The sequence below is a fragment of the Hibiscus syriacus genome, unplaced genomic scaffold (assembly GCF_006381635.1).
Source record: "Hibiscus syriacus cultivar Baekdansim isolate YM2019G1 unplaced genomic scaffold, ASM638163v2 tig00003194_pilon, whole genome shotgun sequence".
In the NCBI taxonomy this organism is placed as follows: Eukaryota; Viridiplantae; Streptophyta; class Magnoliopsida; order Malvales; family Malvaceae; genus Hibiscus; species Hibiscus syriacus.
This window is the reverse complement of record NW_024061966.1, coordinates 11,595-83,683: the sequence shown is the minus strand read 5'-3', so window position 1 is coordinate 83,683 and position 72,089 is coordinate 11,595. Positions and strand designations below refer to the sequence as shown.

The following is a 72,089-nucleotide window of genomic DNA, read 5'->3' as shown; positions in this document are numbered from 1 at the left end:
AATCTGCAGTTAGAATTGGAGTGACCAAATAAGCAATTTTACCCTTGCTGAAATCCTTAATTGGTTGGTGATATCACGTCTGATACACCTTTTTCTTAACTCTCATTTGTCTCTTCATCCTCTTCAAATCTTCATCTTCATAGCTCTTTCTTTCTCTCCAAGAACCAAGTAAACGTAGAAACTTGGTAGTCTTGCAACCCTAGTTCAACAACCTGAAGGTAAAAATCATGATCCTTGTATCCCAAGCTTTGTATCAAGCTCTCAAGACACCCATTTCATCATAGTTGCAAGAAGCGAGTTTAAAAGGGTTTTAGGAACTAGGTGGTTCCAACCCATTTTTTAGATATTTATATCCTTAAGAAGTGTTTTAAAACCCTCCTTGATCCCTAACAACTGTTAGTAACCCTTGCATTTGGTTTTGTTTAGTGCAAGAGGTCGGAGAAGGCTCCAAAGCTATGGGGCATGAAAAACTTAATTTGGGTTGAGCCTTTAACGTTTCCAGCAGAATATCATCAAAAGTAACTCACTCTTGACTCAACTATACCATATATAAGTCATTTAAATGAAATGTACTAGATTACATAAGCTTGAAGCATTCTCATGGTAGATTTCATGTTTTAGAGTTATAAACATGTTTAAAGCCCTATTTATGCTCCTTTGTATCTTCATAAAACATTAATAATGTTTGGGAACCTCACCAAGGTCTTTGGGATAGTAGAATAGAAGTTTTTGCACCTATTTTATGCTCTCCGCAAGTTGAGTTTTGATACTAGAGGGATAATATCAAAACTTGTTATTCTTCTTCTCGGGCAAACTCGTGAGTTTCTGAACAAGAGTATCGATACTTTCAAGAGTATCGATACTTTGGGTCATAGTTTCGAAACTCCCAGAAAGTATCGAATCTAGGAGGTTTAGAATGTTTAAAAGTATCGATACTTTTGCAGGAGTATCGATACTCTTGGGCTAGTATCGACACTTTCAGTCTGTTTTAGACAAAAAAAAAGGTAGTTTTTAAAGGAATTAGACTCGAGGTACTCCAACACTTCAGTATATCCTCAAATAAGACTTCAAATGAGAATAATAATTAATATTAGAACAATAGAAACATAAATAGCTAGGTTTATATAAAACTAGCATTGTTTGACGCTCGGGAAACAATTAGGACACTCGAGTTCTTTTTAGCAGAAATACGACAATCAGTGGATCCAAGTTAGTGCCACGACACTACAACAGTCGATTGGGCGCCAGATGCCCCAAGACTCAATGGAGTAAATCGATGGGTGTACGTTCCGATGCAGAATTTTGGATCTCACCCAGGAATATCCAATGGTTCTTTAGTAGTGTTAGAGGGGTGTATGAGCTCCAAGATGCATAATTCCTCAACCGTACCATGATGCCAGCCACATATTAGCAGTACAATGGTTGTACACTCATTTAGTGAGGCACTGAGCTTGTAAGCTCAATGTTCATAATGTGTTTTCGTGCGCAAGTTCTTAGGGATAGAGTGTGAGGAGCTATCGTCATAAGATATTTCAGTGTAGCATAGCATATTTTCCTAGATCTTTTAGAGTACTTCTTGAGTCATCTTTAGAGGGCATGTACTGTTATGGACCTTGTCATGTATTCAGTCATAACTCTTTTGAAACTTAGTATTTTATATTATTTTGCGGATGTATTTTGGGAGTTCCCCATTAACTGTAAACCCAGTTTATCACTACGTTTTTATATTACGTTATGAATGTCTAAATTTCATAGATTTACAAACAATTTTAAAAGAAAATTTTTTGGTCATTATTTTGGTAGTCCCGTGTAACATTGTAATTCATGGATCTTCGAGTCTAACTGGACTAGGGTGTTACAATTCTGTAACTTTTAATAGTCGAGAGACACAACAAAACAACACTCTATAGTCGGTGGGCCATTTTATAACTTTTAATAGTTGAGGGACTCAACAAAACAACATCATATAATCAATAAACCATTTTATAATTTTTAATAATCGATGGATTCAACAAAGCAACGCCTTATAATCGAGAGATCATTTGTGTAGTCTACCCAAACAATTATTATGTCATTTTTTATTAGAACACTCTAAGAATAATTCAACTAACAATAAATTTATTGTTAATTAAACATTTTTTTTTCAAAATAGCATCTAATATTGTTATCAATTCTAAGTAACTAAACACATTATAGAGAAGCTTCCTTTATTTTTAATATAGGGGATTAAAATAAAATTATTTTTTGTTGGTAAAAGTTTTGCAGTAATCTAAATATACTGCAGTAGCAGTAATAGTATCTACCTTGAACCTAGATAATTCTCGATATATATTAAATAATCTTAGAAGATTATAATATAATATATCTTCAATTTTTTTCTTAACGATAATAACTTAATTACATTCTATAGATGCAATTGTTTGAATATGACTTCCGCGGGTAATTCACTGAATGCAACAGGCGAAAGATTTTGAAGAATTGAATGAAGGGTACGTGAGAACATGGTTATCTGGATTACGTAATACAATTCTACGTAGAAAATGTTTTATCTTGGTGAATAGAAGCCGATGAAATGTCCTTTTAGGGTTAGATGAAAAATATTTGGGGGGCCCTTTTGAATGGTGGACCCCATCCGGTTTCAATGTCGGCATTTTGTCCTTCTTCCGGCATTTAAATGGAGCACCTGTTGCAAATACCAAGAACTATACTTGTTCCCCCCCCCCCTTTTAATTTAGATCAAATTTAAGCGAAAGAGAGAGAAATCAGCCGAAACTAGAAAGGATAAAGGAAAGGGTTTTTATGATGGGTCACCATTCATGCTGCAATCAACAAAAGGTTAAGAGAGGCCTTTGGTCCCCTGAGGAAGACGAAAAGCTCATTCGTTTCATCACCACTCATGGTTATGGCTGTTGGAGTGAAGTCCCTGAGAAAGCTGGTGATTATAATCTGTCACTGCTCCATATACTGCTATATATATATATATATATATATATATATATATTCATATTCTTTTGCTAAGTGTTTTTCATTTTGATTTTAGGTCTTCAGAGATGTGGGAAAAGTTGCAGGCTGAGATGGATTAATTATCTGAGGCCTGATATTAGAAGAGGGAGGTTTACTCCTGACGAAGAGAAGTTGATTATTAGCCTCCATGGGGTTGTAGGAAACAGGTTAATTCCCTTTATCTACACATTTTTCAAGTTTTTTTTACTTAAAGTTGCATAAATTCTTAAAGATCGTGAAAATCTACTACTAACTGAAGATTGGAGTTAAGCACTTGAATAAGAAAACTTCAATACTAAGCCTTGTTTTAAAATGTTATTTTTTTTTAATTAAGTAAAAGGCAAGCTCCATGATTATTGTTTAAGTAGATGCTAAAGCAACTTTCACCATCATTTAAAAGAGAATAGTTGTTATTATTAGAGATATTTAGTTTGAACACATCATCGGTAAGGATGTTTAAAAGTTCATTATCAAATAGTTTGAGTTTTTCGAACAAATAGTACATTATAATACTTGAGATTATCTTTTCCTAATAAAACTACTTTGCGAGCAAAAAAAAAAAAACTCGAGACTAATAAAAAGGTGTTAAAAAGGCATTATTATGATGTTTAAACACAAAATCTCAGCTGGAAAATCACATGTTTAACATATCTAGAATACGTTTATTTATTTTCCTTCTCTACAGCCACAAATACTTTCTCCCATTTTCACTCCAATTTTAATTGATTGATGTTTCATATTACTGATCTTTTCTGCATTTGTTTCTTCTAGATGGGCTCACATTGCAACTCACTTGCCTGGAAGAACAGATAATGAGATTAAAAATTATTGGAATTCATGGATCAAGAAGAAGATACGAAAGCCTTCATCTTCACCGACGAACACTGTTCCAAGCATTGAAAATTCCAAGATAAATTATGGTTCAAATCAATTAGAATTAGTAAACCAGAACATGGCAATCCCTACTCAAGAAACCCTATTTTCATCTCAAGCACCATTATTTATGTTTGACACAACAATTACTCCACTTGATGAGGTGCTTCAAGATGCCAATGTAAGAGGAGAGGTTTTCCATGAATCAGCTCATTTAAACACTGAGACCACTTGGAATAATCTCAATCAGCTCCAAGTTATACCATTTCCTCCTTCAAATTCTTTCACAGATAATTATTTGCCGTCATTGATAGATAACATGGTTCCTATTGAAGTTCAATCTTGTACTAACTTGGATGAGGAAGGTGGAGAAATAACACTGGAGAGCTTACGGAGGCAGCAGCAGGAGTTGAATGAATGGGTTGAATCCCAGCAATGTTCAAACTTGGTGTTGTGGGATAATATTATTGAAGGACAAATTGGTGGTGGTGGAGTGGAAGCGACAGTATTACCATCATCTTCATCATCAAATACGGGATCCAGACTTTCTTCTTTTTCTTCGGCTCTATAAATTATTAATGGCTTGGTGAATGAAAAAAAAATTGTGGTTTTCTTTTCTGTTTTTTTTTTTTTTTATAACTTTATCGATTAGTCATGAGCTTGTGAAAATGTGAGGGAATGCTGCATATTATGCATGAGTTTTTTTTTTTCTTTTTCTTCTTCGTGTTTGGAAGGACAGGAAAGGGAATAATGAAAAGTAATGAACAGCCGAAAAAAATGGTTCTAATGAGATAACTTTTATTCATTTTTTTCAAAAATGACTCAGATCTATGACTAAATGTAAATGACTCAGATTTTAAAATTATATTTTTTAATATTTTATTTTAAATTAGACATAATGTTATTAAAATGATTATATGATTCTTATTCTCCTCTTAAAAGATTTTATCCCATTTTAAGGCATAAAAAAACTATAAATTTTTTTAATAATTCCTATCTAGGAGAAGGAAATGCGAAATTTACTTCTAATGGTTATTGAACTCGGAAAAATGTCAACTAAGAACTTTTAATCACCCACTTTAAATATTCTTGATGAAAGAAATTACAATTAGGGTTTATTTGTAAAAACTCAGGAAAATGCGAATTAATGACATTAACTTTTAATTTGATGTACTTATAAAAATAAAATATTATAACATATACAAAAATTTGTAAAAACTAACTAAATTAAAAATAAAAGATAAATAATTACAATAAAACAAATTTCATTAAATAAATACATTACATCAATCAAATACTATAAAATAATTTTTAAAATTTATTTTCTAGAAAATCAATTATAATGAAAAAATAAACTCTTAATTGAATATTTTGAAGGTTTTGATGTCTCTGTACTGTAAATTACATTTACAGTTTGAAATAGAGGCATAAAAAATGTGAACTGATCTTGACCGCCCACATTTTGTGTATAGAAAACAACAACAAGCATATAATATTGGATTTTTTCAGTTTAATGATACAATAGCTTTCAGCAAAATAAAAATAAAATATGATAAGACACCCAAATATAATATAATTTTCACAAAAGGCATATGTTTCTTTGTAGGGATGAAAATAAATCGAGTTTGAATAAATAAGGTTCTGTTTATATTTGATTTGTATTTGTTAAAACTTTTAATATAATATTTTTGTTTGTTTATTTATTTTTGAAGGTGTTCATGTTTATTTGTTTAGCGTTAGTGAACATGTTCAATTAATTTTCGCAAACATGACAGTTTAGCGTTCACTAACATGTTCGTTTATATATTTGTGAACATATAAATTTACTTGTTCATTTAATGTTTGTTAATATATTCACGAACATTTTGCAAGCTAAAATGATAAAATTATGTTACTAGTGCTTAAACTCCTTAACCTTCTCAATTTAAACTCTAAATTTCACTATGTGTTCAACTTAGTCCCTACAATCACCAATATTTAAAATATAAAAAGGCTTAAATGCACCACTGCCTTCAAAACATATCATTTGTACCGATATTCCCCTAAAATACTTTTTGGAACATTTTCCCCCTGAAGTTTAAATCGTTACCCCGTTTACCCCAAACCGTTAATTTTGTTAAAATGAAAAATCAGTAACCAATCAAAACACATCTTGTAATCCTTTAATTTGTATTTTATTTATATGAATAAATAAAAATTAATTAAAAATTAAAATGAGTAACATGCCAGAAATACCCCTCTTCCCTCTCTACTTTCTTCTCCCCATCTCAATCTCAGAACTAGACTCCACCCCCCGTTCTATCTAGGGATGTAAAATCAGGTAATCGTTTAACTTTCAGTCGAGTCCTGTCAGGTCAGGTCAAATCAAATACAGGTCGTGTTAGGTCAATTTGTTGGTTTGACTTAGACCAGGTCGGGTCCATGTCAAATCAGTTCGGGTTATTTTCAAGTTGATTTTATATCATATTCAAGTTGGGTTCGAATCAAGTTAATTTTAGTTCGAATTGATGCCAATTCAGGTCCAAATTAGTTAAATTCCATGTTAATTTAGTTTCGTATGGAATTCAGGTCGGATCTCGTTCAGATTGAGTCACAACATTAACAGACAAAATTCAGGTCGGATCTTACTGGGTACGAATTGACTTCAAGTCGGGTCATTTTCGGGTTATTTATTTTTCATCTTTCATGAACGAAGAATTGTAATTTTTAATTGTATATGATTTGGAGTAAATTACAAAAAAAATATAAATAATTGTGAGTCATTTTTAGTAAAAATATAATTTTAAGGACTAAATTGAACAAATAAGAAATTACATACAAACATTTAAATAAATTAAACAACACGAATGTATGAGGCATCAAATCGAAATATAAATAAGTATAGGCCAATTTCATATACAAATATAATTTTAATGACTGGATTGAAGTAAATTACAAAAATATAAATAAGTATGGGTCGATTTCATATACAAATATAATTTTAAGGACTAAATTGAACAAATATGAAATTACAAAATAAAAATTAAATAAATTACATATGTAGGGACCAAATCCAAAATAATTGTAAAATATGAAACTGAAATTAATATAGAAATGGACTAAATTGCATTTATTTTAAAAGTTGAGGAAAACATTAAATCAATTTTAATATATATATATATATATAATACGTATGATGAACGTTATGATAATATGATAATGCATATATATAATGTACACTATATATATAATGCTATGCATACATTATAAGTATATACTTATATAAATATATAATATATATAACTATACATTATACTTATAAGTATATATATACTTATACATATGTATACTTATACCTATATATATAATTACACACACATACACCTATATATATAAAACTATCTATACATAGGTATAATATATAAGTATATCATAAGTATATATGTATGATTTATACAAGTATATATACATAAGTATATATATATACCGTTAAACATAAGTGACTAAAATAAAAGATTCTAAAATTAATATTCACATTTAATAATTGTGCACATTAAAGAAAGAAGAGAAAATTAAATAATTAGAATGTATACAGTATTAAATTGCATTAAATTAAAAAATTTAAGAAAATATTTATAATTAGACCCTGACTAAAATGAAAGAAATTAAAAACTAAATTACAAAATAAAAAACCACTGATTGTTAGAGGATTGCATTTCTAATTAACCCAAAAATCTATTGAGAAATAAAAAAGGCACCATTATTTGTCAAAAATTAAAATTTTCCTCTTCCCTTTTCTAAATTCTTAAAAAAAATAAATCAATTTTCCCTCTTCCCCACCACTCATGTGAATATATATATATATATATATATAAGTTTATTGTTTATTGTTTATTTTAAATTGATGATTAAAATTTAAAATTTCAATCTCAAGTAAATTAATATTTTATATATATTTTAAAATTTTAAGTTAAATTATATTTAAATTATTAATTAATACATATACATAAATTCAACTTATAAATATTTAAATTAATTTTATATAATCTAATAAAATAATATTTAAATAAATTATTTAATGAAATTAATTTACTGATTATATTTAAAATTTATAATATAAATATTATAATTAACATATAAATTAAATTTATTAATTTAATTATCATAAGTAACAATTTATATTAACTTTTAAAGAGTAATCATATTAATTATCATAGTTTATTTAATTGTAAAAAAACATATTCAGCCCAACAACCTAGTCCTTTCTCCTTTCTGTCCTAACACCCCTTTGCCTCACTCAGTGCCCCTACCTCCCAACCCACCTGGCCACCCTCTAGCCCAGCGCCAATAATCATGATATTTTTATTATCTAGAAATGATGTTGAAAGTATTCTACAAGCCTTAGAAAAATTTGGGATCATTTTTGTAATTTTTGAATGTTGGGGGACCAATTTGTCAATTTCAGAAAAGTTGTGAAGGGTTGTATAATTGTTTAATAGTTGATGTACTGTGCTGGAAAATGTTGTTTTGGAATTGAAATGAGTGTTAGATGTGAAATATGACTATTTTGGAAGTTTGAAAAGATTGGTGATTTAAGTACAACTTCACATAGTTGGGGCACTTAAATGTAATTATGTCTTTGTAAAATCATTTGAATGGTAATAATTTCAATGCTGGAATTTTTGGTATTAAGAATTTAAGTGATAAAATGGTGAAGGACCATTTTGTGTAAATTGGAAAAGTTGGTTCCAATGTTAAAATGAATTATTAAGTGTTAAGTATTTTGATAGAAAATGAGTTTCAAGTATATTATGGAGTTATTTTGGGATATGTTTATGTTAGTAAAATACTAATATATGTATCATTATGAATTTGTGATTTATATAGATTGTGATTGATTTGTGATTGAAGCAAGTCAAGTATAAAAAGGATTTATTGTAGAACATAGTGAGGCACATATTTTGGATATATAAAGTGTCAAGGTGAGTGCAATACATGCATGACATTGTACATAGATGTTTTATACATTATGTACATAGATGTTTTATACATAATCAGGAATACTTGTGATAAGTCGACCTTGTTTATATCAGCATTATATTATGTCATTTTTATAAATTGACATGACATTGATATGTCACAGTATGGAATTATAATGCATTGATCATGGATAATGTGATATTTTACCATGAATGTTATTTTGGGTATAAACTGCCCCATTGCTAAATTATGGTAATATACTTTGCCATGGATTGATCAAATAAAATTGACTATATGCCCAAATATGTTATTGAGGATCAGTGGTATTAATGGCATGTCATAGAGTCTAGCAGCTGCATATTAGGTAGCACTAGTATGTCTAGAGAAGGCACATAGTGCAGGCCTCAAAGTGTCTAGCAAAGACACAATACAAAACACTACGGTGTACAAGTGGGTAAAGCCCGACCTCAGCACTACGGTGCATTATTAGGTGAGCAAAGTTCAACATCAGCACTTCGGTGCAATATTTGACTCCTATATCGGGTTCCTCATACAGTTATACTTTGGGTTATGGTTTATTGCTTAATAAATGGTAAGCATGCAAATAAACTTACGTGCTTATGGGTAAATGGTAAGTATATCAGTAAAATAAGCTTACGAGCTTATGGGATAAATGGTAAGTATATTGGTAAAATAAGCTTACGAGCTTATGGGATAAATGGTAAGTATACTGGTAAAATAAGCTTACGAGCTTATGAGCTAAATAATAAGTATATTGCAAAATAAGCTTATGAGCTTATGGGATAAATAGTAAGTAAATTGGTAAAATAAGCTTACGAGCTTATGGGATAAATAGTAAATATGTTGATAAGAAACTTTATGTTATTTTTATCATGGTAAAATTTTGGATATGCTAGTAACATGATCTTATGCATTTGTTTATGACATTGAAATTCATGCATGAGTTGTATTGCACTGTTTATTATTTTAAATTGCCTCCCTAAGTATATATTTAACATGTGATGATTTTTACGCGTAGGTAAAAAGCCAAGAATAGAGTAAAGAGTACAAGGCACTTCGAGCATCTAGGAATACACTACAATATCAGTAGGACATCCTATGATGGAATTTTGACTTAGATAGTGGCATGCAATTAATAATGTTCAATTTGTTTTGTTGAATAAATTTGGAAACAAAATGATAACTTTATAGTGATGAAAGGTTAAGTTTTTATGAGTTTTATATATTTTGCTGAAATGACTATAACAGTGCATCGGTACACGTTTTAAATTCGATGTTTTTGTGCATCGGTACACTGTTCATGTTCGCGATAATGTTCATTACTGTTCACAATACTATTCATAAAAACATCTTTTGCCGTAAATTTGTTATAACGAAACATGATTCATATGATATGATATTTTCATAATATCATTTACCATTTTAAGAAAATAAATTTTAAATCACTTTTGAATTGTAAATGGTTTTAGAAATTCAGGTGACATATATAATTTGTATATGTATAATTATACGGGTTATGGGTGTTACACGCTCCCTGCCATAGCCCCAAAAAAAGATTAAGGACCGTTCCGAGAGTAAATTAAGAACATAATTAGGAAAATTTCCTATAATCATTGAAATAAAACTAGCAACTTAATATCACACCTTACCTACAAAGAAAGATTAAATCTAACCAAGAAACTCAAATAAAGATAGATACAAAAAGATCTGATTGTATCGACAAGCAAACCACAAAAGATTATCAATCTATTGAAAGACCACCAGCAATCCGCAAATCAGACTTGAGTGACGTGAAAAGCTATTAACGAATGCAAATAGAGTATCCAAATCCAATCCAAGTGTCCAAAGCAGGGAAGATCAACAAGATATCAGATAAGTGTCATCTTGATCAGTCGTGAATATGCCAAATCAACTTTTAGAAAAAAGATAAATGAAAAAATGGCCAAAGAACTGAAAAACATACCAAGAAGCATAAGAAAACATGCTATAAAGGCAGATAAAAACGTGTAACACAAGAAGACTTACTGAAAATCAAAAAATAAAAGAAAATAAATATATGACATAGAGAAAAAAAGACATAATATCGACGGTCGACAACCAACATTAAAATTAGTGCCACCGTCGATCAACAAAGACGAAAAAGAAAAAAGATAAACGATACACTGATGAGAGAAAACTAAGTTTCTCTAAATTTCTTCCAAAATGACTTGGATTCATTCCGATAGGTCTCATCAAATTGAATAACCAAGTGCATTGCGTGACATAAACCATGCTATGTACATATTTGGTGTACACTCACTTACTGTAAATAATCTTTTAGATATATATAAATAGAGGTGAACAAATACAACTCAACTCAAAAAAATTGATCATTTTTATTTAATTTAAAAATTTGACTCAAATTGACTCGACTTGAAAAAAATTTCAAATTCAAGTGGAGTTATAAAATAGAACTTGAATAAATCGAATAACTTAAAGAAAATTTGTAATTAGAGTATTGATTTTCAAATTAGAGTCGAATATCTCAATTTTATGTGATATATATATATATATATATATATATATATATCACATATGAAAAAATATGAAGAAATATATATGTATTATATGGTTATAGAAAATCATTTAAATTGGAATCAAATTGTTTCATAATATTATAAATGTTTACAATTAAAATTTAAGCAGAAATTTGATCAACTCGTATCGACTCAAAAAAATTCAAATAAAATTTAAGTTATAAAATAAAATATGTAAATTCAAATAACTCAAACTTTTTTTTAACTTGATTGGACAGAACGTTCACCTCTACCTACAAAAGCGGACGAGCAACCGACTTTTAGACAGTTACAGCCATAGGTTAATACGTGAAACATCTCAATTATTGTTACGTTTTTTTGTCTATTCCTCCATTTAATGAAGAAAACTAAACTAAGTTTGGTCTGAAATATATGCAGGTGACAAGGAGTTTCACGAATTATGTGATGCAACCGTCATCAAGATTTGTGAAACAATTAATAAAGGAAAAAATTGTAATGATAATAAACAAGAATTAGAAATGAGGTCATGTCTTTTGAATAGTGGGCGATATACAAGTATAATCCCATGATTTAGTGAGTATGAAGAAAAATCAAAATTAAGTGACATCATTTTCATAGCCTCTCAAATTGTCTCCCAACTATCTGAGTGTCTTGTATTACAATCATTCCCTTTTTATTTACCAACTTTGTATTTCAACATCTCTGTGTATGTCTCCATTCTTCATAAACGGTCTTGTAATTTGGACTTTTGATAAACAATTTATCGGCTTATAAAATTACTCTCCATTTATTTATGGTATACTTTGCAGTAATTAATTAATAAATTTCCTTATCAAATTTAGAAGAAAAGTAAGAACTGCACCTGCACACTGGCTTTCTCTTAACACTAATGGTGCAGTGGATATGGCGACTGGTTCAAATTCGATCCGTGGAGTCATCGCTCTAGTGCTGGTTCGTGGTTAACAAGTTTCAACAAACATATCGGTGTCTCTACTCCTTTACAAACCGAGCTCTGGGGGATCTTTATAGGGCTTCCAATTGCATGGTGTCTTGGAACTGAATTTTTGCAGGTTTAAGCGGATAATTCTGAAGCAGTAAAACTTATCAATGATCAGAATGCTGAAAGGAGCCGTTTCCCACTGGTTCGCTCAATTGCTGAATTGCGAAGTCGTTGTTGGGCTACTGAGGTTTTATAAATACATCGCGAAGGGAATATGGTGGCAGACAAAAAGGCCGAATTGTCAACTTCTGATTATTTCTCTTTACACGTCCACGACCAGCCCCCGCAGGAGGTTCGAGATTTGCTCGAAAGAGATGCGGCTGGTTACCGATATTGTACAAAACCTTCTGTTTAGTCTTATTTTCTAGCTTTTTGGCTAGCTCTTTTCAATTAAAAAAAAAAGTATTAAAATGGGAAAAATTAGTCCGATGAAAAAAAAAATCATCATAAATATTTGATTATATCATTACGAAAAACAATTAGGGTAAATACACAAATGTCCTAGATTATAATGTGTTATTTTGTCGAGTACCTCAATTATTAAAAGATATAAAATGGTCCCTCAATTATAAGGTGTGACTTTGTTGAGTCTACGACTATTAAAAGTTATAAAATAATCACATGACTATTCATATGTTACAATTTTTTCATTAAAAATGACAGTCTTCTGAGTTGGACGTTAACTTATTAAGTAAGATATGATAAAATATGATACTAGAACTATTTGAGTCATGTTTCGTAGGGCAACTCTCTGTTTTCTATGTGTCGTCGAACCAATGCTTGAAACATTATGATGTTTGAGTCACTGCTTGAAACATTATGACATTGAGTCAGTACTTGAAAGTAATGATGGTGTCAATAAAAATCATTAAAATATGATTTGATCATATCTTTATCAGTAAGTTAACATCCAACTCATATGGTTGCCATTTTTTACCAGAAAATAACTAGTTTAAAACATATGAATAGTTGGGTGACCATTGTAAATCCCCGAATCCCGGATTAGAAGTATTGAGCTAACCCAAGATGGGCCTTGGTTTAATTCCTTAGCTTGTAGGAAGCGTTGACCCAAATTAAAGATGATTTGGGCTTGAGGTAAGCCCAATACTAAATAAAAAGGGTGCTTTTAATCTGCAGTTAGAATTGGAGTGACCAAATAAGCAATTTTACCCTTGCTGAAATCCTTAATTGGTTGGTGATATCACGTCTGATACACCTTTTTCTTAACTCTCATTTGTCTCTTCATCCTCTTCAAATCTTCATCTTCATAGCTCTTTCTTTCTCTCCAAGAACCAAGTAAACGTAGAAACTTGGTAGTCTTGCAACCCTAGTTCAACAACCTGAAGGTAAAAATCATGATCCTTGTATCCCAAGCTTTGTATCAAGCTCTCAAGACACCCATTTCATCATAGTTGCAAGAAGCGAGTTTAAAAGGGTTTTAGGAACTAGATGGTTCCAACCCATTTTTTAGATATTTCTATCCTTAAGAAGTGTTTTAAAACCCTCCTTGATCCCTAACAACTGTTAGTAACCCTTGCATTTGGTTTTGTTTAGTGCAAGAGGTCGGAGAAGGCTCCAAAGCTATGGGGCATGAAAAACTTAATTTGGGTTGAGCCTTTAACGTTTCCAGCAGAATATCATCAAAAGTAACTCACTCTTGACTCAACTATACCATATATAAGTCATTTAAATGAAATGTACTAGATTACATAAGCTTGAAGCATTCTCATGGTAGATTTCATGTTTTAGAGTTATAAACATGTTTAAAGCCCTATTTATGCTCCTTTGTATCTTCATAAAACATTAATAATGTTTGGGAACCTCACCAAGGTCTTTGGGATAGTAGAATAGAAGTTTTTGCACCTATTTTATGCTCTCCGCAAGTTGAGTTTTGATACTAGAGGGATAATATCAAAACTTGTTATTCTTTTTCTCGGGCAAACTCGTGAGTTTCTGAACAAGAGTATCGATACTTTCAAGAGTATCGATACTTTGGGTTATAGTTTCGAAACTCCCAGAAAGTATCGAAGCTAGGAGGTTTAGAATGTTTAAAAGTATCGATACTTTTGCAGGAGTATCGATACTCTTGGGCTAGTATCGACACTTTCAGTCTGTTTTAGACAAAAAAAGGTAGTTTTTAAAGGAATTAGACTCGAGGTACTCCAACACTTCAGTATATCCTCAAATAAGACTTCAAATGAGAATAATAATTAATATTAGAACAATAGAAACATAAATAGCTCCAAGTTATACCATTTCCTCCTTCAAATTCTTTCACAGATAATTATTTGCCGTCATTGATAGATAACATGGTTCCTATTGAAGTTCAATCTTGTACTAACTTGGATGAGGAAGGTGGAGAAATAACACTGGAGAGCTTACGGAGGCAGCAGCAGGAGTTGAATGAATGGGTTGAATCCCAGCAATGTTCAAACTTGGTGTTGTGGGATAATATTATTGAAGGACAAATTGGTGGTGGTGGAGTGGAAGCGACAGTATTACCATCATCTTCATCATCAAATACGGGATCCAGACTTTCTTCTTTTTCTTCGGCTCTATAAATTATTAATGGCTTGGTGAATGAAAAAAAAATTGTGGTTTTCTTTTCTGTTTTTTTTTTTATAACTTTATCGATTAGTCATGAGCTTGTGAAAATGTGAGGGAATGCTGCATATTATGCATGAGTTTTTTTTTTCTTTCTTTCTTCTTCTTCGTGTTTGGAAGGACAGGAAAGGGAATAATGAAAAGTAATGAACAGCCGAAAAAAATGGTTCTAATGAGATAACTTTTATTCATTTTTTTCAAAAATGACTCAGATCTATGACTAAATGTAAATGACTCAGATTTTAAAATTATATTTTTTAATATTTTATTTTAAATTAGACATAATGTTATTAAAATGATTATATGATTCTTATTCTCCTCTTAAAAGATTTTATCCCATTTTAAGGCATAAAAAAACTATAAATTTTTTTAATAATTCCTATCTAGGAGAAAGAAATGCGAAATTTACTTCTAATGGTTATTGAACTCGGAAAAATGTCAACTAAGAACTTTTAATCACCCACTTTAAATATTCTTGATGAAAGAAATTACAATTAGGGTTTATTTGTAAAAACTCAGGAAAATGCGAATTAATGACATTAACTTTTAATTTGATGTACTTATAAAAATAAAATATTATAACATATACAAAAATTTGTAAAAACTAAATTAAAAATAAAAGATAAATAATTACAATAAAACAAATTTCATTAAATAAATACATTACATCAATCAAATACTATAAAATAATTTTTAAAATTTATTTTCTAGAAAATCAATTATAATGAAAAAATAAACTCTTAATTGAATATTTTGAAGGTTTTGATGTCTCTGTACTGTAAATTACATTTACAGTTTGAAATAGAGGCATAAAAAATGTGAACTGATCTTGACCGCCCACATTTTGTGTATAGAAAATAACAACAAGCATATAATATTGGATTTTTTCAGTTTAATGATACAATAGCTTTCAGCAAAATAAAAATAAAATATGATAAGACACCCAAATATAATATAATTTTCACAAAAGGCATATGTTTCTTTGTAGGGATGAAAATAAATCGAGTTTGAATAAATAAGGTTCTGTTTATATTTGATTTGTATTTGTTAAAACTTTTAATATAATATTTTTGTTCGTTTATTTATTTTTGAAGGTGTTTATGTTTATTTGTTTAGCGTTAGTGAACATGTTCAATTAATTTTCGCAAACATGACACTTTAGCGTTTACTAACATGTTCGTTTATATATTTGTGAACATATAAATTTACATGTTCATTTAATGTTTGTTAATATGTTCACGAACATTTTACAAGCTAAAATGATAAAATTATATTACTAGTGCTTAAACTCCTTAACCTTCTCAATTTAAACTCTAAATTTCACTATGTGTTCAACTTAGTCCCTACAATCACCAATATTTAAAATATAAAAAGGCTTAAATGCACCACTGCCTTCAAAACATATCATTTGTACCGATATTCCCCTAAAATACTTTTTGGAACATTTTCCCCCTGAAGTTTAAATCGTTACCCCGTTTACCCCAAACCGTTAATTTTGTTAAAATGAAAAATCAGTAACCAATCAAAACACACCTTGTAATCCTTTAATTTGTATTTTATTTATATGAATAAATAAAAATTAATTAAAAATTAAAATGATTAACATGCCAGAAATACCCCTCTTCCCTCTCTACTTTCTTCTCCCCATCTCAATCTCAGAACTAGACTCCACCCCCCGTTCTATCTAGGGATGTAAAATCAGGTAATTGTTTAACTTTCAGTCGAGTCCTGTCAGGTCAGGTCAAATCAAATACAGGTCGTGTCAGGTCAATTTGTTGGTTTGACTTAGACCAGGTCGGGTCCATGTCAAATCAGTTCGGGTTATTTTCAAGTTGATTTTACATCATATTCAAGTTGGGTTCGAATCAAGTTAATTTTAGTTCGAATTGATGCCAATTCAGGTCCAAATTAGTTAAATTCCATGTTAATTTAGTTTCGTATGGAATTCAGGTCGGATCTCGTTCAGATTGAGTCACAACATTAACAGACAAAATTCAGGTCGGATCTTACTGGGTACGAATTGACTTCAAGTCGGGTCATTTTCGGGTTATTTATTTTTCATCTTTCATGAACGAAGAATTGTAATTTTTAATTGTATATGATTTGGAGTAAATTACAAAAAAAATATAAATAATTGTGAGTCATTTTTAGTCATTTTTAGTAAAAATATAATTTTAAGGACTAAATTGAACAAATAAGAAATTACATACAAACATTTAAATAAATTAAACAACACGAATGTATGAAGCATCAAATTGAAATATAAACAAGTATAGGCCAATTTCATATACAAATATAATTTTAATGACTGAATTGAAGTAAATTACAAAAATATAAATAAGTATGGGTCGATTTCATATACAAATATAATTTTAAGGACTAAATTGAACAAATATGAAATTACAAAATAAAAATTAAATAAATTACATATGTAGGGACCAAATCCAAAATAATTGTAAAATATGAAACTGAAATTAATATAGAAATGGACTAAATTGCATTTATTTTAAAAGTTGAGGAAAACATTAAATCAATTTTAATATATATATATATATATAATACGTATGATGAACGTTATGATAATATGATAATGCATATATATAATGTACACTATATATATAATGTTATGCATACATTATAAGTATATACTTATATAAATATATAATATATATAACTATACATTATACTTATAAGTATATATATACTTATACATATGTATACTTATACCTATATATATAATTACACACACATACACCTATATATATAAAACTATCTATACATAGGTATAATATATAAGTATATCATAAGTATATATGTATGATTTATACAAGTATATATACATAAGTATATATATATACCGTTAAACATAAGTGACTAAAATAAAAGATTCTAAAATTAATATTCACATTTAATAATTGTGCACATTAAAGAAAGAAGAGAAAATTAAATAATTAGAATGTATACAGTATTAAATTGCATTGAATTAAAAAATTTAAGAAAATATTTATAATTAGACCCTAACTAAAATGAAAGAAATTAAAAACTAAATTACAAAATAAAAAACCACTGATTGTTAGAGGATTGCGTTTCTAATTAACCCAAAAATCTATTGAGAATTAAAAAAGGCACCATTATTTGTCAAAAATTAAAATTTTCCTCTTCCCTTTTCTAAATTCTCAAAAAAAAAAATCAATTTTCCCTCTTCCCCACCACTCATGTGAATATATATATATAAGTTTATTGTTTATTTTAAATTGATGATTAAAATTTAAAATTTCAATCTCAAGTAAATTAATATTTTATATATTTTTTAAAATTTTAAGTTAAATTATATTTAAATTATTAATTAATACATATACATAAATTCAACTTATAAATATTTAAATTAATTTTATATAATCTAATAAAATAATATTTAAATAAATTATTTAATAAAATTAATTTACTGATTATATTTAAATTTTATAATATAAATATTATAATTAACATATAAATTAAATTTATTAATTTAATTATCATAAGTAACAATTTATATTAACTTTTAAAGAGTAATTATATTAATTATCATAGTTTATTTAATTGTAAAAAAAAATATTCAGCCCAACAGCCTAGTCCTTTCTCCTTTCTGTACCAACACCCCTTTGCCTCACTCAGTGCCCCTACCTCCCAACCCACCTGGCCACCCTCTAGCCCAGCGCCAATAATCATGATATTTTTATTATTTTTTTCAACTTTTAAATTATTTATTTTTAAGGTTATAAGTGAGATATTAAAAATTTATTTTAAAATTATTTAAATATATTTTGATAAATATAAAGTGGATGTATAAAATATATTGTATAAAGTTATAAAATATTAAATTTAAATTTATTTTTATTAAATTAAAGTTTATATTCGGATCGGATATCCAATCCAAAATTTTGGATATTCGATTTTTTTAGATCGGACACGACTCATTTTTAGTGATCTAAAGTTTTATGATCGGATAATATCCATATTCGAAATTGCACACCTTAACTGTAAGACCATCTCCAGCGTATTGCTAGAGTAGAGAAAATCTTCACTTTGGAAATGAATTTCAACTTCAGTGCATCTCCACTTTCAACGCTAGAGTAGAGAAAACCTACAGTGATACTCTACATTTGGAGTTGTACTGTAGCTGCGCTACATATTTTTTTTGTTATTTTTCTGATTTTTGGTTTTTGTTATTTTTTTACTTTCTTTTGTTATTTTCTTTTTCTTTTCCTTTTCCTTTTCTTTGTTACATTATTTTCTCTTATTCTATCTTTTATGTTTTGTTATTGTAATTTCTACACAATAAAATAAAAATTAAACATAATATAATAAATTCAAGTAGATTAAATTGCAAAATAGATAAAATTACATTGAAATTACATAAATAAACATATTAATAGTTAAATATTGTGAATAAAGTAGAGTTGGTGGTAATGCAGAGATAATTTTGAAGATTAATTATTGTTTCATCTTTAGAGTAGAGATAAAGATGCTGTAGAGTAGATACAAGGCTGGAGATGGCCTAAGTATGACAAGAGAAGCAAATTATCGGTAGGGATTTATATTCAACGAGCTAAACATGGTAGTTTATCAGAAGTTCTGAAATAAGGGGTTTCTTGAGATCCAAACGGATTGCCATACGTGTGAAACGAACACGTCTACCATTTTCAATTTGGTAGTCTATTTTAATTACTGGTCCAGTGTATTTCTTAATCTCAGTAATTAAGCTTCGTTTATACAAAGTAATAGGAAGACCCTGGAGTCGAATCATGCTACCACCTTGCTAGGGTACGTGTTGAAAATAATACCTCCTTAATTTTATTATCCATCTGAACTTCAATTTATAATACACAGTTCAAGTAATTACACAATAACTAAAATATAACTGCTTCTAACTGCCTCTAACAACCTTTCTAGTAAACTAACTAATATATGCTATCTCAACACTCTCCCTCAAGTTGGTGGGTGAAAAACATTTGAAACCCCCAACTTGGCTATCAAATATTCGTGTTGTTGAATACCAAGCGCCTTGGTCAAGATGTCTGTAGGTTGTTCCCTTGAAGATATGTGTTCAGCTGCAATAAACCCTTCTTGAATCTTGTCTCTAACAAAATGACACTCAATTTCAATGTGCTTCATCCTTTCATGGAAAACAGGATTAGAGGCTATCTGTAACGCTGCTTTGCTGTCACATAACAACTTGACTGGTTGATTTTGTTTCACTCCTAGCTCATTTAGCAACCCACTTAGCCAAACTAACTATGTTGTGGTCATAGCCATACTTCTATACTCAGCTTCTGCTGAAGAACGAGCCACTGTGTTCTGCTTTTTTGACTTTCATGAGATCAAAGAATTGCCAAGTTTTATACAATACCCTGTTACAGATTTCCTTGACATTGGACAAGATGCCCAATTAGAATCACAGTAGGCAATCAAGCCACATGCACTAGAGGAATCCAACAAAATTCCCTGCCCTGGATTCTTCTTAACATACCGTACAATTCTCAGGGCTGCTTCCATATGGACTTTTCCAAGCTGATGCATAAATTGGCTTAGATGTTGTATTGAATAGGCTATGTCAGGCCTGATATGGCTTAAGTAAATAAGTCTGCCTATCAGTCTTTGAAACTGTGTTTTGTCAACCATATCTTCTTCATTTTTCTTCAAGCTCTTAGTGTCTGAAGCAACCAAGAAATGATTATTCTGCTCCAAAGGTGTCAAAGCAGGCCTTGCTCCCCCTGCCTTGATATCTTTTATTAATTCTAGAGCATACTTGCGCTAATTTAGAACAATTCCTTTTTTTTATCTTAATACTTCAAGCTCAAGAAAATATCTCAATTCACCCAAGTCTTTCATCTTGAACTTAGAATTTAGTATACACTTGAGCTCTTCTATCATAACAGTATCACTGTTAGTAATCATCAAATCATCTACATACACAAGCACAATGACCAACTTTCTTGCTACTCGCCTTGTAAACATCGAGTAATCATGCCTACTTTGTTGAAATCCTGCTAATATAAGTGCTACTCGCCTTTCCATCGAGTAATAATACCTCCTTGATTTTATTATCCATCTGAACTTCAATTTATAATACACAGTTCAAGTAATTACACAATAACTAACCTATCTAACAAATTAACTAATATCTGTTATCTCAACAGTATGGTTGCGCCGATGAGAAGTCATCAGTCCAATACTCATTGTCAATACCCATAATCCGAACTGATTGCGCGAGCTTCCACAGATCATAAATTCGATTACGAAGGGTCATGTCGGTTATGCGTTTGCCCAGAAGTTTCACTGCTACTGTTTGATCCAAGCTTTTGACAGCAAGGGCAAGGACTCTATCTGAGAAAGTGATCGAGATGAGGCCATCGATGGTCTCTCTTCGAACGTCGCCATCAAGTAATTCAATTTCCTCCTCATCAAGGATCTCTTCATCCAACACCGAGGCTGAGGATTCGCCGGCCATCAGTTTGTCATGGTATGAGAGATTGGTTGTCGAGGGAGGGATAGAAGACAAGTGAAAATCACCAGGTTGGAGATCATCGGAGGGTTTATCAAGATGCCAGTGAGGTTTTTTGTTGCTAGGGTTGCAGTCGGCGTTGCAAAACAAATCGTCGGTGTTACTAGGGTTTTTCATTTTCCACATCTTATAGTGACATTTTTTTTGAATTGGAAGAGCCTAAAGAAACTAGACTAGAACTACAGGCTGCGGAGGAGGTTCTCTTCTGTCAGCAGATAGCAGACCCCCAAAGGCCTCTAGGGGGTGTTCCATAAAACTCCGTTCGAGCGGATACTCCAAGCTTGCTTCTGCAAGGCGGTGATGTATCGAACCAGGGAAATAGGACATTTTTTTTAATTTCATCATACTTTCATGTTTACGTTTACTTTTAAAACGTTTAAATATTCAAGTCTAACATTTCTCTGTAAAAGCCCAAATACGAGATTTGGACTTAATGGTTCCATTAATAGGCCCAAGAGCCATTATAATGAGCAATTTTGTTTAGTCCTCAATCTCTTCTCGTTTATCTGATTCTATTTCACGCAATTGTTCACCACTTTCTTTGTACCTTTTCTTCTTCGTCGACTCCAATCAGAAACATTATCAAGAGGTCTCGGAGAGTGAGATATGAGCGGGCACGATTCTAAGTACTTCTCGACGACGAAAAAGGGAGAAATCCCTGAACTCAAGGAAGAGCTCAATTCTCAATATAAGGTATCTAGCATCTTTCCTGCACATTTCATTGTTGATCTGCTTGATCTAATTTGTTAGGTTTTCTATCTGATGTGTATGAAGGTCTTTAGTTCGTGTTTTTCGTTAGATCTGTTGTTTTGCCGTTTTGATTTGTTCTTTGAAGCGGTCAATCTGCTGAATTACGTCTTTTTTAGTTGTGTTTTAGGTTCTGTTTGGATCAATTAGGGATTACAGGAAATAAGCTGGAAATGGAAAGAGATATTCAGTTTTCTTGATTAGGATTAGTGCTGCTTGATTCGAGCGTTGGATTCGATCAAGTTTATATTGAGAGCAGTTTATTTATATATGACTCGAAAATGAATTTTAACTGTAGAACAGTGGTTTTTTTTATTCTATTGAATTTTCTGGTTAAATGAGCTTTCTGAAGAATTTGTTTAATCCTGTTGCTCTTAGCATGTGGAAAAACTAGAAATGGGTCCGTTGGATTTTGAATGCATATTTTTGCAGCTCTATTTTTGTGCCTTATGGTTATGGGTTGCCTTTGTTTTCTGTGTCGTGAAGGACAAAAGAAAAGATGCTGTAAAGAAGGTTATTGCTGCAATGACAGTTGGTAAGGATGTGTCATCGCTTTTCACAGACGTGGTGAATTGCATGCAAACAGAGAATTTGGAGCTGAAAAAGCTTGTTTATTTGTATCTTATAAATTATGCTAAAAGCCAGCCAGATCTTGCTATTCTTGCAGTAAATACGTTTGTAAAGGTGTGCAGTTTATTATGCCCTTTATCTTTGCTATTTAACATAGCTTAAAAGAGTGTTTTTTCTCATCTTCTTCTATTTTTTTCATTTGGCATGGATGTTGATGTTATTGGATATGAACATATAAAATTTGAAATTCTATGTTCACAAAGATACTGACCTATTTTCTTGCTCATGCTGCATATCTCAGCATAAACATATCAGGAATGTAGTTACATTTTCCCCAGAGTTTTAAAGTGATTGCAAATCATTTATGTGAAATGTATTTCTTTTAGTTTGGGTTTGCTTACAGGGTCAAATATTTCTCTTCTGGTATGAGCACATTCTGCATTTACAAATATTTCTCTTCTGGTTGATAGTGTGTTTATTAAGTAAAAGAAGTTAAATAAATTCTGATTCTAACCTATCTATTGTCTTTCTATCTGCCTCAAAGGATACAAAGCATTATAGATTGTAAGGATTTCATGATATTGTTCAGTATGGAGTAATGTTTTTATTAAGGTTTTCATAATGTGGATTTATGAATATTGACTGAGCTTTGGCTTTATGAGCTTGTATGTAGGATTCACAGGATCCAAATCCTCTCATTCGTGCTTTGGCTGTTCGTACTATGGGATGCATCCGTGTTGATAAGATCACAGAATATCTTTGTGATCCCCTTCAGAGATGCCTCAAGGTTGATTCATGTCACAGTATATAATTTCAGTTTTTAGCAATGCTTTTGGTTTTTTGGTTTCCACTTTCCAATGTCATAGGTTTGCTCTATGCAAGTCACACAAGTTACTATGTGTTTCTCTTACTGTATATAATATTTTAACAGGATGATGATCCATATGTTCGCAAGACAGCTTCCATATGTGTTGCTAAACTTTATGATATAAATGCTGAGTTGGTTGAAGATAGGGGTTTTCTGGAATCTCTCAAGGATTTGATATCTGACAACAATCCGATGGTTGTAGCTAATGCTGTAGCAGCTCTTGCTGAGATACAAGAGAACAGTAGTGGACCAATATTTGAAATCACTACCCCCACGCTTACAAAGCTCCTAACTGCTCTTAATGAATGCACAGAGTAAGTTAAGATGTTCGAAATTGTCTTGCTTCATCCCACTAGTTTTTATAATGCGAAATGGTTACTGAGAATCAGGCTATTGCTATGTGGGTGAACAAGTCATTAATCTAGCGTCTCTTTGTAGAACTTTTTCTCGGAGCCTTGTGCTTTACCCATCTCATTTTTATGATGTCCATTTCAGGTGGGGTCAAGTTTTTATACTTGATGCTCTCTCCAGATATAGGGCTACTGATGCTCGCGAAGCAGAAAATATTGTGGAAAGAGTTACACCACGACTTCAACATGCTAATTGTGCTGTTGTACTTTCAGCTGTTAAGGTGACTTGTGTTTTCTGTTCAGAATTTTGCATAAGTGTTTTTTTTATTATTATCAATTGATTTGTTTGCATTCCCTAATTTTGTACTTTCCAGATGATTCTTCAACAAATGGAACTTATCACTAGCACTGATGTTGTTAGAAATCTTTGCAAAAAGATGGCTCCTCCTCTTGTGACATTACTGTCTGCAGAACCCGAGATACAATATGTTGCATTGCGGAATATCAACCTCATAGTGCAAAGGAGGCCTACAATTCTTGCCCATGAAATCAAGGTGGATTTATATTGAATAAAACATGTGCATGCTTGCCCATGCTCCTCATTCACACTTTGTATGACAGCTTGATTTGTATGCACTGTATCAATATAGTAGCACTGAATGTGTGCTTATCAGATGTTCATTCTTGCTAGGTATTCTTCTGCAAGTACAATGATCCAATTTATGTGAAGATGGAGAAGTTAGAAATCATGATAAAGCTTGCTTCCGACCGAAATATAGACCAGGTATCCAAATTTTGCTTTGTGGAGTTATTTTTGTCTTTTTTCATTGGTAGTTCATTTCTCCTGCATTTAAGATGTAAATGTTGAGATGGTCACTTGGACGATATCTATGTAGGTTTTATTGGAGTTCAAAGAATATGCAACAGAAGTAGATGTAGATTTTGTTAGAAAGGCTGTTCGTGCCATCGGTCGATGTGCTATCAAGTTAGACAGAGCAGCTGAGCGGTGCATAAGTGTTCTGCTTGAGTTGATCAAGATTAAAGTAAACTATGTTGTTCAAGAGGCTATTATAGTTATCAAAGATATCTTTAGAAGATATCCTAACACGTAAGTATCATTTATTTACACGTATATGTTGGAATATTATAAAAATATATACAATTTTGTCATTATATTTCTTAACAGTAGCTGAAACCTCATGTTTGTGCCTTGAATCCGCTTTGATCGTTTCCTAATAACTTTCACAGGTATGAATCTATCATTGCAACCCTCTGTGAGAGCTTGGACACCTTAGATGAACCAGAAGCTAAGGTACCTTTGTTTTCTGTTACTATTTGTATTTTTTTCCTTAGCATATTTCCCCCTCTTTTGTGTTATATCTGCTAAGGCATCAATGATATGGATAATTGGAGAATATGCTGAAAGAATTGACAATGCTGATGAGCTCCTTGAAAGCTTTTTGGAGAGTTTCCCTGAAGAACCTCCCCAAGTTCAACTGCAGCTGCTAACTGCTACAGTCAAACTCTTTCTTAAGAAGCCTACAGAAGGCCCACAGCAGATGATTCAGGTCTTGTATTTGCATTCTTCATGCATGTTTTCAATTATTTGCTTCATGTTTTCACCAATGGTTTTTTTATATTTGATCACGCATTATTCATTTTCTCAAAATCATTTTGTCTGATTTCTCTATATGCAACTTCCTATGAGAAAACAGATCTAGAGGAATGCCAAATTGTATCATTTTCATAGGGAATTCAGGCATAGTATTTATCTTACTTTTCCAAGAGCAATAACTACTGGATATATGACTGCTATGCCATAACTATCTGGTTATACAAGTTATGCTAACTGCTTATTGTTGATGTAATGTATCTGGAAAATTATTGTATGTGTTTTTGACTGTGCATCTATGTCTGTCTACTGCAGAAAGATTGATTGTTTAAGGAAAATAAAGTAAATATATTGGAGACACCATATCCTATCTAACTTCTATTATGGACTTTTTATAGGTTGTATTGAATAATGCTACAGTGGAAACTGACAATCCTGATTTACGGGACCGTGCATACATTTATTGGCGTCTTCTATCAACTGATCCTGAGGTATGTTTTTATTCTAACCAATTGCAGTTCACTATTCAATGATTTTAGTTTAAAAAGTCTGAGGAATCATTTTGATCTTTATTTCCTTTCTTACCTTGGAGGGGAAGGGCTAGATAAGTATTTTTCTCGAATTACCTTCATCTCCGTTCTAAGGACTGCTCTGAGGATTGGCATACTATATGATTAAGCTGAGGTTTAGAATGTCTTTCACCATGTTGGTATTCTTAGCATGCGTCTTTTATATAACAGTTTTTCCTGGCCATGTGTGGTCGTCTTCTCTTGGAATGTAGCTAGTCTCAATAGTTGGGGGTTGCGATAGATATTTGAATGTAGATGTCTTTGCTGACATGAATGCGTCTTTATTTAAAGGTACACTACATCTAGATTGCATGGAGGATGTTTTTGATTTTCTATTTGTTCTGTCAGGCTGCTAAGGATGTTGTGTTAGCTGAGAAACCTGTGATCAGTGATGATTCAAATCAATTAGATTCATCCCTTCTTGATGAGCTTCTTGCCAACATAGCTACGCTATCTTCTGTCTATCACAAACCTCCTGATGCTTTTGTAACCCGAACAAAGACTGCAACTCCAAGAACTGAAGATGATGACTACCCTGATGGAAGTGATACCAAGTATTCTGAAACACTTTCAAATGCTGCCAATGGTGGTGCATCACCACCAACCAGTTCAAGTAGCGTCCCATATGCTGCTGCTAGCCAGCCAGCTCCTGCCCCTGCCCCTCAGGTGCCTGATCTATTAGGTGATCTGATTGGTCTTGATAACAATCAAATTGTCCCCGCCGATCAGCATGCTACATCTGCTGGGTAAGTATGCTGGAATGCATTCGTTTTCCAGATAGAAGTCTTATTTTGCTGCAAATGTTATAAATATTTTAAAAAACAAGTTTCTTACACCAAAACAGTCTAGGTTTCTTTTTATGTTATTAGTTATGTATCTTATAGATAACATGCATGCCTATATTGTTGCACTTACTGTATTTTCTTTACCTTCATGATTGCAGCCCCCCTTTGCCTGTTTTGTTACCAGCGTCAACTGGACAAGGTTTGCAAATCAGTGCACAGTTAACACGACAGGATGGTCAAATATTTTACAGCTTGCTGTTTGAGAATAACACACAGATCGCTCTGGATGGGTTCATGATTCAGTTTAACAAGAATTCGTTCGGTCTGGCAGCTGCGGGACCTCTTCAGGTAATCACAATTTGTGTGATCTTTACACTTTTGTTAGTTTATTGTTGCATTTTCGGGATATAACTGGTACTGTCTGTTAGGTTTCCGGATTGGCACCGGGAGAATCAGCAAGAACATTGCTACCAATGGTATTGTTCCAGAACATGTCTCCTGGTCCTCCAAACTCCCTTCTGCAGGTTGCTGTTAAAAATAGTCAGCAACCAGTCTGGTACTTCAATGATAAAATCCCGTTGCATGTGTTATTTACCCAGGATGGGAGGATGGAGCGAACTAATTTTCTCGAGGTAAGAAGCCTGTTCCATTTTGCTTTGGTTTTTCTAGGGGACAAATTTGTCAAAAGGCCTCTGCCGCGAAGGATGATCCCAGCAATTGGAATTGAATGATGCTCTTCCCATTATGCAGACGTGGAGATCACTACCTGATTCGAATGAGGTCCTAAAAGAATTCTCAGGCATAGTGGTGAGCAGTGCTGAAGCGACCCTTGATCGGCTAGGTGCTTCAAACATGTTCTTTATAGCGAAACGCAAGCATGCCAATCATGATGTATTCTACTTCTCCGCCAAGATCCCTCGAGGTATACCGTTCTTGATTGAACTTACACTGATAATTGGAAGCCCGGGTGTGAAGTGCGCGGTGAAGACCCCAAATCCTGAGATGGCACCACTGTTTTTTGAATCCATTGAGACATTCCTCAAGGCATGATTGTTTTCCTCGTGGTATATGGTTATAAAGTTCCAATAATCCATGCTTTTCTGCTTTCTGTAGTACTTCCAACTCTAGTTTTCTTTTTCCTGCATTTATTGCAAGTGTGCTCCGTTTTAGTGTGTTAACCATTTTGTACAATTGTGGATCTGCTTCGGCTGCTTGGCCAAGTTTGAAATTTCTTTCTTCTTCTCGAACAAAGAGAATTACTCTTATACTAAATCCTTTCCTTTTTTTTTACCTTTTATCGTAGGGTAGTAATGCCGTGCTATTTCGGGTTCTAATTTAAAATGTTATCTTGTCCAATTATAATGTTATATAATTAACAGTAATTTTGATTGTAATTGAGAATGATACATTACAACCGGTTTTAATAAAAAAAATTAACTTGTTTATTTCAAAAAAAATAAAATACAATTAGTCATAACTTTGGTTTTAACTGAAAATGTTTTGATGGTTATTTTTTAGATAGCAATTAAAATAGTTATACAATTTATATGAATTGTTAAAAAAATATTAAAAATGTATTTTTTTTATTTCTACTTCAAATGTTATTCAATTTATTTTAAAATGTTATGCTTTTAGTAATTTTTTTGTTATAATTGATTTTTATTTAATTTTAATTTATATGAATTGTTAAGAAAAATCTTTAAAATGTATTTTTTATGTCTACTTCAAATGTCATTCTATTTATTTTAAAATGTTATGTTTTTAGTAATTTTTTTGTTATAATTGATTTTTATTTAATTTTATATTAATGGGTTGAATTTTAGATTCATCATAGTGTAAAGTGTAACTAAAAAGTTAAAATGCTAATATGGTTGCATAAATTAATGAATGCATTTGGTTGGGTCTTTTTTTTCTCCATATTTTTTTATTATTCTAATGTGTCAACCAAATATTGATTTTAGTGATGAAGACACCCGGAACATTTTAAGTTCAATTTGGAAAAGAAAATGAATTGTTTAGATTATTATCGAGCTCAAGTTTGAATTATAATGCTAGTCGAACTTGAGTATAAATATTTAATTATATAGAGTGTTTGAATATTTTTTTTATAATTTTTTTGGATAAAAATAATTATCAAGAAAAAAATAAAGTGATAAAAAAACGAAGGACTTAAACCTAAATTAACCCCTAATCCAAAACACAAGGACCCTAAACGGGTCAACTAACGGGTCTGGTTTGAGCTATATAACCTACGGAATTGTTTCTCTTGGTCATTTCTAACAGAGCACCTAAAAAATTCTAATAATTGATCGACTTGAAACTCCGACTTGAAGGGTTTTCTTAATTTATAATTTATGTTTGGATAAACTACAGAATTGGTCCTTTTTGTTCAAGTTTTATAAACTTTTTCTCATTGAATTTAAAAATTATAATATTCGGTCACTTTCATTTATTTTAATTAAAATTTGATCATTGAAGTAACGGTTTGTTGATGCGACACAATAAATATATAACATTAAAATTATATCATTTCGACAGATAATACATGAGTTAAGTTTTGGTAACTTTTCTTTCATATTTGTACACTTTTACTCACTAAATTCATTAGGTCAATTGTAGCTTGTCTAGCTTTGCACTTATTAATTAAACCTCAAATACAAAAGGTAAAGAAAGGACATTGAGAGGAGATGCTGCCATTTTCTTTCATTTAGAGAAGAAAGGCGGCCTTGAAATCGTGTGTTTCAACTCACACTGGCTATCTCATGTCTTCCCATTACCATCTGCTGAATATATATCAAAGGATGAGGGGAAACATGAGGAATCCCAATCAAATTAAAAATCAACCATATGTAACTTGGACTTATTTGGATCTGCCCCATTATCGCGAAAATGTTCATATTTTGTCTCTTGTCCACGATCAAAACAACTCATTACCCTTTAACAAATACTACCAATAATTGGTTAAATAATGTGATACTAATATAATAATAATAATATACAAGCAATGGCCATTTTGTCTTTTTTGTTCTTCCCTCATAAGAATGAATCATTGCTTTCAACTTGTTTGACAGAAGGGAGGCAAGATCTGCATGCATACTATAATTTTAGCAGGAAAGCATGCGTTGGATACATTTTCTAAGGTGACATATTTCTTTAAGATTCAGTTGTCCCCAAACTGAAATACAGCTGAAACAGTTTTCTGTAATGCAACTCCTGTATGATCTGAGCAACCATGTGAACGACAATTGATTTTTTTACTAAGGTTTGATAATTTGTCCTGGTTTGAGACAGTAGGAATCTTGACATGGAAGAAGATAACCTAAGGGTATCTGAGTTTTGTCAAGAGTTCATTCTGCAGACTTATTTCTCATTCTTTTCTTTTGATTGAGTTAGCTATGTCCTTATCTGGTTTAGAACTTTCAATCAAATTGATCAGAACAAACATAATCCGTGGAACTAGAAATATTTAATTAATGACATAAAATGTCTAATATTTGAAATTCAGTCAGGTTTTCTGGGTAACTTGATGTTTAAAAATGAATGGATCCTAATCCTCATATGTGATATTGAAAGTGGGAGGGGGGAATGCAAATAAATTACAAAAAAAAAAAAAAATGTAGTATCAAAACTGTATTTCATTGATTATATGTATATTTGATTTATGTACAGGAATGGTGTTGACATGATTTTCTATGATGGTATCTGATCTGATTTTCTTCAGGCTAATGCCTATTGACTAAGGATGTTGAGAACAGAAACTCTAGTTTTGATCAAGAGCCTTAGCAAGCACTCCACTCCATCTTCAAGATCTTGAATGCTTGACTCCAATTTGTGCATCATCACTGCTCATTTTTCCAGATTTTCTGGTCTTGTTACCAATGACAGTGCACAAAAATGCATTCACTTTCTTGAATTCGTTGATTTCCGTTGCTTTTCCCTCGCATGTTAAACGTTTGGAGCTCATCCACTTACACGCCAAAGAACAGTTGGTAGATTTTGATTCCATCTTTGACCGAAAGATGAAAGAAAAGAGAGATTCAAACACTGCGAACATGCTAAATGTGGCTTCGCCATCGTTTTCTAACTGAGCAAAGACACATTTACAAGCTCTCAAAGATTTGTATTAACTTCTTTGTTTTCTTCCTTGAAGCCAAGTATTCCTTGGCTTTATTTGTGAAACCAGCTTCATTGCCTTTCTTCTTCTCATAATTGATTGAAGTTGTTGTGTATCTTCCTTGGCCTGCAATAGAACATCCTTGGCCACGCCACACACATCCAAGAGCTTGAGAGACTCATTCAACGACATCAGGTTGTGAAACCATCTTAGTGTTACCATAAGTAGAGTTAGATACATGACCTTGGTGACAAAAGACGTGACAGAGGAATACAGGGTTAAAGTTACACATAAAGTGATAACTACAGCGACAGCCATTATCGATATTCCGAGGTGAGGAGGGAATTCATTAGTTAACTTTCTTGCTACAAACACACAGAAGACAGCAACGGGAGCAGAAATTAAGCTGACGGAGAAGAAAAGGGATCGCAGATCAGGTCCAAATATAAGCCTTCCTCCCAAAAGAAATATCTGCAGAAAAAAAAACATTGAGATAAACCATAGTTAAAACAAATGCATTAAACTTAAATTACATGTCAATTTCCACACAATTATTTTCACTAATCTACACTTACAATTATATTCTCTGCGATCTCAACATTCCAGAGTTGATACTATAATGTGAGGCTTAACCAATTTCATAACAAAGAGAAAATTGGCGAAGATGAATCCCAGAAATTCCTCAAACATTCAATCCCATCTTCCTTAAAAATCAAAAGCTTCAAATTTTCGTCATCAGAAACCAAATTACATAAACAGCCAATCGACTTTTCTTGTGCTAAGGCAGTCCCAGAAGCAGCAAGGCCTATCAAAACTCCTGCTGCTAAAGCTTGGGAAGCAGGGTACCAGTTTGGCAAATCTCTAAAAGCAGCAAGGCCGATCAAAACTCCTGCTGCTAAGGATTTGTTGTATGTATTTCAACATCACATTTTCGGAACAGTAATGCTCCATCTTGCAAACAAAAGAAAAACCCAGATACTTCCTGCCAAGAAACACTGATATATCAGAATAGAATGATATATTCTGATATATCAGAATAGAATCTGAATCCTCACAATCTCTGTCCCAGTAGCAATCAATCAACTACCAAAGAAACAAAATCAGGAAACAGAAGCATTGTAAACAGAAAGGGAAAAAATGAAGAACAAAACTGGATGTGCTTTGCTTTTATTCCTTTCGCGTACCCTCTTTCACCCTATCTCATAATCACTCGGTGGAAATATAACGCCGTTTGGGTGAACATTTCCTTTAACAAAGTCTTCAGCGCCAGCCATGGTGGACAAGTTCCGATGAGGACTAGACAAAGAAACACTTCCGATCGACGACCTCGAGGCGTCGTTGCAAAATAGAGAGACCGAGTGAAGGAGGAGCGAGACTTTAGCGTTTTGTATGCAAATTGTAAAAGGAAAGGGAAACGTCTATGGTTTAACGACATCCCACATCTGGTGGGAAGTAGAAAATGAATTGTATTTAAATTAGAAGGCACTAAACATATAAATGAGACGGCATGCCTATGCATGGGCTTTGTGATTAGGCTTTGGTTTTGCGTCACCTATTTCGGTTCCGTTGCATTTAAGAGAAACCTGTTATTTTGTAAGAGAACCAAATGAAACTGTTCATATCAACAAAATTCTTCTTCGATTTATGTTCACTCATCCGATTCAATTTCTTGTTTCTACTTTAATTTTGTTTCGTTTGATTATATAATAATATTTATTATTATTATTATTATTATTATTATTATTATTATCTCGGATTAATTATTTTTTCTAACAATCTTAAGACATATTGTATATTTAATTTTACAATTCTAATCCGAAACGAAGTGTAATCTATATGTGTTGCTCAATACCTTTTATAACAATTTGCGTCTTTCAATTTTAAAGTGAAGCAAGAGAAAGGCGTGGTGGATAGGAAAAGATTTCGATGCCAAGGAAAAGGTTCCATCGATTCAAAATCTATTTGGAAGCAGCCTTTATTTTCTCGTTGAAGTCAAAGCCTCTGCTGATTCTATAAGACTTAGGCATATTGGAAATTGTTATATGTGATTTAAGCATCCACCTGAAAGTGAGGAATCCACGTCAATTGTAATCCCAAGTTTGCTTATCACTTGTTCATATAAGAACCTTTTGCATGTTAACATAACCCTTTTCAAGTTCCAAAATCAAGGGCAAACCTTAGTGATTTTCATCACATGAGAATTTTTTTAATGGAGATTTGGTGAATTTTGATAAAAAATCGAAAAGGTAAAAGAAATTAGTGTCCTGCGCAAAGTCTGCAAATTAGATTTTGGTACACGCAATTCAACGATACTATTACAATGATGAAAATAAGTCTTGGCCATCATACTCTAAACGAAAGGGTCTTGAAAAAATTCCAATTGATATGGAATGAATCGTAACGATGTCCTTCCATATAGCATGTTGGACAAAGGATATCTATCTTTGCAGGTTCAAGACATGTCGTTGCATGGAAAAGCAATTTGTAGTGCCTATGCAAATTATATACCAGTATTTGCGACAATGAAAACTCTAAATTTGCATTGCATCCAGACAAGTTGAGATCGACATCGCAAGATTTTAAATTCTTATTATTTTAATATTTAATGGTTACGGTTTTGGCACCATAGATGTGTCGCGAAAGAGAAAAGCATTTTGTACACGTAATTGTGTTGTACTTCTGATTCGGGTTTTAGTTTCCTAATCTTCGCCGTTCAACAAAAGTTAATTTTGTTTCAAGAATTAATTTATTAAATTTTTGTCGTTTAACAGAAATTACTTAATTATTGGATTTTAGTTTTGACTAAAATTCGTTCCAATAAATAAGGCATCGAACGTAATTATGATGTCTATGGACAAAAATCAAGCCTATAATTCTGTTTCAGGATTTTAATCCTATTTTTCAACAAAATTTATTTGATTTACTGTTGATAACAAAAATCGTTTGGATGTAACAACATTGTTACAAATTTTGTTTTAGAAATTTAATTTCTAATTAAATTTTGTTGTTTAACATAAACAAATGATAAAATAAATTGAATTAACTTTCAATTTATTGTTGGAATATTTACAAATTTTGGTTATGTGTTTTAAACGAAACAATGGTAACCCCACTGATTCACCTACATCGTTATTTGAAATATTGATTCCTATTCATACTTTGAATAAAATTCAAAGATGTCAGTGGTTGTGATCCACAGCGAGAAGTATGTGAAAGTCATGGATATAATTTCAAGACATAGAGACATAAGATTTTATATTTAATCATGTTGAATATGATCAAATATAGGATGATCCTCCTATTCATAGAGAGGATGAGATAGACATTGTTGTCATTAAATCTTGAAAGCATTTTAAGTTTCTATGTCAAAATTACATCTCGAATGGATTGTCAGATACACCATATGAAGTGTATAGTATCCATAAGATTGCTAAATAATTATGAATGACATTTGACCATGTTGTAAGTTGTTATAGAACATGTAGAGGAAGCTATTTTATTAGCAAATTACCTTTAAATAAGGTAACTTACAAGAAAATAGGTGAGAAACCATATGAGTTATGGAAATTTTCCTACAACTACATCAAAGTGTGGGGTTGCCTTGTATAAGTATAATGATAAGTCGAGACACATACGTATTCGACATAGTATCATTAATTGATCTCAACTAGAGTTATTTATATTGATTTTGTAAGATTAAAAGATAACATTATGGATCCGCTAAACAATGAGTTGAATCGAGATCAAGTTGATAAACATCGAAATGAATGTGACTAAAGCCCATTAATATTTAAGGCGCTATGTGAAGGAAAACCCAACTTAGTTGACTGGTGATCCCAAGATCTAAGTTCAATGGGACAACCTATTTGCATAGACCTTGTGAGGTCACTGTGGGGGTTCTTATCCCCAAGTCCATTCCTATGATGAAAACTGAACGAATTTGTATAGACCTTGAGTTCAATGGGACAACCTACTTGCATAGACCTTGGGTTCTTATCCCCAATCTCTCTTAGATACAATTCCCAAACATTGGAATAGGAAAACTCTTAGAAATTCTATCACTGGAAAGAACGAATTTGGAAGGAATTTCTAAGAGTTTTCCTATTCCAATTTTTGGGAATTGTATCTAAGATCGAGTCTTAACTAACCTATTTATAGAGGATAGGAAATTAATCAAAAGGTTATGGCCTTTTGATGAAGAGATTTGTTGAAAAGCTAATAAGTATAATTGAATTGATGCAATTTTATACCAAATAATAAATATGCTCACCAAGTGACATAACTTATTATTAAAAGACATCAATTTTATTCAATTATTTATTAATTTTTCCAATAATCCCCCACATGAATGAAATTGATGATTTCAAACACTGACTCGATATGGTGATAGATTCTATGTTCGATATTTGCATAGGATAAGTAGGCGTCGCCCTTTGAACCTTCCCTTGTGAAAATATGTTTACCTTACTGGTTGTCCAGTAGACGTGATGTCTTTGAATTGTCCTGCCGTTGGTGTAAGCGATGACATATTATTTCTCATCTAAAAAATTAAATAAATTCAAAAAAATAATGATAAAACCAAAAATAATCTAACTAAAATTAATACCAAAATATTCACATTTTACTCACCTATTCTTCTCATATTATTTTTCTATAAAATTTACTCAAAATCAACGATTTTTTTTTTCAATATTTAACCTTATAATGCTTTGATCTTCTTCAATAATTGTCGAATTAGATTAGTTTTAAGGTATATTCTTGAAAAATGCTTCTCACCATGAGCTTTTAAACAAACAACCTAATCCAAGAAAGCCTTTTTTTTTTATTAATCCAAGAAAGCTCTAAAACTTAGTAAAATGATGGATATTTTATGTTCGATTTCATAAATTTTAAAGAGATTTTAAGAAAATTTAAACCAATCAACAAAGTTGATGAGACAAATTTGTTAATGTATAAAAAGATCACAAAAACCACAGGATAACATATATTTTGTATGGCTGTAAAACTTAGTAGGAAAAAGTTATGGTTTATTGAAGAAGATTACGAGATGAAAAGAAAAAGAAAATATGATATCAATATAAAATAATTTAAAAATATAGATTTAGATAAAAAATAATTCGTTTAAAAAGTAAGAGTACTTCGAATAAAAACCTTTATCTGTCCCTTTCATTTTCTCAGTTTCTGATTCCCTTTTCAATTCAATTTCCCCCACGTTTTCGTCATCACGCAATTTTACTTTGATTACTAACTGTTTTTCTTCTAACTTATAGCTTCCAAGACAATTCCACTATCACTAAAATTACGTATGCATTTTCTGTTAGTAGAATATATGGACTCCTGATAATTTTAAAGATAAAGATCATAAACTAATGAAGCCACTAGAGAAAAATCTAAACACAGCAAATAATCAAAAAGACTCACCGTCAGCAATAGCTAGTGTCATGTCATCAATGCGGCTTTTGATAAGATCCACAATCCGAGCTTTTTGCAATGGCGCAACACGACAACAGAGAACTACCTTACAGGAAGTTGCAATGTCGAAAAGCTGTTGAAAGGTGTGTAAAGTAAATTGAAATATTCAGGAATGAAAAAACAATGACAATAAATACAAATATAAAAGCAAGTCCAAAAATTGGTTCATAGATTGAACCATCTTGAAACAACAGAGTACATATACTATAAGCATCTAATCGATCTTGGAAATAAAAATTAGTCTTACCTCTGATTCTAAATCCTTCTAAAAAATATAGACGAAGCTGTTTCCATCTATTATAAGTGCCAAGGGTGCACAAACATCTGGTTCTTCCTTTCCAGAACGTGGCTGTAGCACATTGGAAGATTTTGCTTCATCCGGTATCTCAAGATAACCATTTTCTGGATTATTGGTCCTTTTTGAGTTTTCGTTTTTTCTATTTGCTGGTTGCACTCCATGTCTGGTCTTTGCATCAGTCAAAAATTTTCTGCATTCTTCCTCTGAATTGCCATTTATGATTATTTGCTGCATATCTGCAGTCAGAAGTTTACATGAGAGTCCAATAGAAATTGTTGTTTCCTGATTATCTCCAGTCAGAACCCAAACTTTTATTCCTGCTTGCTGAAGAGCCTCAATGGCTTCTGGCTGGTACACCATCTTTGTAGCTTATCCTCAATTGCAGTATCACCAAGTAAGTTTAAGTTGCATTATACTAAAGATGCGGTTTTACGTAATTTTACTGTTCTGTCAATTAAAGAAGTGCTTGCATCTTCATATTGACATTGCCAATGGTCAAGTTGCGCATCTGTAAGATCCCTTGCAGAAACTACACGAGTGCGGAGACCTTCTGACGAGTAATTAGTCAAATGACTTTGACTTACTTGTCTAATCTGATCATCCTTCTCAGTTTCTTTTGCTAAAATGCTGAACATTGCGGTATCAGTACCTTTCACTAACACCTTGATTGTATTGTCTGGAAATCTTATAACAACTGACATTTTCTTGGGCACACTATCAAACTCATGCAACCCCAAAACATCCAACCTGAAACATGGAATTTCTATTTTAACGCAACAAATTGCATAGAGAAAACTAGATAGTTGGCCTTGGGAAAATTGCTAGGGCAGGATCACTAGAAAATGATCAAATAGGCAGCATGGAAACAGGAGAACAAACCATACAAATCATATACCTCAGTTTATCACCATTGACATCGATCACAATATGACCTGACGTTTGTTCATGGAGAGTATACCCATAAGCGGAGGCTCCAGAAACTAGTGCTTGCTCATCAGGAGATTCACCCTGGTAATCAATAGCTTTCACCTCTCCCCATGAGTCACTTCTATCAAGAAACAATTGGGATCACAGTATTACATGCAGCTAGAGTGAGGAAGAACAGATGTGCAACAATTCTTTCATCTCCACCCATGTTTTTATGCAACAAATCCATTAGTTCCGAATCAACATATAGTTCTGACTTAAGCTTCCATCAGCTTGAAACAGCTGCATCTGCAAGGATCATATAAAAAACTAAAATTAATACTACTTAACAACATTACATACAGTATCAGAGGATAATCAATTAAAATGGAATATTCATAAATATTCAGATTCATTATTCATGAATAGGAGACTGGTGCAAAAGTATAGAAAAGAAGCCGGCCAATCCAATCAAAGGCATAGCCATACCTTTCTAACAACCTAAACAAGCATTTTATAACAGGTACGAATTGACTTGCCACCAGAACGATGCAGACATTAAGAAAAGCAACCAAAAAGGGTTCTTAGTAGTCCATCAGATCAAGAGTTAAGCGGAAAGTTGTGAAAAGATTTTGTAGATAAGTCCACTCGAGTTATCAAGTCAATAACCAGCAAGCAGAACTAAATAAATTCTAAACTAAAAAAAAATCAGATTCAGTCCTGCAGATATATGGATGATAAAGAACTGAATTGCAACAAAACAATTACAAAAACAAAAAATGAAAAGGAAAAGGAAAACATAAAGAGAGCTAACAAGTCCTAACTAACACTAAATTATAAATTGTAATATGCAGTAAGGACATCAAATGGCATAGGGATTACAATGTTATACCTCTGATGTTATCATCCTGTAGTACGTCATCTGAAAGATTGGAGCTTCTGTAATCTTTCTCATAGACACTTGCTTTTCGAAATTCCATTTTGTTCTCAGTAAGTGTCCATGTTTTGTCAGAAAACACATGTCGTATTTGACCTAAGTCCTCGTTTATGTTCAGCGATCGACATTGAAACCTTGAGCCAGAATTGCTGCAATACATGTGCTTATCTTCAATCATGAATAGGGATGGCAACGGGCGAAGTTCGGGCCGGGTATTGGTCTCCCGTCCCCGTTTAAAAAACCCATCCCCGCTTAAAAACTCACGGGATTTAAACGGGGATCCCCATCGGGTAATCGGGGAAAACAGCGGGAAAACGGGTATCCCCGTTTAGCATAAACGGTTATTTAAACGGGTATCGGGCCGGATATATATATTTAAATTAAATATATAAATATTATATATTTTTTAATTTAATTTAAATTTATTAATATTATATATATATATAATAATTATTTTAATATTTATCGAGTCGGGTATCGGGCCGGGTAATTGGATAATCGAGGCGGGAATTACCCAACCCATCCCCGTTTAATTCGGTTTTAGATTTTTCCCGTCGGGTTCAAATTTAAATATAAATTCATAAACAAAACCATTCAGCCATCAACTCAAATGCAATACAAAAAATAATGATTAACATGAATTTCGATAAATAAAGAAAATGGGATTTTTTGTTTAGTGCGTAATAAGATGCTCGAACAATTTCCTCAAAGTTTTCAAATCCGAAATGAGCTGCTACGTCTTCTTTCCTAGAGTATGCCAAATGGGAAATAAGCCCTCCATGCCTGGTTTTGGTGGTAAAGTTATACATGGAAGCGTTGCAGCTAAAAGCTTTGATCTTGTTCCCCTGTCTGCCATTTTCCCCTATTTTTTTCTCTGTTTCTTAGTTTATATATCAGAGAAAAAAGACAAGATTTTGTCTTTCTTTTTCTTCGAATTTTGTTGTTTTTCCAGTAATATTGATTGGTTCTTCTGATAGTTTCGTGTTTATCTTCAGCTTGTAGGGATAACAGTAGGGGAATTGTCAAATTTTTAAATTATTTTTTTGAACTATTTGGTGTTTTCAGCCCATAGATATACACATTTGTCATATTTTAATCCATTGCAAAATATAAAACACCTCAACAAACTTTTGACTTTTAATTTTGCTTATTTTCATATGCAAACAAGTGGGACATTGAGCCAAGACATGACAAGATCATGCTACCATGTCATGAAGCATTTGACACATAATATTTTTAGGGTAAATTATAAATTTAGTAACTAAACTTTAACTCTATCATATTTCACTCACTTTACTTTAAATCTTTTTAATTTCTTTTTATCACAGTGGTTTTAATATCGTTTTGGTAAATTATAAATTTAGTAACTAAACTTTACCATGTCATGAAACATTTTTTTATCACTCAGTCGTTTTCTCTCTAACGACATTATAAATGTTTCTATATAGATGTAAAATGAAGTTGTTCTAGTAAATTTTTCGTTTTTTTAAACAATTTCGTTTTAATATCGTTAACTATTTAACGATATAGTGACAAAAAAATCTAATGTATTAAGTTTAGTGATGAAATTGAAAACATTTAAAATTTAGTGAGTAAAATAGGAGAAAATAAAATTTAGTGAAATTTATAATTTACTCTTTTTATATAAAGAGAACGACACATACTATTTTAGTTTTTTTTTTTATCTTTTTTCACAATTTAATATTAGTTATATATTTTATTGTATTTACTCAAGAGATATATTTGTATAAGTTTTGACATATTGTTAATTTATTTTATAAACATTTAGAAAAAGTTCAAGTTGTTTTTGAAACCTTAATAGCCCTTCAAGTTTTTGAAATTCTAATAGCGATTTTAATTTTTTTTCTTCTTTATCTCCGATTGATAGGTAGCGGTATTAGTCTTCATGATTGTTAATATGGTCCCTATTTTTTATATATATATTTTTATTTTTTAATGGTTAATAATTCTGTATTTATGATATGTTTTTTTTTCTTTTGATACATGTTCGGTTGATTGGTCGTAGTTTTCATTTATTCTTTCTTTACAGAGTTGAACTTAACATCTTTGTGACTGATCAAGATGATGTTTATTTGTTATCATATTGATTTTCCTTACATTAGATCGTTATAATTGGATACGTATCATATCACTCAACTATGATTTGTGATTCGTTAGTGATATTTCAATAGTTTGATATCTTTTTGTGATTTGTTTGTCAAAACGATCAAATTCATTCATATTTCTTTTTTTCAAATTTGTTTGGTTAAATTTTTAAATATTTTCTTATATAGTCATTATATAATCTCAAGCAACTAATCTTTTGATTTAATAATACAAAAAAATATTCTTATTATATATTTTATTTACGATTTTGGTTATAAATTTTTATTATAATCTAAATATTTTTTTAATAATATAACTAACAACTACAACAAAAGAGAGAGAGAGAGAGAGTTAGAAAGAAAGAAAATGTTGGAGTTGGCAACTAGGCATTGCTTATCCATGTGGTTATGCGAAATGGAGAAAGGCAACGAAACAAAAAAGGTTGAAGTCAATGAATTGACTTCTATTCCCAAGCTTTGCAGAAGAACCAATTGTACAAAGGACCTACTGAAAGACCCTGTGCCATCACAATTTTGAAATTTCTCATGAACACAAATCATTACAACAGAGTACAACCAACAAAGAACTTAGCTTTAACAGTCGAAACAAATCATAGAGATTTCAGGTACCCAAATGCCCTGATAATGTAATTTAGGGATAAGTCTCTTCAATCCACTCAGAAATCAGAAGAAAAAGTAACTTACATTTAGATATACAGTAACATTCAACAATGGAAGCTGCAATTCAGAATTCAAGCACCCAACTCAACAATAAAACGATATTATATTATAAAATTTGCAAATCCAAATTACTGACTACCACTAACCTTAGTGGTGTACTTATGAATCATGCTGAGTATCACATGCTTATTACCTTTCCAACAAAGGTTTAAAATCAATTAACATATGGTTCGATATGCCTCGAAGAAACTCAACATGTGCTCCATCCAACTGCCGAGTCCTCTCACCTACCCAAAGCAAGTGAGCAGAACAGTCATAATAGAGGCCAGTAGTAGAATGCTTTCTGGTCAAGGCTTGCTCGTATGGTAAATGGAGGCATTCATGGGATGTTCAAAAATCAACAGTGTTCATTTGAGGTTCGTCGATGGCTATTCCGGCTACAGCCATGAATCCCAGAGCTTCATCAACTCTCCGAGCAAGCTCCATGTACTTATATAAATCAAAAGTCAGATTCCTGAAGAAAACGACAAGTGACAAACATAAAAGCTTAAATATAATACTAAGACTCAGAAAGTTGAAAGAATTTTACCTGTCTCATTGTTCGCTATGCTTAACAAAATCGAGATTCCATTGTGAGACTCTTTGCATAGCAGCATAACCACCGGTAGAAAATGGTCTAAGGAGATTCAATGTACCAACAGATTGAAGATAAGCTCTAATCAATCTTTGAAGGGCATACACTCTAGATTTCTCATCAAAAGCATCGCCATTCACATTATCTCCTCGATAACTCGGTAACTTAACTCCGTCTTTAATCTCAAATGGGTCTGACCTTGGCTTTGCAAATTGCCCAGCCATCCTACCAACCTGCAAAAACAAATCAAAGAGAACAGGAAAGAAGAGTATCATCCCAGATTGAAGTGACCGGAGAAAGCATAGGATGCAGAAATAATGGAACTCACTCACACGTAGCACCTTCCACTTCGGAGACTCTTCCAAAACTTCTTGAAGACCAGTCCATTATTGTTGGCGAACCCGTTTACGATCAATGAAAGGCTTCACGGCTCTGAAACTCTGAGGAATCCGAGGCGTTTGTAACTGCGGAGTATTGTTGGTGGAGAGCAAGAGAGGAGTTTTGTCCAGTGAAAATTTGGAAAGTGCAGATAAAACTGGAATTAAAGCATAGACGAAGACGAAGAAAGAGATTGGATTTTGTAATAGATTTGATCGATTATTTTCACAGCATGAAAATCAAAGAGGGAAAAGAGAGAAACTAACATGAGAGATGAGTTTTTAAGTGGGAAACCGCACAACGGGTGGTAAACCGCACACCGGGTGGTAAACCGCAGTCTGAATGGTTTTTAACTGGGAAGGAAATAAGGTGAGAGTGTGCCGTCCGGCCCATACTGGGCTTTTATCCTTGTGTTGGGCCTGGGGCGTGCCTCATCTCCTGTGCCCAAGAAGAGACTAGGGATGGTGGGTGGGTTTTTTGGTTACATGCTTGTTTTTTAGGGTTTAAGTAGTGTTCAACTAACAGTTAACTTCTTAAATCATTTCACAGTAACTTTAAAAGGGAGGGATCCTTGTAAGTAGTGTTTAACTAACTATCGCAAGAGTTAGCTTCTTAAATAATTTCACAGTAACTTTAAAAGGGAGGGATCCTTCCGGTACATACGAGGAGCATTATTTTGAAAAGTGATGCCAAACCTATAATGATAAAAAGGGCTCCCAACTATTCCTTCGACTGATGACTTCGATAAGTCACATATGCAACGTTAATGATCACTGTGTAGTCAGTAAAAAACGGGAGCTGCCTCTCAATTAGTTTTAATTATTAGGAACTAATTTAGATAAAATCTACTATCTAAATATTTATCTTTGCCTTATACTAAACTTCCTCTTAGCACACTGTGTATCGTCAAAACCACATTGTTTGGTTTGGTATACTACTTTAACAATCATTAAGGAATACTCATATCATAGTATTATTAGTGATTTAAGAGTAAAACGATATAATTAAAATGAAAGATCAAAATTAAATATTATAATTGATAAAATTAAAAATTTAATAATATAAGCTAATTAATATATCGTTTCATTGACATCTAGAATTATTTTCCTATTTTTTACAATATATCACATAATTTAACATTTTAAAAATGATATATTCTGAGATAATGTTAAATTACAAGGAGGGCAGATAAAATCCACTGGAAAAGTAAAATAGAACCCAGTGAAAGCTGGAAAATAGCCGCGCATTGGTTGGGGAGAGTGAGTAGCACATGCAGGCAATTGTCCTTTCCACCGACAATGGTGGGTCAAATAAAGAAACTCTCCAAACCTGGCATGCTATGCATTATCTAAATGCAAATTTGACATATTGTGCATTATCTAAATGCAAATTTGACATATTGTGCATTATCTGAATGCAAATTTGACTAGTATCTGGTATCACATAGCTCTCAAACACTAGTTACTGAGGAAACCTTGGTGAGCATCGGCTTAATTACCACAAAAATACTTAATGATCTTTTGGTCCTCACATAGCCATCATGTAGATCACTGAGGGGAACCCGGTGTCATGTAGCATTAATACAATTCCCACACAAATTGAAGCATTGGCTTGGTCTCACAAGCCTTCAAGCCAAGCTTTAACATACGTGACATACTAATCTGATGGGACTATACATGCATGATTTACACAAGCAGACATGGGATAGGTATGGTGGTGTGGCCGGAGGAATTTACGTGCATCTCAAAGCAATACCCCAACCTATCTTGAATATGAAATAGCTTAGAGGTAAGAACCGGAATATACGTACATCGAAAGCTTACCCAATAGAACTGACTGACATAACTAACCATGCATATCTAAGGCACATAGGCCATATTGTACTAACATCGCTAACACACTCCTCGCAAGTGTTCAGGTCTCGCACCCTAGTTAGCCCCTGAAGTACCTCGTGCACTGGCAATGCCCCACTAGGGAAACTAAGGTAATCCTGGGTATACCTTAGCATAGATGGACTCGCTAAAGTGAAGTCAACGTCACACTAGCTGTTATCTCGTTTATTCTCTCATCTAGAACGTTATGTGAAGGCTTACTTATTATCTAAGGAATTGGCCAGCCCAATATATGGCTTGAGTACATTTCTGAGTAGCGATACTTTAATTGATCTTATCATACTTTCCTTCAGAACTTCTTGAATTGAAAAGGACAACTTATTTTTCCTGGGTTCATAGACATTCTCGAAGCTCATTCTTTTTGCGACCACTGAATATGACATAATCATCGTACCGCTTATTGGATGTCTCCTGAACGATCCTCGGTCCTGGCTATTCGTATTCATCCTTGTTTGAAGATTCTTTTGCGTATTACACTTAATATGGTTACACTTGATGTAACCTGCTCCTACGGGTGTATCTATGTATTCTTGATCATTTATATCCCTCACAAGCTAATTCTTGCTATTACGAATCGTCTTTAGCTTTTACGGACCTTAAACAGGTCAAATATGACCATTTAAAGCGAGTAGTATTGATACTCTATTTGTAGTATCGATATTTTAGGGTCAAGTATCGATAACCTATGAGTATCGGTACCAAAAATGCATTTTATCGTGAAATTAGGCCTTAGTATCGATATTGCCACCCTAAGTATCGATACTGCAAGGGTAATATCGATACTCCCCTTGGCAGTATCGATACTCTAGCTCAAAATCCCTAATTTGTACCATAATTTAACCAGTATCGATATTGTTCATCCCGATATCGATACTCACCCAGAAATGGTTATTTTAGGCTCGATAATCACTCAAAAATCATCCTAAATGATTTGGGTTGGTTTCTAATATTATTCTGAAGCTTTAATAAGTTGTTTAGGGTCTTAAGGTAGCATAAAAACATCTTTTTAACTTCTAAAATGTAATTTGATATTGATATCAAATATAAACCTTAAAATGCTTAAATACTCAAATCTTAGGAAATACATGAAATTTATGAAAGCTTAATACTCTAAAGGATTAGAAATACACTACCTTGATTTTAGAAATCTGAAATAAACCTCCTTTAGCTAGCAATCACTTTCCTTTTTGAACTTGGATGATTTTTCTCCCTTTTCCTTTAGCTACAACAATGCAAGGATTTCCTTAACGTAAGAATGTTATAGGTAGCAAGAGGGACAAATTTGAGACTTAGTAAAGTTGAGAAAATGAATCTTACCACCACTTGAGGTTATGGAGACTTAAAGAGGGGAGAAAAATAGCAAGGAAGAAGATGAAGAGCAGAATGGGACACTCACGTTCAAAATGAAATAAAACCTCAAATCTTATCTTCAAATTCTAATAATGGTCTAATTACACTTCTAGTCCTTGATTTTTTATCTCATGTTTAAAAATCCCCCTTTTGTGGCTAATTGGGCCCAAATACAACTCAATTAAACCCAACAACTTAAATCATGAAATCTACGGGGTCCACTTACCTCTCGGATAAACCCGAAACTACTAGCCCAAAATTTGAGGTGTTTCAAACATATTCGATTCTTTTCTCTTTTTTTTCAAGAAAATAATCAATCCTTATTATCATCATTATTGATCAAGCATCATATGTTATCGGTCTTCATTTATAATAAGATCCATATAAAAACATTCATATTTTATTTTTTTTCTTATCAAATTGTTTTTTCCATAATATTCACTCAAAATCAATCATTTGAGTAGATTTTATGAAAACTCAATCTAATAAGGAAAAAGTATAGGAGTATTTTTTTATTAATTTCCTAAGTTTTAAAGAAGTTTTGAAAAAAAAATTCTAAACCAATAAATAGGATAAAACGATAAAATTAATTTATCAATATATAAGGTGGTCGTAAAAGATATCAGGGAATAAAGGTTTGTAGTAATAATGTAGCATTCAAATGTTAATAATATATTAGTATCATCAATAAAAGCAGAGAAAATTAGATACTTAGATGACCTCTTTGTGTTTCCCTACGTTGGAAACGATGCTTATGGGCCCTATTCCTTGTGGCGACCTCGATCTTCCTCTTGAAGGTAGGGATGACAACTCAACCTGAACCTGAGAGGGGTTTCGACTCGATCCGATCCGATCGAGTAAGATTTTTTTTTAAAAAAATTGGGTTCGGGTCGGGTTGGGTTTGGTTTTAGGGTGAAAAAATCCGACCCAACCCGAAAAATATATATAATTTTACCCTATATATTTAGGGACAATTACAATAATACCTCTCTATATATAATTTTTTTCAATTAAGTCACTGTTTTTATTGAATATAAATATTTTTTTTATTATTTCGGGTCAGGTTGGGTTTCTAAGCTTAATTTCGTCGGGTCGGGTCACGGGTGGATGACCCTTTCTTCTCGGGTCGGGTCGGGTGACCCAAAAACCCGACCCGACCCATTGCCATCCCTACTTGAAGGTGCTCACTTTCATATTGTTTGTTATAGTAAGCTAATATTAGTACTCGAGTACGTCATTTCTTGATCTTTCAGCTTACGAGTCGTCTTCCAGTCGTCTCACTCTTCTCCAACAGCGGTCTCCGGTTGTTAAGGTATTGCTTCAGTTATAGTTAGAATGATTCAATTTATTTTTCAGTTCCCAGTAAGTGCTGCTGTCATTACCTTCTGAGATGGTTGACATTGAGTACTCATCATAGATTTAAGACCGTTTTACTACTTAAACTGAACTAGAAGGATAAGAGGCATTGAATTTATTTGTAAACTGCTTGTTGTTATTTTTTTATATGGTCACTATTAGAAAGCGGTTATGTTAACTAAATGATTAGTCAGTTTGATACAGGGAACCCAACTAATAAAAACTTCTTAATTTATATAGTTAAGTGCCAGGATTGGTGTCCTATGCTAATGTATTATTCTTATTTCAATTGCCTTCTTGAAGCACTGAATTACTTCTTTCAGATTGAGTCCTGTTTCATTTATGATTGTCCTGACCGAGGGATCTACCATGCCAGTTGAAATTCATTTGTGACCTAGCTGTATCTTTTTGCCATTGTTCAAATTTGTCTTCCAATTAATTTTTTCTCCTTCATTTTCAAGCTATACAAAACTTGAACGTATATGGAATGATTTGATCTTTGAATGGTCATTCTAAACAGGGGCGAATGGTTGAATTTGTCAAAAACATGGCAAATTTTGCTGCTGCAAGTGGAAAGAAGCATTTTGTTCTGCTTTCTAGCTTGGATTTTGGAAAGTGGCAGAAAATTGACATGTCAAGCTGAAATTTTCGGTGGTCAGTTCATGTTACCATATGTTGGGGACAGCAAGTTATTCTTTGGAAATGTAGAACCTTGATTTACATCTCTTCCGGGATATAACCTTGGCAAGTGGCAATGTGGTCTCAGTGGTCTGCAGATACATTACCTATCCAGCATCAATCCTGATGGAAGAGACGATCGTTGTGAGCAACTTGGATGGAAGTATCTTAGCACCTTAGCTGAGGGAAATACTGTGCTGGAAAGCAATTTACCTTTCGAAGATGAGTTGGAAGACGAAGATTATTACCCAAGTTTGCCTTTTGCAGCACTCTTTTCTTGTCTGAAGGTATACTTCTCCTTTTTAAGTTCATAATTGTTTTGCACTAAGTTAAGGGGAGACTGCCTTTTGCAGCAATATTTTTGTGCTTTTATTTTAAATTTCTTTCTTTCAAGTACAAGACATGGGTTTGTTTTCTGTATATATAAAGAACCTTGAATTTATGTGGCTTACTTTGTTATTTTCTACACAGGCCAAAGGTTTGAAGGTTACATGCTTGCTATGCTATTGTTCAGAAGGGGATAATATACAGGATGCTTTTCAATTGGCTGAGGCAGCATGCAGACTTTTGGGGCTAAATCCTAGTACTTTTCCTGGTAAGGTTCCTTTATACTTAAGAATCAATATTGCCTGTAACAGTTACTCTATTATGTTTTTTCAGACCAATGACCTCTTTCATGAATATTTGCACTTAGTTTTAAAGATTTAAATATGGTTGCCTTGAAGATTTCAACTTTTGAAATAAAACATCATTATATGCATTATCAAAGTTTTCTTGCAACCATATGCAGTTGCTAATGAACACACACCACAACACTATTTTCCTAATCATTTGCGATGTGTTTAATAATGGAGGACTATGTTATTCCGTTGCTTTAATTGCATCAATTTTCTTAAAATAATGTTTTGTTCCTCTTAATTCTTTTGGTGTTTGCTTCATATCTAATCTCCAGATTTGTTTCATCATAAAGACTAATTTTATGTACAGTTAAATAACTTTTAACCACGTCCATATTATTTGTTGACATCCTTTCTTGGTCCGTTAAATATTTCTTTAAGAATTTCAAGAACACAAAAGTTTTGTTTTTCTTCCAGGTAACGGGGGTGGTGGAAACACGTGCATGGAAACACAAGGGGTGTCTTCTTCACTTTTCTACTTTAGTAATATATTATATACAGTTAAACACTTCCTTATCGGATGCATCATCTTTCTCTTCTACTTTTGAAAGGTTTCACCGAAGTTGGCCGTCTTTTCTTGGCATTATTTGGTTTGTGGAAACACATGCATGGAGCACCAAATCATTGAATAAGTCACTACCATATGAACTTTTGACACGACGTATCTACGATCATTTCTGGTATATAAGTTTTGGTTGGTGGATTAAAACAGATGCTAAATCTTCATACCTGAAAACAAAAACTTCCATGGGCACATTTGTAGGACATTTGGTGCCAGGCCTGGCACTGACCCTTCTTGGCCTGTGGCACACCATCAACAATATTAGAGCCTATTGTCTCAAGGGCTCTACCAAATTTACAGTAAGGTTCTGGTATCCTCTCCATGGCCATGTTTCTAGATTCAAACATTTGGAGCTGATTTTTATATTGGCCTTTTCCCTGTTAGCAATTTTCATGCAAATATTAGACTTGCCTTTTATTCGCTATCCTTTCGAACTCGATGGCCTTGAGCACGCAAGCATATTTTTCCATCAGTCCATCTTGCTATATTTGCAGGTTTCACTCTTTCCGTGGAGTTAACTCAGTCCACTGAGATTCTATCAGCTTTTTCGGGAATTATTGTGGCATCTGTTTTCAGTCAGGAGCTTTTCTTCCTCCATTTTCACTCTGCCGATCATATTGGACTTGAAGGCCATTATCACTGGCTCTTGCAGCTCATAGTGCTCATCTCAATACTGGCAGCTATAGCAATAATGTTTCTACCAACTAGTTTGCCCGCGGTTCTTGTTCTATCAGTTTCTGTTGTATTCCAGGGTTGTTGGTTCATGAACATGGGATTTATGCTATGGAGTCCTCAGTTTGTTCCTCGAGGATGCATAATGCAGTTGGCTGAAAGCAGCGGTGACAGCATGCACAGTGCAGTGACATGTTTCTCACATGAAGCAGATATAAGGGCCAGAGCATTGGCCAACTTGCAATTCATTTGGATACTCTCTGGAATTATGATATTCACAGGATTCATCTGCCTAAATTTTGCTGGAAAATGCACCCGAGACCACAATCAACCGAATACGAGCAACTTCAAATTAGAGGCAGCGATGTTTATATAACTGTGGATAGCTTCAAGCAAGCTGATCCCTAGGTGTTTACCTTTGTTTGATAAACATGTAAGTGTATGATGGACAGCAGAGTTTGATACTTAACATAAACACTTCTGAATAAATGTAATGTGTTGTAGATGTATTATAAATACGATATCCCTCACAGTAGCCACATAAAACACCAATTAAACAAAACATATAAAACATGACATTTCCATTGCAGAAGCCATATAAAACATGTTGCTAACTTGCAGTGTTTAGACAAAGCAATCAGTTGCAGTTAGAAATGATAAGGAACTAGAGAAATGTCAAAACCATGATGGTGTTAGGTGCTATTACATTGGAACCACTTTCTCAATGTCATCAGCCTCAACAAAACATTTACATCCACCAAAACATTGCCACTTCAATCATCATTACTATACCATCCCCATTGCTAAAGTATACAAAAAAATCCAAAATGAAGGCCAGTTTACAGATTAACTAATTCAAATCTGGTCCAGTACGAACAGTTAGCATATTATACAATTTTCATAAGACCGTTACAGTTCACCACAAAAGAAGAGAACCAAATGTGATTCCAAGCATCATTTCCTTTGCAAGTTTCTCCATTTATCTTTGAGGTCAACCTGATATATAACAAAGAACATATATTATAAAGTATCCATCAAAATGAATAAGTTGACACATCATATAAAGAAGGTGATATACTTACAGCAGTTCTCTCTCTAGATATTTCTTGATAGGTTTCCAATATGCGTGTCCACTGGTATCCATACCTGCATTATGAAAATAATCTTAGTGGGAAAGCAATGGTTATAAACTACCAGAACTATCTCTTCTCATATTGGTTAAACAAAACAAGTAGTAACAACTACTAAAGCAAAAACCTAGAGCAAATTTAATATGCTAACAGTATTATACACCGAAAATTAAATGCAGAACCTCAGTTATATGTTAACCACTTACTTTCGTACACCCTCTGCCAAAGCATTTTCCTCCTCGTAGGTCCATTTATTTACTTTTCTCCGTCTCATCCACCTTTTAGGTTCGTCTATGTTTAGGAGAGAGATGTGTTCTGTCCTGGGGCTTGGTAAAGTGCAACTATTTGTCCCTTGGGAAGAGTCCTCAACTGAATCCTCCAACTACAACAACAATCATAACATAAGACAGATGAAAAACCAAAACATAATATGATTAAATGAACAAATAGGGATTCAACTTAAAGAATGCAAGACAAAATATCAAATAACCAAAAAAGTTCATCCCAAGATTTCACAAAACAATGCCAAGTCAGACAGAGCATAAATAGTAATAACAGTTAAGGATATATATATATACAGAAAAAGAAAACAGCAGGAGGTTACGATTAGGATTTAAAGCTTGCAATGCAATGAAAAGCAAAAGTTAAAACAATGGAACATGCAATGTAATGCCAGTAATGATAATAATATAAATATGCGCACACAGACCTCAGTGCGAGCAGTGGAATTCCTGTCCTTGGTGCTCGGCACTTTCTTGGGCCTAGCCCTGCTAAAATCTTCATTCCCCTCCTTAGTTTGAGAGGGTTCTCCCGTATGATTAGCAAATGGAATAAGAGCATTTCCATCTATACTGTCATGGTCTTTTTTGATGTCCTCCTTAGGTGCCCCCTGTTCGTTATTTACATGGCCTTGAGAGCCTTCAGAATGCAATCTTTTAGGTTCTGCCAAATATGATACAACATCTTAGAACAACATATTATACTGCAAATTAAACATATAAATGACATAGCATAATAAAAAATATTAAGACTTTGGAATAAAATCAAAAGAAGAAAGGGAAGAGGAGCCTACCGATTCCCTTCAGTAGGAGCAGGAGCAGGAGCAGGAGCAGGAGCATGAGGCACCAGACAGCTCCAAATCCCCAATTTCCTTTTCCCAAATCCTTCGTACGGCGTCAAAATAGTCGTCCCTCGAGAAGTGTAACCACCGCAGCGTAAGATGTACAGCAAGGGCGCAAAAAGCTTCCCGCATGGCGTCAGAGGCATGAACGCCCCGTCCGCGGTCGAATTCATCGACGAGGATCAAGGATTCAAGAAGTGAAAATAGTAATCCGTCGTCCTTTTTTGAATTGATCGGAGAAACAAGGCTTTAGTATAGAGACAAAATTGATCATAGTCGCTGTAGTTGCCGCCATTGTTTCCGTTTGGCTGAGTGTAGAATTGTTTAAGAATACGTAGAGCAGAAGGCGAAATATCCTCCATTTTTCCAAAACTTTCCACTACTAGTATTGCTTAAGAATGGATAGAACAGTTTTATCTTAACAATGGATATTATTAATTGTTGTCGTGCCTTCATATTATCGCTTTAATGATAATCGTTTTTAACTTCATAGTTTTGAATTTAATAATATTATTATAAGTAATTTTAATCTAATTATAATTTATTTTCACTATTTAATTGGGATTAAAGATTGATTGCTTCTGTAATATAATTATATTATATTTTTAACATTTTATTAACATTAAATTAATGAATGTATAATATGAATGAAAGTCTTCAATCCTATAGTTTGTCTTAATTAAATAAATGTAAATTTTAAACTATTTATGATAAAAACATAATTTTTTAATGTTTTTAAAATTTTAAATTTATATTATATTTCTTCAAAAAAAATTATATTATATATAAATTGAACTTTTAAAATATTTTAAAGCTCTAACCATAAATCATAAACCTTCTATCCTACCTAATAAATCGTAAACTCTAATATTAAATCATAAACTTTAAACCCTAACATAATTGTCGAAGTCCCTTAGTATGAACCTAAATCATATACACCAAACTTTGCTATGAATCAAAGGACATAAGTCTGAATTAGGGAACTATGAACCCTACATACTAAACCCTGTAAGGCTGTAACCTTTAATATTAACTCTAAACTCTAAACCTTGGACCTACATCCTAAATGCACAATAAGTGCTAAAACTTAGTCTCTAAATCATAAACCTTAAACTCTAACACTCAATCCTAAACGTTATATTGGACATATGGCCCTTAGTCTAAACCTTATACCCTAAATCTTACCTTGGGTCATAAGTCCTAAGTCTAAACCAAGAAACTCTAATCCTTACTCACTAATTACTAACTCTAAACCTCAAATCTTATAGCCTAAAATATAGAGTTTGAGATTTAAGATTTAGAGTTTAAAAATTAATCGCTTGATAACTTTGTTCGGGTTGAAAGCCCATACTTCAAGTTTGGGAACCAGAACCTTGAAAAAGCCAGCCTTGGGCTAGAACAAAAAACCATGGATCCTACCCAGTGAACTTTAATTCTAAATCTTAAAACTTTAAAGCCAGCCCGCGGTTCTTGTTCTATCGGTTTTGTTGTATTCCAGGGTTGTTGGTTCATGAACATGGGATTTATACTATGGAGTCCTCAGTTTGTTCCTTGAGGATGCATAATGCAGTTCGCCGAAAGCGGCGGTGACAGCGTGTGTTTCTCAAATGAAGCAGATATAAGGGCCAGAGCATTGAGCAACTTGCAATCCAGTTGGATACTCTCTTGAGTCTGGAATTATGATATTCACAGGATTCATCTGCCTAAAATTTGCTGGAAAACCACCCTGAGGCCACAATCAACCGAATACGAGCAACTTCAAATAAGAGGGAGCGATGTTCCTATAACAATGGATAGCTTGAAGCAAGCTGATCCCTAAGAATTAACTTTGATAAACATGTAAGTGTAACATGGACAACAATGGCTGATATTGAACTTAAACACTCATGGATAAGTATATAATGTTGTAGACGTATTATAAATAAGTCATATTAGACATCAGTTAAACAAGACATATAAAACATTACATTTCTATTATATAAGCCATAGAAACATGTTGCTAACTTGCTATGCTTAGACAAAACAGATAGTTGCAATTAAAAATGACAAGGAACTAAAGAAATTTGTCTATTAATATATTTTATTCGATATAGAGTTTCAAAACAGCAACCCAAAGTGCTAATTCAGTTGGAATTGAAAAACAATTACGTTTTCACATAGCAATCAAAGTACAAATTCGGTAGGGACATTGATGAAGCAAATCTTGAATTTCTCACTCATGACTCGGCTTCTTCCAAAGACGCTTCGATTCGAAGGAGAACGAATCCCACGGCAACTCCGACGAGAACAAGTCCATTCATGATTGCTGCAATCCTGAATATCTCACCAACTGCATTGCAAGTTGAAGAGAGTGCACCACCACCACCTCTACCTTTACCACTTGATGGAGCTTTGAGTGAGCTGACAAAGTTTGCAAAAGATTGCTGAATGCACACTGGTTGGCCAAGTGAGACTACTTTGTTATGAGCTTTCAATCCACCGAAAGAGTTCGACCCTGTTATGTAATTCACATGAACACTACCAGTCTTTCTCCTGGGGTGGCCAATGGTGGTGGCAGCAGCCAACATGGGTGGAGAGTATGTAGCTGAGGCTGTTGCCATTGCTAGACAGTAAAATGAAAGTTGAAAGACAACAGAAATTGGGTTTGGTTATTGTATGGAGAAGAGATGATGGAAAAGGTGAAGTATTTGGATGAATGGCTGGGAAGAAGATTAGATTAGGGGAGGATTTTGCAGCTTCGAATGCTGGCCACAAGATATTTGAGACCAATTTCTGGTTACATTAGCCCATTTAATAATGATATATCCATTTAAATGAGCATTTCCTGCTATTGAGCCTTTCAACATGTAACAGCTCAAACTAGAAAAAGCCCTCAAACAATCTCTCCATGGCCCTACTTTCCCTTTTTCTATAGGTAAATATACATTTTTGTTATCTAATCTAACTTCTAAATTTAATTTGATATTTCAATTCATTAAATTAAACATATTAACTTAATTTTAAGATTCAGTTAGGAATCTATTTTTTATTTAATAAATTATTTGAACTTAGTTTTTTATTCAAATTGGTAGGGACAAAATCTAGTCACTGTGGATGTGAATGAAAAAATAGATATATAATTAGAAATGTTGTCAAGTTGGAGGAGTACAAATTGCATTATACCTTTAAAAAATTAACAAAAGTCCAAACAATGTTTCGAAGGCCGAGGGGAGTATTGGACGCTAAGCAACATCGGAACCGACTCGCAGGCTGCTCGCGCTTTACTGCAATATGATACTACAGAATGTTACCGCGCGAGACGGACGTACGTCAACCTAACTCACACCATTTGTCGCAAGCAGAAGACGACGCGAGATATTTCCCCTCGTGCCGCCATTTTTGCTGACCCTCGTAGTCAAATTCATTAAAAGTGTTTTCTTTAATATCTTCTTCAATTTAACAAAAAGTATGCCGATCGAACACAAAAACGGTTTTTTACGTTATTTTTTATTATCTTATCCACAGCACTGACTGAGATATCGGGCAGTTCAGATAATATAGAATGAAATTTCCAAACAAAATAACGTCGCGCGTCTATTTATGTTTTACGAGGTAGCGATAACATCAGAGCAATAGCATGAAACCTTGAGAACTAAACAGATCGATCTTGTTTTTCATACGACCAGGATTCGCCCTATAAATAGAACAATGCTCCTGGTTGTTTCTTCATCTTCATCATTAAATACCCAGGCCAAAACAAGAAATCTTCAACTTCTCTACGTCAAATGGCGCTTTTGTGGAAGCTGGTCGACGAAAATGATTCACGACAACTCACGGTTACGGGAAAATTCAGTTCCGAACCATTCCCCAATGCGGAGGCTAGCGGTGTGTCCGTGGTAGATGGATGTAACTCTCCATGGACGTTCAAATACAGGGTTAAGGGAAACAAACGGATTCTGTCGGGTCCCCATTGGGTGCAATTCTTCGGATGCAATAACGTCCAAGTTGGTGACCAGGTCGTCATTCACCACAACGACGGGTGGGGGCCTCAAGCAGACTACAAGATCCAAGTCATCAGACGGCCATCTTATTAAACAAATTATGGATCAACTGCATCTGTTATTTCATGTTTGTGTATCGTCTCTGTTATTTCGTGTTCTACTTTCATATTTGAAATATATACTCTTCAGTATGTTGTTATTTGTGTCTTGTAATCAGTCATGAATTATTTATTATCGTTCTTGTTATTTTAAGATGAATACAACATGTTTTCCCCCCCTTAAATATTACTGTATTTGATCTAGTTTTTTATACATGTAAATAAGATACATATATAATATACGATTATGATTATAACGTAATGTAATGCTTGTATCATAATAATATATATATGTGCATGAAGAGTACGTTAAAAAACATTCGATTTTGAAGATAGTGGCCTCTGCTCGGATTTAATATTATTGTTTCCTTCTTTGATGGAGCAACAAAATCCGGTTATTCACCCTTAGAAATCACATTTCGCTTATTGCAATCAGAATGTAATTGGATCGCAGAAAAGGAAGAGAGAATCAAAATCCTTCTTGCAAGCGCAACAGCGACTGAATCAAGGTTGAGGTTTCATTATAATGTGAAACCGTTAAAAATACTATTTAATAAATATGTGATCCATGACTTTTGATCATCCTTTTTTTTATCCACTTGGACTTTTTAGGGAAACAAAGTAAAAAAATCCCTTTTGTAAAACTTAAAATCAAATATAGAGAAAATTTTGAAATTTAGATCATTTTTGAGAAATCAAATACTGAATATATATATTTTCTAATAAATATAACAATTTTTTCAACAAACAACCTAAAAATCATTACGAAATAAAACGTTAGTCACAAAAAACAAAGGTTTAAACCTTTGAAAAATATATAATTTAGATACTTATTTTTTTATTAAAATTTATACCATAAATGTTATTTAATGATACAAACAAAAGTTAGTTTTACGAGTCATATAACACTAAACTCTTTTTTTATTCATGAAAAATATATAGTTATTGTATTTTTTAAGCTAAGGTGATTCTAAAATAATATTTATTCTAGATACTCTAAATCATTTGATAATAAACACTCGATCATTCCTAATGTAATTATTAGTGCTCAAATTCAAAACTTCCAAAATAACAATCATTCTTTTAATTACTAAGATAATTTGATTCAGACTAAAATTGTTGCATTTGTGAATTCTTTCATTATAAACACGTGTACTATTGACTCTATAAAAGTTAATTTTTATTTAAGATTTATTATTAAAAAAGTAAGAACATGTTTTTTAATAACATTCAATTAATTAATTTTTAAATATATTTGACAAGTAATTGCTAACTTTGACGTGGTTGGAGAGGTAGTATGGCAAACATTGGAAATCAACGTGTAGTAGCAAATAAGAATGATCACGTGGTACAGATAGCAGATTTCATGGCTGCAATTTTACTAAATACAACACCTGGACTATACACATCCACTGCATCAATGGGACACAGACTAGGCTATGTCGTTTCCGCTTAGTGCTCCTGTAATAACTCTATACCAGAACCTTACTGTAAATTTGGTAGAGCCCTTAAACACTCCTGAATAAATGTAATGTGTTATAGATGTATTATAAATACGATATCCCTCACAGTAGCCACATAAAACACCAGTTACATAACATATTAAGCATGACATTTCCATTGTAGAAGCCATAGAAAAACATGTGGCTAATTTGCTGTGTTTAGACAAAGCAATTAGTTGCAGTTAGAAATGACAAGGAATTAAAGAAATTTGTCAAAAAACCATGATGGTGTTAGGTGCTTTTACATTGGAACCACTATCTCAATGTCATCACTCTCAACAAAACCAAACCATTCTTAAGTAGGCATTTTACAACTAAAGCTAAATGCTGTCCCATAAAATCTAAAAAGTATACAAAAAGAAAGAAAAAACCCCAAAAGGATCCAAGCATCACTTTCTTTGCAAGTTTCTCCATTTATCTTTGAGATCAACCTGATATATAACAAAAAACATATATTATAAATTATCCATCAAAATGAAAAAGTTCACACATCATATAAAGCAGGTGATATACTTACAGCAGTTCTCTCTCTAGATATTTCTTGATAGGTTTCCAATATGCGTGTCCACTGGTATCCATACCTGCATTATGAAAATAATCTTAGTGGGAAAGCAATGGTTATAAACTACCAGAACTATCTCTTCTCATATTGGTTAAACAAAACAAGTAGTAACAACTACTAAAGCAAAAACCTAGAGCAAATTTAATATGCTAACAGTATTATACACCGAAAATTAAATGCAGAACCTCAGTTATATGTTAACCACTTACTTTCGTACACCCTCTGCCAAAGCATTTTCTTCCTCGTTGGTCCATTTATTTATTTTTCTCCGTCTCATCCACCTTTTAGGTTCGTCTATGTTTAGGAGAGAGACGTGCTCTGTTCTGGGGCTTGGTAAAGTGCATCTATTTGTCCCTTGGGAAGAGTCATCAACTGAAATCTCCAACTACAACAACAATCAAAACATAAGACAGATGAAAAAATAAAACATTATATGAATAAATGAACAAATAGGGATTTAACTTAAAGAATGCAAGACAAAATATCAAATGACCATAAAAGTTCTTCCCCAGTTTTCACAAAACAATGCCAACTAAGACAGGGCATAAATAGAAATAACAGTTAAGGATATATATACATACAGAAAAAAGAAAACAGCAGGAGATTACGATTATGATTTAAAGCATGCAATGAAATGAAAAGCAATAGTTATAACAATGAGACATGCAATGTAATGCCAGTAATGATAATAATACAAATATGTGCACACACACCTCGGTGCGAGCAGTGTCATTCCTGTCCTTTAATTCAGTCCTTGGCACATTCTTGAGCCTACTAAAATCTTCATTCCCCTCCTTAGTTTGAGAGGGTACTTCGGTATGATTAGCAAATGGATTAATAACATTTCCATCTATCCTGTCATGGTCTTTTTTGTTGGGCCTACTAAAATCTTCATTCCCCTCCTTAGTTTGTGAGGGTTCTCCGGTATGACTAGCAAATGGAATAAGAACATTTCCATCTATACTGTCATGGTCTTTTTTTATGGCCTCATTAGGTGCCTCCTGTTCGTTATTACCATGGCCTTCAAAATGCAATCTTTTAGCTTCTGCCAAATATGATGCAACATCTTAGAACAACATATTATACTGCAAATTAAACATATAAATGACATAACATAATAAAAAATATTAAGACTTTGGAATAAAATCAAAAGAAGAAAGGGAAGAGGAATCTACCGTTCCCTTCGGTAGGAGCAGAAGTAGGAGCATAGGCAACATCATCAGCAGTGGTATCCCCTCGCAATCGACTGAAGGCCTCCTCTAAATAAACTCGAACTAGACGCCGCTTCATCAGCAGTTTCAATGCGTAACAGCCTCTTAACAGTGTCTCGATCCCACAGTGCCGCTTCGATATCCTTCCTCCATCTAGCTAAATCAGTCGAAAGAAGGCATGAGGCACCAGACAGCTCCAAATCCCCAATTTCCTTTTTCCAAATCCTCCGTACGGCGTCAAAATAGTCGTCCCTTGAGAAGTGTAACCACCGCAGCGTAAGATGTACAGCGCAAAAAGCTTCCCGCATGGCGTCAGAGGCATGAACGCCCCGTCCGCGGTCGAGTTCATCGACGAGGATCAAGGATTCAAGAACCCCATCATGAAATAGTAATCCGTCGTCCTTTTTTGAATTGATCGGAGAAACAAGGTTTTAGTATAGAGGCAAAATTGATCATAGTCGCTGTAGTTGCCGCCATTGTTTCCATTTGTCTGAGTATAATATTGCTGAAGAATGCGTAGCGCAGAAGGCGAAATATCCTCCATTTTTTCAACTTTTCCCTCTACTAGAATTTGAAATTGAAACCCTAAATATTTGTGTTTCTTTCGTTGATTGAAACAGGAAAGGAAGAGATCTTAGTCGAAACCCTTCTTGCAAGCAACAATGAGTGAATAAAGGTTGAGGTTAAATGTTTTAAAATTGACAATATATCTATTTTTTTTTTGTCATAAAGTTTCAATAATCCGGATTAATTTAGAGTACATCTAATTTTGGTAGTTAAGTCTTTAAGTAGAAATTTTATGTATATATAAAAGCTCGAACTTAATAACTTACTAAAATAATATTAAATTATTTATCACTTGAATAAACTTAATTCTGTTTTCTTAACAAAACATATCGATTTTATCAACAAACAACCTAAAAATTATTACAAAATGAAACGTTAGTCATAAAAAAATTAAACTTTTACAAATATTTAATTTAAACACTTATTTTCTATTAAAATTTATATAATTTAACAAGCTAAACAAAAACTAGTTTTATGAGGTATATAACACCAAACTCCTTTTTTACAAAAAAATATATAGTTATTATATTTTTTATTAAATTAAAATGATTATAAAATAATATTTGTTCTAAACATTCTTAATTATTTAACAATAAAAACTCAATTACTCATATTATAATAATTAATACTCAAATCTGAAATCTTTAAAAATAACTATTGTCTTTTTAATAATTTATATAATTTGATTCGTGCTCTAATTATTGCATTTCTAAATTCTTTCATTAAATATGTGCACTATTGACCGTGTAATTGTGAGCCGTGGATGTGATGAGTTTGTAAATAGGGAAAATATATAGGTAAACTACACGGATAATTATTCAATTATGATAAAAAAAATCATTCTGACTATTGATATTTTAATTTGATCAAACATATTATCTAACTATTTAAATGATTTAATCAAATCATTGTCTGTTAACTTTTAACGGTGGAGGTGATGTAGCAGTTAAAATTTAACTGAGTGAATGACTCTCAGTTAATATTTTGATATAATTATATAATTAGTCCTTGTTACTTACATAAGATGTCAATTTGATCATTAAATTCAATAAATTTAATCATTTATTTTTGTTTTAACTTATTAAGTATATTTTATATAAAATATTTAATAATATGGAACATTGGGTATGTAAATGCTTCGACCTCATCAGAAATATGGAATACATTGATGAATCATTGAAACTCATCTTATTATTTCAATCTTTCTTTCCTTTTTATCCTGTTTAAACATTGGGTTTCTTCTTTGTGTTGTGGTAAGTTAAAGTTATCGATATTTTTTTGTTTGGTTTCCGAGAAAACAATAGGAAATTAAGGGGAAAAAAGGGAATTTTGCAAAGACACATTTTATTATTTAAGATATATAAAATATTATTAAATATCAGTAAAGCATTTGCATACTATAATACAATATATATACATTTGTTGTCCATTATATATCAAAAGATTAAATTTATTGAATTTTATTAAAATTAAGATCAAATTGACATCTTGTGCAAGTAACAAAGACAAAATATATAATTATACCAAAAAGTTAACTGAGGAGTCATTTTCTCGGTTAAATTTTAACTGCCACCGTTAAAAGTTAATGGTCAATGGCTTTATTGAACCATTTAAATAGTTTGGTGGTTTGTATGATCAAATTGAAACATCGGTGGTGAAAATGATTTTTTATCATAGTTGAGTGGTCACCCTTGTAGTTTACCCTAATATATATATATGACTTTATTTGGGGCTGCAAAACACATTATATTTTTTTTGTTAGAGTAAACTATAGAATATGTCGCTTTCGTTTATATCTTATAAAATTCTCTCCATTGAAATAAAAAATAATAATATTTGGTCACTTTCTTTTTGTTTTGACGTGACACGATAAATATATAAAATTAAAATTATATAATTTCCACATAAATAATACGTGGATTAAGTTTTAGTAACTTTCCTTTCATACTTGCACACTTTTACTAACTAAAAAATTGATCACTTGTGCTATCGTTTTATTAAATTTTGGTCACTTGGACGTTGAATGTCGTTAGTTTGATAACATGGCCCGTTAGTAAAATTGTTTAATTTTCATTTTAACCCCCACACTTTAGAGAAAAAATTGATTATGGGTCTTTTTATAAATTCAAATTAGTTTTGGGATAAAACTCTAGAGATAAAATGAAGTTGGGTGATCTTAACTATACAAACCAAAATTCAATTTCCAAAGATTGAGATTGTAGAATGTCAAGTGCAACATGGAACAAGAAAACAAATCAATGGATCCAAATAACTCCATAACTTGATATCACTCTTTGTGGTGATTTTCCCTTAAGAAATCACATTCAGTGGATCATATTCAATGGATCAAAATAACTCAACAACTAGATCAGTGAATTCATCCATTAAATTCAATCCAAAATCCATGATCTTCAACGTCGAATCTTTGTTTTTGCTCAAGAACAATCAATTTTCTGATCAAACAACTCATCGTAGGAGCAAAACTCCAATTCTAAGTGAAATTCAATTTAATATTCGTAAATGTCGTGGAGGTCGATCACATTCGGATGTGACAAAACACTCTCGATGATCTTTCACATCACGAGGATTTCATTGGTCAATAACGCGTCAGAGATGGAAACATGGTATTGTGTCATCAATAACATCGCTATTAAAGAAGCTCTATTTTTCTCAGCTCGAGACAATGGCATTGTCGTGGTTGTGAATCTTTTCAGAGTTTTAATGGCAAATTCTCTGCATTTTTACAATCTTCATTACTTCTTTTTATACATTTTCTTACAACTGAGAACACATCTAATTTGACTTCAAATAATTACTACTAATAATTAGAAACAAGAAGACTATTGTAATGGAGCATGGATGTCTGAAGAAAAAGCAGACAGAAGATGAGCAATATTGGGGTTTACGGAGAAAAAATATTTAAAAAATTTGTAAATTGAAATGTTGTCCCTAAACTAATTTTAATTTATGAAAATACCCATAATAAGTATTTTTTCTAGAGTTTGAGAGTTAAAATAAAAATTAAACTATTTTACTAACGTTCCACGTCATCAAACTAACGACTTTCAACGTTTACGCGACCAAAACTTAATAAACAATAACGTAAGTGAACAAAACTTAATAAATAATAAGTTTTTTGTCTAGAGTTTGGGAGTTAAAATAAAAATTAAACTATTTTACTAACGTTCCACGTCATCAAACTAACTACTATGTCTTTTAAATTTGGTGAGGAAAAGTTTATAAAACTCTGAAAAATTATGTAGATTAATTTTTAAATAAATTTCATACAAAATAATTATTTAAATATTTAATTTAGTTCTGATTAAAGTTTAGAAAATTATATCATAAAAATAATTTTATTGGAACAAAGGAAATATAATATAATAGTCTTACTACTTTAAGTAAGTACTAACTTTGACCTGGTTGGAGATCAACGTGTAGCAAATAAGAAGGATCACGTGCTACTTGACTATAAACATCCACTGCAGCAATGGGACAGAGAGTAGGCTATGCTTTTCCTCTAATAACTCTATACTCAAACTAATGATTAATTTTTTTAAATCGATTCATATAATTTTTTTAAAGTAAAAAATGTATTTGCATACATATTATCTTTTAAATAAAATTTTTAAATAACTTAGACATTATATTTGTATAATAAATAATAATAATTTGTTCAATTTACCTACAACGATTTGTTAAGTGATAATTACTTTTTATAGACACTAATATAATATAATATAATATAAATAAGTTTTGCTCACTAGAGTAAATTTTTATTAGAAAGTGATGAAGACTCAAGAATCAACGGAGGAACATTACAATAACTCAAACTGATAACACCTAACCATGAAAAAAGAATATTAAAATATATCAATCGTATAAATAACTGTTTTTTTAAATATAATTAACTACGTTAATAATATGTTAAATGTAAAATCTAAATAGAGTAAATTTGAAAAGGGTTGGTGAACTTTTATTTTGATATCTTTCAATTCCGTAATGAATGATAATTTAGTAAAATTTATTCTTAAGTAATTTTATATTACACTGATTATATTATAACCAAATAAATCAAACAAGATATAACATGATTTTTCTCATCCTCTATAGTTAAGGCTGAATGATTTGTATGTTCAAAAAATGCTGGAAGTGGCTAAATGTCGACTTAATGAAGATAATGGACATATTTTACAGATTTGGGAGACTTGGAAAAAATGTGAATTTTTTTTTCCTAACACTTATTCCGAAAGTGGAATGTCCATCCGATATTTTAGAGTATAGACCAATTTTCCTGGTGAGCTGTTTGTATAAAATAATAGCGAAAGTCTTAACTAAAAGGTTAAGAGGAGTTGTGGGTCAATTAATCAGTGATACACAATGCGCCTTCTTATCAGAAAGACAAATCTTTGATGGAATTCTTGTGGCTAATGAAGTAATCCACTCATTGAATAAAGAAAGGCATGAGAAAGACGAATTAATTTTAAAGTTAGACTTCTCCAAGGCTTACGATTGTGTTTGTTGGGAGTTTCTTGATATGGTGCAACAACGAATGAGATTTGGAAGAAAATGGTTAGGGTGGATATGGGAATGCATCTCGACAGTAAAAGTCTCAGTGTTGTTAAATGGGTCTCCAACAAAAGAGTTCAAAATGCACAGGGAGACCCGTTTTCCCCGTTACTTTTTATTATGGTTACGAAGGCGTTTGATCTACTGTTGGAAATAGCAGAGCGTAAAGGATTTATTGAAGGCATCCACAATGTGGCTCCTAACTCTACCATTTCGCACTTGCATTTCGCGGATGATGCAATATTATTTCTCCGGCCAAAACCACGATATTTCAAAAATATCAAGAGAATTTTAACATGCTTTGAAGTGGGTTCCGGGCTAAGTATAAACTTTAAAAAATCGTGTTTAGCAGGTGTGGGGTAGAAGATGGAAAAGTTCAATAGCTTGCTCTGTCATGTGGATGTGCTGTGAGTAAGCTCTCGTTTAAGTATTTGGGAATCCCATTAGGTGTGGACCCAAGAAGAATCTCGGCGTGGGATCCGGTGATTGAAAAATGTAGAGTAAAATTGGCTGGTTGAAAAAGCAGAACGCTGTGATTTGCTGTAAGAGTGGTCCTAATAAATTCAATTTTGTCAATGTTGCTGCTCTATTATATGTCGATCTTTCCTATTCCAAAAGCAGTGTTAACAAAGATTAACAAGATTAGACGAGAATTTTTGTGGGGCTCTAATGGGAACACTAAGAAGTGGCCATGAGTGAATTGGGGTAGTGCTGGAATAATTAATATCAAGGAAAAAAAATAAGACGTTATTAGCAAAATGGGGATGGAGCTTTGAAAATGAAATAAAGGCACTTTGGAGGTCAGTGATTTGCCATAAATACAGAGTAGATGAACTGACTTGGATGGTAAGCCTAGCTTCAATAAAAAAACGCTTATGTAACGTGGAGGGGGATAATAAAAAAATTTAAGAAGTGATGAAATAGTAAAATGGATGAGTGTGATTCATTTCGATGGTTAGTGGAAGATGGGAAATCCTTATTTTGGGAGGATGTTTGGTGTGGAGAGAAAGCGTTAAAGTCAAGATTTCCTCTCATTTGTAGGTTAGTGTTAAGAAAATTCAGAACAGTCTTTGAAGTACTCAGCTCTGGAGAGTGGCTAAGACTAGATAGGGGAGCTTTGTTTGTCAGATAGCTTTTGGATAGGGAACGGACCATTGCCCAAGACATTAGAGATGAAGTTGCATCGACAAAATTAAAATCAAGTGTTGTTGATCGCATCATTTGGATTCATGAGAAGGATGAAATGTTTTCGGTTAAAAAACTGACTGATTTATTGATTTTTCCTAGCAGTAGTGAAGTAGATGATCCGTTCAATTTTGATAAAATTTGGAGTCTTAAGGTTCCTCCGAAGGTTAATTGTTTCCTATGGATGCTAAAATTGAATAGAGTAACCCTAAAGTTTTCCTTAAGAGCAGAGGAATCATATTGTCATATAACCAATGTTTATGCTCATGTTGTGGGGATGCTAGTGAAGATGTTGATCATTTATTTATCTCCTGCATTTACATGACTTTTTTCTTGAATTCTTTCTGTAGGTGGTGTCATATTAATGGGCGCAATGTTCAAACTGTAGACGACCTGTTTGATTTCTACTATCAAACTTGCATGTCAGGAACAAAAATATTAGTCTGGTTTGTGTGTTTCGCAGCGGCATTATGGAGTCTTTGGACAACAAGAAATGATTTTGTTTTTCGGGAAAAAATTGCAAATATCTTATATTTTATGCAAAGATGAGAGCATTAGTTTGGTGTAAGGCGTTGAAAGAATTTAATTTTCTTGATGAGAAACTATGGTGGGAATGTCCTGGGGTTTATGCTGATTCATGTGAAGCTCAAGCTAGAATGAAGGTAGTTTGGCAACCTCCCGGCTTGGGTCAAATGAAGTTCAATGTGGATGGTTCAGCTTCGAATGACGCAGCAGGCTGTGGGGGTGTGTTAAGATCAGCAGCTGGGTATGTGGCAGCGATGTTCTTTGGCCCTGTCTTATGCGTTAATTCTGATTTTGCCGAGCTGACAGCAATCAAAACTGCCTTAGAGGAATTCAACGAGTCTAGCTAGTGTGGGAAGGCTGAGTTGATTGTAGATTCTGACTCAAAAATAGCGTTGAATTGAGTCCATACGTCACTTGTTCATCCTTATAGGTGGAGAACATTATTTGAAGAGATTGATCGTAGGGTATTGATTATAGGGAAGTTACAATTCGTGTACACGCCAAGGTTATGCAACAATATGGCAGATTACCTCGCGAAAATCGGAACAAGAAGACAAGAAATGTTTAAAGCATGTTGGTAAGATGGTTTTCGGGTCAGTGCCTTATGCTATGCTTAGTTAGTTCTGTTTTGGAGGTCTACTGGGTTGATTGGCTGCTTATAGGCTTGCCGACGATTTTTCTATTATTAGCTTATTATACTGCTGGTTGTTCTGCTATTGTGAAGTGTGGTATGCTTTTGTAGGTTATTACATAGCTAGGCATGATGAGAACTATTTTCGTTTTTCTTTTTGGTACGGTTGTTTATATCCCAACTCTGGAGTACTCTTTTTCCCGTCTAGATCTAGGGGGTTTTAATGAGACTCTTGGTTGAGGTGATCTTATTTCTCAATTATAGCAAAAAAAAAAAAAAAAACTAGGTCAGACATGATGACGTCATGAAATATGGTTGGAGACAATTACCTTTGTAAACGTGTGTCGTTGCCTCGTTGGTTTGCTAGCCTGCTTCAGATCATATGATTACGACTGAAGCAATTGACTTTTGTTTAACACTAATTATTTTTCAGACAAGAAGATCGACTTTACTTCACATTCACAAGACTTCATACTATTGATACTATTGCTTCTCACAATAGAACATAAGCAGACGCGTGAAGTCGTTTGGAAATTTAGGGCCCTCATTTTTCATCATTTAGGTTTAGGTTTAAATTGCGCGAGGTTGTTTTTACTTTAGAATGGATAAGAACATTTAAGAAAATATCGGGGAAAAAGCCGTCTTCTATTTCAGTAAAATCAAACATGTACGAAGTTTATGTTTTAGGTGTTCCAAGAATTCTTTAATCGACTTCATAAAATTATTTATTTACCGAGTAAAACTCGGCCATTTTGTAATTTTTTTAATAAAAGTGAGGCTTAAAGCGAGTACATTATGCGAAAATTTTATAATGCATGCCATTTATTGCAACCCACCACTAATTTTATAAGATAAAATTTATAAATAGTCATTAAATTATGTCCAAATTATCCTTTTAAACTTTTAAAAATGACATAATGAATATTAAATTTTAGTTTTGTTACAAAATGGGCGTAAAACAATTAAGAAATATATCATTGGACCCTTTCAATTATAATTAAAATTTAATTTTACTCTTAATTGTAATTCAAATAATTCTTAGTAAATTTGTTGAATTGAAAATAAAATAGATATAGATAAAATAAATATCATCTTTTAATTTTATATTATAAATATTAAATTTGTACCATATAAATTAAAAATTATTTGATATGATAATATAAATTTATGGATGTATGATATTTAAATTACATTTAAATTTGTTCCTAAATCACATCATTAACAAAAAAATAATTTATTATTTGATAATATAAATTTTCGGACGGGGCTGTTAACCCCAGCAATCAGAGAGCTGTCGCAGGTGGTGTTATTTGGAACCATGAGGGAGGTTGGATTGTTGGTTTCTCGCAACGGTTAGGACATTGTTTGGTTTTGTTAGCCGAACTTTGGGCAGCTCATGATATTTTATTGCAAGCTTGGAGATTAGGCTACCGACAGGTGATACTCGAAACTGATAATTGTGAGGACACGCGTATTTTTTATAATAACTCCGACACTTTGGTGGGTCACGCCTTGATTTTTGCTTTCCAGGGACTTCGTACAAGGGCCTGGGTTGTTCGAGTGGAGCGTATTGGTCGCGAGCAGAACTGCTTTGCGGATAAGTTGGCAGCTATGGGGAGAGAGGTGCCGATTGGTTCCACAGTTTTTACTGCATCACCAAGTGAGGTTGAGTTGATTTTCCAGAAGGAAACCATGCAGAGGATGTGATGTTGCACGTTGTGTTGTGTTCATAAAAAAATGTAAATTTTCTGACGTCGAAAATTATAAAATTATAATTTTAAAAATACTACAACAATTAAATAAATAATTAGTTATAAAATAATTTATACTTAATAAAAAAATAATTTCATTGTCTGATAACTAAATTTTTAAAAAATATTATTTTAATTTTAAAGATAATTTATTTTCATATATTTTAGAATTACTACTTGAAAACGTTGAAAAATATTAAAAGAAATTTTAGTTATAATTGAGTGGTTAAATAAGATATTTTTCATTAATTTAGCATGTTAATCACCCCTTAATAACATTTAACGATTGTTATTTATCTTTTTTAATAAAATTCAAAGTTTAATGTTTATTTTGTAACTTTTTAAGATTCAATTACAAATAAAATTAATCAATTTTAAAAAAAATTGTCTATTTATGAATTGTACCCTATTTTATATTACTGGTATATTTCAATACATGTCATTAATGATATATTTCAATAAATGTCACTTATAGTATATTTGTGTGTACATTACATGCTCCTTGCACGAATATAGAGCGTGTCATTATAGTCTCGATCAAGTAACTTAAAGAGATCAACGGGAGGAGGAATTGGATCATAGACCGACTAATTCGGGCGGATAGGTAATCTTGGACAATCTATCTGCAACCATGTTGGTCTCGTCAGGTACATGAATAAAAAAGATGTTCCATTCTTTCTCACAAAGACGAGCAATGGAGCGAGCCAGCGGGAAAGGGCTGTTGGAGGACGGCGAAGATATCAGCTTTATCGCGTCTGAATTATATGATTGGACGATAATATTCTAGATGTTTTGAGTTTCCACGATCCGACCCAATTTGAAACCCTAAACAAATTAGGGTTTCAATATATCATCTGTCAGCCGCCCAATGTCATCCGTTGGATCTGGACCCAAATCAACGGTCCAGATCCAAAGCTATCTAGGGTTTGAAACCCTAAACTATCATCATCCAACCACCGCATCCAACTTCCAGCAGCGTTTGCACGCCGCCAAGCTAAAGCCATTCGCTGCCGAGCCATTACCAAGCTTCGCTGGACCATCACCATCCATCTGTAACAATCAACAAGTCACAGCCACGAAGTTGACAAAATTAGAGAAAATAATCCCGAAAGTTTCGGGATTTCAACTAATCCCAACTAAACCCATCAAAACATTACCAAACACAAAGGAATAAACATGCAACGACAAGGGGATTTGGTGTGGGGAAGAGAAATAAAAAGGGAGAGTTTTCGAAAAAAAGAGAAGAGTACTAGATCTAAAAAAACGATGGGACAAAAAAATAAAAAAAAAGAACCTTACCTTATTAGTCACGTTTTGTTCATCAAACCAAGGAACCCACCCGAGCAAGGAAAAAATCTCGTTCCCTTAGTGTGGTTTTGGGGTTCGGCTTTTGGGGTTTCCTTAGAGATAGGATGAGACTTGAGAGGGTAGAAAAAGGGTTACTTAAAGGGGTAAGCTTTTCGTGGCCACCAATTTTCGGTGGCCGAAGGGTTTTGTTTCATCTCCCATAGTAGGAGAGTTTTCTCTCTGTGAAATGGAAAAATAAAATGAAAGAGAAAGTAGAGAGGAAGAAGATAAGAAAAAACGGCTGAGTGAAATGGGGAAGGGTTTTCGGCTAAAGGGGGATAAAAGGGGTATTTAAACACCCAAAAACGATGTCGTTTTGGTCTAGGGTAACCGTGTTTTATCAACTCTTAGGGGATAATAATAACCCAGGTCCCTTATCTTTGTAATCTATTTATTTTGGTCATAAAATGAAAACGAGTTAATACTCTGTTCAATCCTTTTTATTTTTCACATGTTACATTATAGTCACTATTTATTATGTTAATATTGGGGTTCGGGGTTCGGGGTTCGGGGTTCGGGGTTCGGGGTTTAGGGTTTAGGGTTTAGGGTTTAGGGTTTAGGGTTTAGGGTTTAGGGTTTAGGGTTTAGGGTTTAGGGTTTAGGGTTTAGGGTTTAGGGTTTAGGGTTTAGGGTTTAGGGTTTAGGGTTTAGGGTTTAGGGTTTAGGGTTTAGGGTTTAGGGTTTAGGGTTTAGGGTTTAGGGTTTAGGGTTTAGGGTTTAGGGTTTAGGGTTTAGGGTTTAGGGTTTAGGGTTTAGGGTTAGGGTTTAGGGTTTAGGGTTAGGGTTCGGGTTCGGGGTTCGGGGTTCGGGTTCGGGTTTTAGGGCTTAGGGCTTAGGGCTTAGGGCTTAGGGCTTAGGGCTTAGGGCTTAGGGCTTAGGGCTTAGGGCTTAGGGCTTAGGGCTTAGGGCTTAGGGCTTAGGGCTTAGGCTTAGGGCTTAGGGCTTAGGGCTTAGGGCTTAGGGCTTAGGGCTTAGGGCTTAGGGCTTAGGGCTTAGGGCTTAGGGCTTAGGGCTTAGGGCTTAGGGCTTAGGGCTTAGGGCTTAGGGCTTAGGGCTTAGGGCTTAGGGCTTAGGGCTTAGGGCTTAGGGCTTAGGGCTTAGGGCTTAGGGCTTAGGCTTAGGGCTTAGGGCTTAGGGCTTAGGGCTTAGGGCTTAGGGCTTAGGGCTTAGGGCTTAGGGCTTAGGGCTTAGGGCTTAGGGCTTAGGGCTTAGGGCTTAGGGCTTAGGGCTTAGGGCTTAGGGCTTAGGGCTTAGGGCTTAGGGCTTAGGGCTTAGGGCTTAGGGCTTAGGGCTTAGGGCTTAGGGCTTAGGGCTTAGGGCTTAGGGCTTAGGGCTTAGGGCTTAGGGCTTAGGGCTTAGGGCTTAGGGCTTAGGGCTTAGGGCTTAGGGCTTAGGGCTTAGGGCTTAGGGCTTAGGGCTTAGGGCTTAGGGCTTAGGGCTTAGGCTTAGGGCTTAGGGCTTAGGGCTTAGGGCTTAGGGCTTAGGGCTTAGGGCTTAGGGCTTAGGGCTTAGGGCTTAGGGCTTAGGGCTTAGGGCTTAGGGCTTAGGGCTTAGGGCTTAGGGCTTAGGGCTTAGGGCTTAGGGCTTAGGGCTTAGGGCTTAGGGCTTAGGCTTAGGGCTTAGGGCTTAGGGCTTAGGGCTTAGGGCTTAGGGCTTAGGGCTTAGGGCTTAGGGCTTAGGGCTTAGGGCTTAGGGCTTAGGGCTTAGGGCTTAGGGCTTAGGGCTTAGGGCTTAGGGCTTAGGGCTTAGGGCTTAGGGCTTAGGGCTTAGGGCTTAGGGCTTAGGGCTTAGGGCTTAGGGCTTAGGGCTTAGGGCTTAGGGCTTAGGGCTTAGGGCTTAGGGCTTAGGGCTTAGGGCTTAGGGCTTAGGGCTTAGGGCTTAGGGCTTAGGGCTTAGGGCTTAGGGCTTAGGGCTTAGGGCTTAGGGCTTAGGGCTTAGGGCTTAGGGCTTAGGGCTTAGGGCTTAGGGCTTAGGGCTTAGGGCTTAGGGCTTAGGGCTTAGGGCTTAGGGCTTAGGGCTTAGGGCTTAGGGCTTAGGGCTTAGGGCTTAGGGCTTAGGGCTTAGGGCTTAGGGCTTAGGGCTTAGGGCTTAGGGCTTAGGGCTTAGGGCTTAGGGCTTAGGGCTTAGGGCTTAGGGCTTAGGCTTAGGGCTTAGGGC

The 72,089-nt window shown here is 33.3% G+C and overlaps 6 protein-coding genes, 1 long non-coding RNA gene and 1 pseudogene across 7 annotated transcripts; 4 read left to right on the top strand and 4 right to left on the bottom strand.

Moving 5' to 3' along the window:
- The first annotated feature begins 2,724 nt into the window (after positions 1 to 2,724).
- LOC120175383 (myb-related protein 308-like) lies at positions 2,725 to 4,459 on the top strand. The gene is made up of 3 exons (XM_039182014.1): positions 2,725 to 2,935; positions 3,041 to 3,170; positions 3,775 to 4,459. The coding sequence occupies exons 1-3, from the start codon at positions 2,800 to 2,802 to the stop codon at positions 4,445 to 4,447; spliced, it is 939 nt and encodes a 312-aa protein (XP_039037945.1). The 5' UTR covers positions 2,725 to 2,799; the 3' UTR covers positions 4,448 to 4,459.
- Positions 4,460 to 22,051: 17,592 nt separating this feature from the next.
- On the top strand, positions 22,052 to 28,221 carry LOC120175557 (beta-adaptin-like protein C). The gene is made up of 15 exons (XM_039182156.1): positions 22,052 to 22,234; positions 22,775 to 22,972; positions 23,532 to 23,645; positions 23,790 to 24,040; positions 24,222 to 24,357; positions 24,451 to 24,630; positions 24,768 to 24,860; positions 24,973 to 25,184; positions 25,325 to 25,388; positions 25,465 to 25,644; positions 26,087 to 26,179; positions 26,606 to 27,003; positions 27,201 to 27,390; positions 27,471 to 27,674; positions 27,793 to 28,221. Exons 1-15 carry the CDS (start codon positions 22,148 to 22,150, stop codon positions 28,090 to 28,092), a joined length of 2,700 nt encoding a protein of 899 aa, XP_039038087.1. The 5' UTR covers positions 22,052 to 22,147; the 3' UTR covers positions 28,093 to 28,221.
- A 9,115-nt stretch (positions 28,222 to 37,336) lies between these two features.
- LOC120175413 (phospholipid-transporting ATPase 1-like) lies at positions 37,337 to 38,061 on the bottom strand. Its single transcript, XM_039182038.1, has 3 exons — positions 38,030 to 38,061; positions 37,822 to 37,974; positions 37,337 to 37,673 (listed from the first exon to the last, which is right to left on the bottom strand). The coding sequence occupies exons 1-3, from the start codon at positions 38,059 to 38,061 to the stop codon at positions 37,337 to 37,339; spliced, it is 522 nt and encodes a 173-aa protein (XP_039037969.1).
- A 1,992-nt stretch (positions 38,062 to 40,053) lies between these two features.
- On the bottom strand, positions 40,054 to 42,457 carry LOC120175376. Its single transcript, XR_005521255.1, has 4 exons — positions 42,145 to 42,457; positions 41,779 to 42,044; positions 41,692 to 41,696; positions 40,054 to 40,065 (listed from the first exon to the last, which is right to left on the bottom strand). It is a non-coding gene; the product is annotated as an uncharacterized LOC120175376 (long non-coding RNA).
- A 452-nt stretch (positions 42,458 to 42,909) lies between these two features.
- Positions 42,910 to 49,068, top strand: LOC120175402 (annotated as a pseudogene).
- On the top strand, positions 49,030 to 53,823 carry LOC120175545 (transmembrane epididymal protein 1-like). The gene is given in 3 exon segments (XM_039182148.1): positions 49,030 to 49,552; positions 49,555 to 50,074; positions 53,735 to 53,823. Coding segments are annotated over 3 exon segments (894 nt in total). The 5' UTR covers positions 49,030 to 49,267.
- Positions 53,824 to 54,058: 235 nt separating this feature from the next.
- Positions 54,059 to 54,731, bottom strand: LOC120175534. The gene has a single exon (XM_039182141.1). The coding sequence runs from the start codon at positions 54,602 to 54,604 to the stop codon at positions 54,221 to 54,223; it is 384 nt and encodes a 127-aa protein (XP_039038072.1). The 5' UTR covers positions 54,605 to 54,731; the 3' UTR covers positions 54,059 to 54,220.
- A 3,242-nt stretch (positions 54,732 to 57,973) lies between these two features.
- LOC120175393 lies at positions 57,974 to 59,665 on the bottom strand. Its single transcript, XM_039182022.1, has 5 exons — positions 59,416 to 59,665; positions 58,860 to 59,191; positions 58,356 to 58,531; positions 58,102 to 58,165; positions 57,974 to 58,015 (listed from the first exon to the last, which is right to left on the bottom strand). Exons 1-5 carry the CDS (start codon positions 59,663 to 59,665, stop codon positions 57,974 to 57,976), a joined length of 864 nt encoding a protein of 287 aa, XP_039037953.1.
- Positions 59,666 to 72,089: the final 12,424 nt, after the last annotated feature.

Coding starts and splice junctions, on each gene's coding strand:
- LOC120175534 (XM_039182141.1), bottom strand. CDS start 54,604: ATGGCAACAGCCTCAGCTACATACTCTCCACCCATGTTGGCTGCTGCC.
- LOC120175557 (XM_039182156.1), top strand. CDS start 22,148: ATGAGCGGGCACGATTCTAAGTACTTCTCGACGACGAAAAAGGGAGAA. Junction 22,235..22,774: donor AGCTCAATTCTCAATATAAG/GTATCTAGCATC, acceptor TGTGTCGTGAAG/GACAAAAGAAAAGATGCTGT. Junction 25,185..25,324: donor TTTAGAAGATATCCTAACAC/GTAAGTATCATT, acceptor TAACTTTCACAG/GTATGAATCTATCATTGCAA.
- LOC120175413 (XM_039182038.1), bottom strand. CDS start 38,061: ATGGGTGGAGATGAAAGAATTGTTGCACATCT. Junction 37,975..38,029: donor GAAAGAATTGTTGCACATCT/GTTCTTCCTCAC, acceptor GTTTCTTGATAG/AAGTGACTCATGGGGAGAGG. Junction 37,674..37,821: donor GTCAATGGTGATAAACTGAG/GTATATGATTTG, acceptor TCCATGTTTCAG/GTTGGATGTTTTGGGGTTGC.
- LOC120175393 (XM_039182022.1), bottom strand. CDS start 59,665: ATGCGGGAAGCTTTTTGCGCTGTACATCTTACGCTGCGGTGGTTACAC. Junction 59,192..59,415: donor TGAAGCGGCGTCTAGTTCGA/GTTTATTTAGAG, acceptor CATATTTGGCAG/AAGCTAAAAGATTGCATTTT. Junction 58,532..58,859: donor ATGACACTGCTCGCACCGAG/GTGTGTGTGCAC, acceptor TTGTTGTTGTAG/TTGGAGATTTCAGTTGATGA.
- LOC120175383 (XM_039182014.1), top strand. CDS start 2,800: ATGATGGGTCACCATTCATGCTGCAATCAACAAAAGGTTAAGAGAGGC. Junction 2,936..3,040: donor TGAAGTCCCTGAGAAAGCTG/GTGATTATAATC, acceptor TTTTGATTTTAG/GTCTTCAGAGATGTGGGAAA. Junction 3,171..3,774: donor CATGGGGTTGTAGGAAACAG/GTTAATTCCCTT, acceptor TGTTTCTTCTAG/ATGGGCTCACATTGCAACTC.